Here is a 72,089-nt window from a genome sequence, read left to right as displayed (position 1 = left end):
AAATGGGGAAATGTGCAGATGGCTAATGATAGGCCATTATTTGTAGGATGTATTTTAAATAAAGAATCATAAATTAAATTTTAGCTAGTAATAAAATGACATTATAAAATAAAAGTCAACCTTAGGGTTGAAATAGTATTCAAGGCCAGAATACCAAATGAATAAATACTTTAAAACTAGTCAAAGTTGACGTCTGGCTCAAGTTTGAAAAATGATCAAAGCAGAAGTTACCTTTAGAAAGAAGCTGGAGAAGCAGATTGAAAGTCAGGTTTTTGAATGATACATAATGATACTTGACAGGACTGATGATTAAATATACGTACAAGATTTTCAAATTTCATTAATGGGCATCTAGGTGAGATGGCCACCAACAAATGAGGGGATAAAGAAAATTTGGAAAATACACATATTGAAATTTGATACAGTCTTAAAGAAAAGCATAAAAATTGATGGAACTAGAAATAATTATGTTAATTGAAATACATCAGGCTCAAAAAGACATCATGTGTTCTTATATAGAGAACTTGAAAAAAATATATGCATATGTATGTATATATGGCATAGGAATATTATTAGTAGAAGTGGAGATGTTGAACTGAACATATAAAGAATGTGAAATGATTTAATTTGGTTATAATTTGTGTACTGGGAAAAGACAATGGTAGGGATGTCTTGTAGCTTCTGAGCTTGTGGAAATGGTGCCTGACAGTCCTACTCATGAGGGGGCTGGAGAGATGGCTTAGTGGTTAAGCGCTTGCCTAAGAAGCCTAAGGACCCAGGTTCGAGGCTCCATTCCCCAGGACCCACGTTAGCCAGATACACAAGGGGGCGCATGCATCTGGAGTTCGTTTGCAGTGGCTGGAGACCCTGGTACTCCCATTCTCCGTCTCTCTCTATCTGCCTCTTTCTCTCTGAGTCTGTTGCTCTCAAATAAATAAAAATAAACAAAAAAATTTTTAAAAAAAGGAAGGATGGGCTATGGTACATTTTGGTTTGCATTACAAAACATTAAGTCTGAGGTACTATGGGATATGAGAGGAAAATATCATACACTAAAACATGCCTTTATTAGAGATATGTCCTTAGAAGTTAAAGTCTCTTCTGACTACTATGGTTAGGAGAACCAATCATATGTGATAAGCTATAAAATTGGTCATTGAAAAATTGTCCTATAGTATTTTCAAACAAGAATAAAATAAGAAGTAACACATATTTTCTTCTAAATAACACTGTTTCATGTATACCCTGAGCTCTTTATAATACCAGGAAATACAAATAAAAACAAGGGAACAAAATAGCAATGAAATATGGGGAAAAGAGGATGGTAGAAGCCCAGTTGAAAGGTATAATCGCTTTATGTATCTACAGTTAGTAACACAATCCATTCTCAATTAATGTCACTTATGGCAAAGCTAAATGTCTAGCAGGCTCCTCAAATAGCCTTCAGTTTTGTTCCTCCCTAGAAAGTTTCCTAGAACTCCCAGATATTATACATATTTTCATGGATTACTGAGGGAAGCATGTAAGAAAACCAACAAAAAGAAGTTAATATGGCAGAGTTTTGATCATCAAACTTGGAAATCCCATTGTCCTCCTGATGTGTAACAATGAACATGTCATTTTCCCAACACTGATGTGTCACAATAGGCATAGAATGCTGCTGTGGTGTCTTAAATGTGAAATGTTCCCCCAAAATTCTGTAAGATAAAATGTAAAGATTTCTATCTCTCTGACATAGCACAAGACTGGTGTCATTTTCTATCATGAAATGTTTTAATGCTAACAGTCTTTTGTGGAGTAAAAATCATATCCCTCCTATGTGCTTCATGTTCATTTTCTTGCTAACTTAAGCAGCCATATTTTTTACCATCTTTAGCCTCATGGATTATGTTTAAACCGTATGAACGTTTTATATATACAAATGTCTTCTCCCATATTGTTTTAATGATAGGAACATTATTAGACCATGTTACTGATATTTCTTTCACCAAGTACGAAAGAAAACAAAAATATTTTCCAGCTAAACATACGACTATAAGCTAATCATAAGCACTGTGATATTTCAGTATGAAGACATTCTAACTTGGTTAAGAGAAGTTCTATTTAGGTCACACTATGTTATCTTATGGCTTTGTACACCTCTCTCTCTCTCTCTCTCTCTCTCTCTCACACACACACACACACACACACACACACACACACACACACACCTACCTTTGTCTAGAATAAAGATTAGCAGACTATAACCTACCAAGGATATATACTGCATATAGCCACCATCCTTTATAAGATCAATAAGTAGGTATCCATTTCCTGTTGCTAATGGATGCCTTTGCATTACAATTGCAGACTTGAGTATTGCAACAGTGTTGCTTTTATTGCTCAAAATATTTAATGCCTAACCCTCTATAGAATAAAATTGCTAATCCCCAGTCTAGCAAATTCATGATGCTCTTTGCAATGGTATTCCATGGTATCCTTCAAAATTTAGCCAAAACAGCAACCTCACAAAAGAAGTTTTTCATAATCTGACAATTTTGATCACATGTGAGAGCAAAAATGATTAAAATATTATCCAATGTGTAACAACTTCTTAAAGTTCAACATGCATAAGAATTTGTTCATATATATTTTTTCTCTGGTAGACTGTGAAATTATTCAGACCAAGGTCATCTCTCCCTGTCTACAGTGGTATCGGGGAACATAGAATGATATTTGTTTATGATTAAATAAATAAATGATCATTGAATAAAGTTAAAATAGAGTCAAGAAATCCAAGCTTTGGGATGCAAGGCCACTGAGAAATCTTGCTTGATCTGAGCTGATAACCTCCTCCATGTAGACCAGCTGACAGAAAGCTGAAAGAAGCCATTCTGCATGCAGTTCAATGGGAGAAAGAGAAATCACCAGTGAAGATACTCATCAGTGGACACCGCAAGCCTTATAATTGGCCAGCCAGGCCAAATGAGCCAATGGGTGCGATAGTAGGATGTCTGTTATGGGGGAAACAAACTGCCCTCTAATTGACTGAAGGCCAGTCCATGGGAAGAGAATACATCCCTGATACTGAAAACTTAAAACAGGGGTAGTCATGAACCCTAGGGGGTGTAATGTCTGCTGTTGTCTGGCCAAATGGATATACTATGCTTATCAAACTGCCCAGTAAGCACTTGTGTTAATGTTCACACCCTTATATTAATGCTACTCTCACTTTTGGTTGAGAATCTTCTCTTTTAGGATGGCAGTGACCTTGGGATGACTCAGAAGGTATCATGGTGATGGAAAGAAATGATCACAGTGCTCAGTACTGCAATATCTGTATCACCCCTTCCAAGGCTCAGGGTCTAATGCAGAAGAGGTGGCAGAAAGAACGTAAGAACCAAAGGAAGGGCAGGACTCCATACAACATACTCCCTCCAGACACAAAATGCCCTGATATCCATGGCTTCACAGTGCCTGACACTACGTACATAAGACAATCATAAGAGGAGGAAAAGATCAAGACATCAAAAGTAAAAGAGAGGCTGATTGAGGTGGGGAGGGATTATGATGGAGAGTAGAGTTTCAAAGGGGTAAGTGGGGGGAGAGATGGTATTACCATGGGGCACTTTTCACAATCATGGAAATTGTTAATAAACAAATTAAAAGATTAATAAAAAAAGAAATCCAAGCTAAATACAATGATGCTAGGAATTATTTAACTTTTTGTGCTTAGGCTATGCCTATGCTATGCATGTACATGTTAAATTTACAGATTCAAGTTATTGTTATTGCTGTTTTATATGTAAGGTATTACAACTACCTGAAATCACTTGGCTAGTAACAGATCAAAGTTTTAGCCTAGACAAACTAATTCCAGGGCTCACCTGCCAAACCACATTGGTGATGGTACACAGAATTGCTATTCAACTTTTAAACATATTATTGATAGATCTAAGGTTAAAAACAGTACTAAATACATGAGTGATGGAAAGAAAGATTACCACAAACACTTTAAAATAACCTTGTAACCTTTTCTAGCAGAATGTTGATTTGAAATAGTCTTCATATTTAATAGAGAAGCCTTCTCTTGCCTCTGTTTCTTAAATGCTTAAATTATAGTAATGTGCCACCATATCCTGCACTCCAAAGTCTTAGAATAGTAAAGGTCACTTTTATTCATCTCACCTTTGATGTTGTCCCCACCCTCCAGTATGCTTCCTGATAATGCAACCTGCACAATATGGAAATGTGAGAGAAATGAAATTTTTGAGCCTCATCCAAGACTTTCTGAATGAAAAATTTTGCCAATGGTGTATATTTTAATAATAAGCTCTCCAGACAATTCTGATACAGGCTATACCCTCTGTTCTCTTCTTCCAAAACCAGTGTTCCTATTAAAATATTGCTCAAATGGCACTGATCTACTCAGAATGTTTCAGCCCTCATTTGTGCCTCAGGACATAACACTTGCTGACCCCTTTGCTTAAACTGATTTTCTCTCAGAGTTCACTCCATACATATCACAGACAACTAAGTCTTCAGTATGGACTTCTAGGTCTTGCCCCTTCTAAATTCTCGCCATTTCCACAGTGCTTTGCAGTCTCCTCTTTCTGCTCTTCATATTGAACTGTACTTTTATAGTTCTAAAAATTTTGCAACAGGCTGTAAAACTATTCTTAAAGTTGACTAGGTAAGATGAAAAACAATAGCTAGGGTGTGGGAGTCATTCAGAAGTCAAAAGTTGATGTGAAATTTTGAAACAAAGAAGACTATAATGAAAGCAGAAAGAAACTTCAACAGATGACATCCATGTGGGAGGAAGAGTAAATAATAAGAAAACTACAGCAAGACTTAGATCATTTGAATGTTAAAGATGAAAGCTAGTTCAAAACATCTCTAAATAAGGACAGTGACACATCTCTGTAGAAAAAAAATCAAACCATGACACATCATTAGTTCTAATGCATCAAGAAATAAAAGTAAAAAGGTGATCATATGAACATCATTAAGTCTGATGGATCATTAATAATAATAAGTAATAAGATTTTTTTTAAAAAAATGAAACTTCAAAATACAAGGGATAGACTAAAAGTAAATAGGGCAGAAAGAATCTAAAGGTTCATTCAATATTAATGATCTAAGTAATAGAAAGAAAATGGGCAAAAATAGGAAAAAGAATGTCAGAAGTGCTGCTACTGAAAATTACAAATTGTTTCGATCAGTTATATTATGTACTTTTTGTCTATTGTCGAAGTTTAGGAATACCTTAGAAATTATTTCTCATGTTCTGGCTGAATCGTATAGACAAATTGCACATTATTAATCAACCACAGGCTTCTCCTTTACCAGTTTTTAAACTTTATTTTTATTTATTTATTTGAGAGATAAAGAGAGAGACAGAGAGAGGAAGAGGCAAAAAGAGGGAGAGAGAGAATGGGCTTAGAGCCTCCAGCCACTGCAAACTAACTCCAGATGCATGTGCCCTCCCTTGTGCATCTTGGCTTATGTGGGTCCAGGGGAATCGAATCAAGGTCCTTTGGCTTTGCAGGCAAAAGCCTTAACCCTAAGCCATCTTTCCAGCCTCTGATGTTATTTATTCAATTAGCAACTAGAATTCTTCCTTGGACAACCCTCCTAAGCATGTTAATGGAATGTCAAGGAACATAGTCCACCAAAGTTGGTATTTGCTCTGTTCAGTCTGCTCTTTTGCAACTTCTTTTCCTTTTATTAACACTAATTTGAGTTATTTATTGCTATTTTGTTTGTATAAGTGAGTGAGTGTGTGTGGGTGTGTCGAAGGAAATGAAATGAAAATAGACATATGGGATTGGGTAGAAAGGTATTGGAGTGTTTATCTACCATCTGTGAGCCCATAATTCCCATTCTCAGCTCCCCAGAAATATTATTTTTCCAACTGCACTTATGTCACTAGGCCATGTTACTTTGGAATCCCGGCTCTTGCCACTGTTCATTCCCAGTGTCTTTCGGAGAAAAGAAACAAAAACAAACAAACAAACATACACACACACAACTACATCATTGGCAAAAGGAAAACCAAATCATGGGAACTTCCTTCTGCCTAACCAGACTGTGGGGTATGGATGGAGAACATATCTTCCTCTGTGAACTCTCCTGAGAAAAAGAATAGTAATTTCCTCAGAGAATTGTGACATGCTATCCTATCCCAACCCATAAAATGATTACTATCTCATGTGAAAGACCTATCAGATTCCCTAGAACATGCAGGAAGGATGGCAGCAGATAAAAGACTGACTCCTACTTTATTTACACTCTTTCTTTTCTACTGCTTTCATACTTTTAAAAAACTTCAATATGTCATCTTTTAAGTATGACTCATGTAAAAGATTCATGTGCATTTTCTGTCATATCTGCTAGATATGGTTTCTTAAACAGTGCATCAATTTACTCTCAGTGCAGTCAGGATGTACTGAATTTTGACCATTAGCTTCATTTTTTTTCCATTTGTGTCAAATTGACCATATTCTTTTTTCTACCATCTCATATTACTATCTGATTAACAAAAGTTATAGCTATTCTTGCTTTCCATTTTACTTTTAATTAGCTTGTGAGGTTTACATTATTTAACCATTTCTAAAGGTTACCCTAGTGATTGCAACACACATCACTGATACCTTTTGTTCTAATATAAATTAGTAGTTGATCCATGTGTAGATAATTCTGAGAATTTATCACTCCTAAGCCCTTGAATCCACAAGTATAAAGCCCATTGTTAATCTTAGTCATGATTCAGATTTTTATGACTGCTCAGAAAATCATACTATGTCTGTAAAAGAAGGGTAAGGAAATGCTCGGGGCCTATGGAAAACCCTAGCAAATCCTACAGATAATACATGTGAGCGGATACGAAGGCATCACGATGCATTCTGGAGTCTGCCTGAGGCTGCCAGAGGAAGAGTCCCAACCTTAGTTGTCTTTGCCTCACCCACTCACAATTCCATTCTGAATAAAGACACCTTACTTGGCCAGCCTGAGTCACATGCCTTCTTTACAGACCTCCAGGTTCAGAGATAGGCAATATGGAGATCTGTCACAGGAAACGAATACCTGGCATTCACAATGTTGAAAAACCATATGTGTACCACTGGTTTTATGTAGGTTTAGGGGTATTTCAATGATGATACCTGGTTTCCATCTTAAATGGAAGTGTTAAAAATTTTTGGACAGGGCTGGAGAAATGGCTTAGCGGTTAAGCGCTTGCCTGTGAAACCTAAGGACCTCAGTTCGAGGCTCGACTCCCCAGGACCTACATTAGCCAAGGGGGTGCACGCATCTAGAATTCGTTTGCAGTGGCTGAAGGCCCTGGCACGCCCATTCTTTCTCCCTCTCTCTATCTGCCTGTTTCTCTGTCTGTCACTCTCAAATAAATAAATAAAAATATAAAAAAATTTGGACAGTTATTGGGCTGGAGAGATGGCTTAGCAGTTAAGTGCTTGTCTGTGAAGCCTAAGGACCCCGGTTCGAGTCTCAATTCCCCAGGACCCACATTAGCCAGATGCACAAGGGGACGCACACGTCTGGAGTTCGTTTGCAGTGGCTGGAAGCCCTGGTGTGCCCATTGTCTGTCTCTATCTGCCTCTTTCTCCCTCTCTCTGTCACTCTCAAATAAGTAAATAAATAAAAAGTAAAAAAAAAAAAAATTTTGGACAGTTACTAGAGCCCCTGCATCCCTTTTTTCTATGGAAAATGGAATAATAATTGTCACCTTTTGCTAACTCCCAGAGGTATTTGAAAGACATTGGAATTCATTCAGAGTAAATATTATATTCAAATATAAGTTTTTGGTACATGCTATCACAAGATTCTAGCTATTTTATTAAAATGAATAAAGTCATCATTTCTTTATGCTTCATAGCTATCCTATCTATAAATTACACAAAAATGGTAGGCAATGCTACCAAGACTTTCATGAAAATTTAAGTACAGAGCCATACAACAAAAATTTAATATTTTGATATTTAAAATATGTGTAATTATTTCCCAAAATGCATTGTCTACTGTTAAGCTGGTCATTATGCACATCTAAATTAAGTCCATATTTTCCAGTTCTATTGAAAGCACCATATCTAAAATCTATTTTCATTATTAAAGAGGTAGCATATCAATTTCCAGGCTTCATTTTCTTCTACTAGTTGTTAGGAAGAGATTTCAATTTCTAGACCATCATTCTTTGACTCCCTGAACATTGACCATTATAAATATGTCTGTGAAACCAATTGTAAAACAGGGCAGATTTTTGTGGCAATGAAATATATATTAGATAACAGGCTCTATCCATCCAATAATAATCTCTACAAAAAGCCATCAGTGGGCAACTGAGATTTAGACCCAGCACTCTCTTTTCTTATTATATTTTCTCTGTACTTAGTATGAAATACCATGAGCATTATTACTATTATATGTTTTATATTTACTTTTCAGATCATTGAGACTGAAACCCATCCCAAATTTATCTGCACAAGCACAAACATGATAATGTTTTATTATTCTGGCAAGTTTCCATTGTATCACACCAACCCATGATGATAATGGAATGATAATATACGTAACTATTTTCAAAAAGACACTAGCTTAATAAAACAGGAAGTGATATTATATAAGTACCTTAAATATAATTAATTAAAAAGTAACAGCATATTAATCTGGTTTCTCTAGGGGAACAGAAACATTAAATTGATTATCTGTTATACAGGGGACTTATTACATTGACTTACAGGATTGGGGATGAGCAGTCTAACAAACAACAGTTGTCCTGTAGGCTGTAGGCTAGAAACGCAGTAATGCTCAGTCTGTGAGGCTGGATGCCTCAGCATTCCTAACTTAGCACTGGAGCCCTAGAGAATACCCAGAGAACTGCTGGTCTTTAGTTCTCCTTGAAACACTGATGAAGCTGGGTTGCAATAGCCATAGAGGATAGCAATATCATGGCAGACACGTTTATCAGCAAGCAGCCTGGGAAGCCATGCAAATGCTGTTGTATCCTCTCAGAGTTTCTACACATATAATCACCTACTAGAAAAGGTGTCCACTCTGAGTGAAGGTCAGTCTTTCATGGAAATGCCCTCACAGACCAGTCTGAGAAGCCTCTCTTACTTATTTCCTAACATAATCAAGTTGTCAAAAGAATATAACAACCTACTACATTTTTTTAATTCTCCAAGAAAGTTATGCCTTATTTAAGGCAATTAATTCACTTATGCATGTATCTATAGTAACCACAGGAAGTCATAGGTTATATAGAAAATGGTGATTGTTTCTCCACTGCATCATATGACTTTGCAGAAGAGACAACAGAAGTAATACACTGTTAATTTAATTATTTTCATAGTCAACAAAATTTTGAAACTATTTTGTGTTAAAAATTTTAAGAAAAGGAAACTATCAACTCAAAATTTTCTAAAATGAGAAAGAAATAATTGCTGCCTTTTTGCTGTGAATAAAATGTGGGAAGACAGAGCGCTGTAATGATATCCATATATTAACAAACCTTTATGTTTGACATAATGCCAGAAAACTAATGTATTTAAGTTTATTAAACTTTTAGACACTTCCAATTTATTCATGTAATTCATGATGTCTTTTATATATTTCATTTTTGTGATATTTTATTAGCAAAGTCTTGATTTTTATTAGAAAATCAGATTGAAACATTTATTGGGAAATTTAATTGTATAAGAAAGGATATTTGGGGGAATATGAAAACTATTTTATTTTGATAGCTTATTTGTATTATAATTACATAACTGTAGTATGATATATATCTTGGAGTAAGCAGGTTATATATAGATGGGCATACAAAAAAAACACTCAAGACAGAAATTACAGACACACAGACAGAGAGAAAGAGAGAGAGAGAGAGAGAGAGAGAGAGAGAGAGAGAGATATCTTGTTTCTAAGCCTACTTGGGGTCAATTTTAACAGGTCCTGTCCTTGTCATTGGTTAGTCATTTGAAGCTACAATATTCCTTTCCATTTTAACTATGTAAAAGTACTTTAAGAAAAGCAACTGTAAAATTATTAAAAGTTAAGGTCTAAATTATTTAAATGAGTAGATAATTGAAGGTTCTAAGTATGAAAGTTCTACTGATACAAACCTGGATATATTTCAAACCCTTTATAAAAGGATCTAGCCAAGTATTTAGAAGAATGCCACTAGAGGAATGAGAAGTATCACTGGCCCTAAACTGAGCACATTATATAAGCTAGTGTTTTCTTCCTACATTCTATGTTAAATGTCCTTAAGAGGTGTGTTTGAAACCAGGTGTAGTGGTGTACACCTTTAATTCCAGCACCAGGGGATGCAGAGGTAGGAGGACTGCTGTGAGTTCAAGGCCACCCTGAGACTAGAGAGTAAATTCCAGGTTAGCCTGAGCTAGAGTGAAACCTTACCTTGAAAAACCAAAAAAAAAAAAAAAAATTTTAAAAAGTTGGAGATTCAGGCATGTTCTAAAAGTGCATGTGTTGGATACTTGAGCCTTTATTTGGGCTGTTGGGAGATCATACAACTTTGAAGAGGTGGAGAACATTGCAAGTTCATGGAGTCATGGGGGAGGCATACATCCCTTCTAATAAATGGATATTATATTAGCTACTGTAAGAGAAAGTGTTATAAAATGTCATTCAAATCTCTGCTAGTTCTGGCTTCTTGGTTGAAATTTGCCTCTTATATCCACATGAAGCATGGTGACATCTGTCATGAGGCCATTGATAAAGAAAATTGTCTAATTTTTAGCCTCTAAATTCATAACAAAAGTAAATATTTTTTCTTTAAAATTTTCTCAGCCTTTAGTATTTTATTTTAGTAATAGATAATGGACAAAAAATGAGAAAAGATAATTGAAGATTTTTAAGTAGATATTTGGACTGAAATATTTACTGTGTTTCAGTGTTTGGTCAAAAATTGAAAGTCATCTACAATGACACCCTTCTGGCTCTAGGGCTTCTATCTCTACTGTGCTGTAGTAGTAGAGCATCTCTTAGCTGTCTCTTCTGTCATGACTTTTTGTACATCTTTCCATGTGTTTCAGATTATGTCCTAAATTTGCTCAGGGATGTCTCCAAGACAAGACATTTAACACGTCCTTATGGCTCAATTTTCCTGATGAAGTTTCCCATTCTCAAACAGAATAATGAGGAGGTGCTAAACATTCAACCTAGTACTCTAAGTATGAATCTGTGTGTAGGATTACCTGCTATAGAGTACCAATGAGCCCCAGCAAAGAGAGGATTTTGAAATAAAACTGACTGGAGATTAGGTAGTAGACATTCAGGATTTGTATTAGTTGCCTTTCTCGTTGCTGGGACAAAATACTTGACCAAAAAAAATGAGTATGATGGGCTGGAGAGATTGCTTAGTGGTTAAGGCATTTGCCTGCAAAGCCACAGGATCCCAGTATGACTCTCCAGTTCCCATGGAAGCCAGATGCACAGGAGGGCGCATGCATCTGGAGTTCATTTGCAGTGGATGGAGGCCCTGGTGCACCAATTCTCTCTCTCTTTCTCTCACAAATAAATAAATACAAATATATAATGAAAATGGATTTAGTCAAATAGCCCTATCATGATGAGAAAGGCATGATGGCAAGACAATGAGGTAGAGCTGGTCAAATATGTGTCCTCAAGTAGTCAGCAGAGAGGAATGAATACTGGTAATCAGTTATCATCTTCTGTGCACAGTCCAGAGCTTCATCACTGCCCACAGTTAATGTGGGTCTTCCCACTTCATTAACCTTATTAAGATGATCCCTCACAGGTGTGCCTACACTCTTGTCTAGGTTAATCCTTACTGACATGCCCTCAGGCTCCTTCTTAGGTGGCTCAAGGTCCTGTCAAATGGCCAAGAACAATAAGCCATGACATAATATAAAAACAAAATATCATTGCTATACAGTAGTTGCTTTATATTTAAAGGGATTCCCTGTATTGTGTACAGCGTTACTGAATAGGCCATAGCATTGGAGAAAAGCATAAATTAGAAAACCTTCCAAAAAAACTATGAAAATTATTTCACTGTTATTATTTTCCTAGAAGCTAATTTTCATATGTGGAAGATAATTGTAATTCTTGGAGATGTGTAGTAAGAAAAAAATATGTGAAATTACCTTCTTCTGGGTTAAAGTCATAACTAATAAATTGTTAATTAAGAACCCTATAGGTACCAGGACTACCAGGACTGATATAACCATTGGAATTGTAGGTTTTCTTTTGATTATTTGATAAACAAACTAGAAATTTCTCCATATTTTCCACTGAATGATAATGTGTACTCGTAGTACATTGAATTGGTTTAGCTGTAAAAATTAGTAATATATGTATATTTTAAACATTATTTATGTATGAATTATACAAAAGTACTGAGAAAATAATTTTGGGTGTAGTTCACTAGTAATAACAGAGTTAAGATCATGGTTGCACAATGGTACAAGAATAAGCATGCAAAATTCATTGATCGTACGTTTCTTCTGTTTATGGAGACTTTTAGAGAGGTTCCTCTACTTAACTGAGCTTCAGTTTTGTCATAAGTCCAAAGGATAACTTTCTATCTTAATAGGCAAATATGAATGCTAAATTTGCTAACATAGTTTGACTGTAACAATTCCATTTTTAATATTTTTGTTCATTTTTTATTTAGTTATTTGAGAGTGACAGACACAGAGAGAAAGACAGAGAGAGGGAGAGAGAGAGAATGGGCGCGCCAGGGCTTCCAGCCACTGCAAACGAACTCCAGACGCGTGCGCCCCCTTGTGCATCTGGCTAACGTGGGACCTGGGGAACCGAGCCTCGAACCAGGGTCCTTAGGCTTCACAGGCAAGAGCTTAACCGCTAAGCCATCTCTCCAGCCCCGACAATTCCATTTTAAAAATATTTAATTAATTTATTTATTTAAGAGAGAAAGAGAAAGAGACAGACACAAACACACACACACACACACACACACACAGAGAGAGAGAGAGAGAGAGAGAGAGAGAGAGAGAGAGAGAGAGAGAGAGAGAGAGAATGTGCACACCAGAGCTTCTAGAGCTTCTAGCCACTCTAAATGAACTCCAGAAGCATGTGCCACCATGTGCATCTGCCTTATGTGGATACTGGGGACTTGAACCTGGGTCTTTTGGCTTTGCAGCAAAGTGTCTTAACCACTAAGCAATCTCTAAAGTTCCCATATTCTATTCTTTTTATAGACAAAAAAATAGAAATTTGAGTACAGCGTAGTCATACAGGAGTCTGCAATATTTACCTGCTTTCAATCAATCACCAACAAGATTCACACTGACTTAGCAAAGAAACTGCTTTTTACAGAAGATAGCAAATACTGGGAGCCCCAAGCCCCATCCAAATGAAAATAGAAGAAAGCAAACTTCCTTGCACAAGATGCATCATCTGTGTCACATTTGTCATGCCCAGGCAACATCACAGAGGAAGTAGTTGATTAAATATGAATGCTCTTCCCACTGCTGTCCTGAGAAACTCTTTCTGGGAGACAGCAGTAGATGGTAAGTAGACTCAAAACTCATCAAATCAGAGGTTGCTGAGAGCTCAACACTAATGGAGACCCATAACACATCCTCCAAGACTCAGGGAACCTTTCAGAAGAGAGGCCAGAATGACTATAAGAGCCATAGAATGGAAAGGTGTACTCCAAGCCATTGACACCCAACAGTCCCCAGATACTGTCTGGTGCATTCATGACCCCACAGTGGATGCTGATAACCCCCATGAGAAGGAACCTCGGAGGAATAGAACTGGGAAAAATGGAACATAAGAACATAACCCAATGGGCATATGACCAATATGCAATATGTTCATGCACTAAAATTATTAACCCAACAAGATGACCTAATTAAGCAGGAAAATTTATCTTTATAAAAACTTTCCTTACAATCTTCATTGTTTCTCCTGAAATCATCCAACTGCTCACACTAGTAAGTTGGTATATTTTGAGCCTTGAAAACATTGTAATTCAATTTGGTTAAAATGCATTACTTAAGCACTTTCTGTGTAAATATAAAAGTCTGCTATATTTGGAATAAGAGGGAGGAAATATGAAAGAGATAGAAAAGAATTGAAGAAAGGCAAAAAGAAGGAAGGGAGAGAGAGAGAGAGAGAGAGAGAGAGAGAAAGAAAGAAAGAAAGAAAGAAAGAAAGAAAGAAAGAAAGAAAGAAAGAAAGAAAGAAAGAAAGAAAGAAAGAGAACATGCCCAGGGAGAAAAAGTAGAGAGGAGAGAAGAAAGGGGATGAGAGGGGCAAGGGCAGAAAAGAGAGAGGGGTGGGAAGAGGAGAGGAGGTGATGAGGGGAGAGGAGAGGAAAGAAAGGAAAGAGAAGAAGGCCTTAAGTAAGTGATATGTAGTCAGAGATGCAGAACCCAGTCAGTTGGCTCCAGTTAAGTAGTAATTACATCATTACAACACTGATGTGTGTTTATTGTGTATGAAGGACTGGGGAAAAAGCTGCCTGTACTTCCAATGTGACTGTATGATTGCTTGTTTCTGTAAGGTGTGCTATGAAAGTTTAAGGTAGGGCTCTAACCTATAAAGAAGAAGAGATTTGCACAGATGAGACTTAAGTTTTCCTTATTAAGAAAATAAAACTACAGCCTTTATGTGGACACTGTAAGCACAGACTATTCAGTACTGAGGAATGATACTGTGGGAAGCTTTCAGTGGTAAAGAAGATTGTTGATGTCAGCTCCTAGAGGCTTGGTTTCCCCTCTTAGGGAGTTTTAGCTGAATCTTAAGGACAATGGTGAGCCTCAAAAATGTAAGATGAGAAAAGGGACAAATTTGAAGGTCTAGCTTTCTCCCTGGCTATTTTTATGAGGATTAATTCAACAGAAGCTACGTTTGAAACTAAGGAGAACAATTAGCAAGATTTCCAAGTTATCTGGTGGAAATATGTTTGGACTGTGAACTGAGACAATAATAGCAGAGATGGAAAGAGTGAGATGAATTTTTTAAAAAGTTAGAAAGTGAGAACTTCAGGATTGGTGTTGCTGGGGTGGGTACAAAGCAGAAGGGGGAACTCAGGACTCTTTATGAGACACATTACTGAGGGTGGAGCCTCTATGAGAACAGTAGAGAGCTGAGCTTTGGGGGCCTTTAAACCACTAATAGGAGAGATTTTGTAGGTGTTTAGATGTAGAAATCTAAAGCTTGGAAGAGTGATCTAAACAGAGAGTAGGGAGTCATTGGCATATAGATAGTCATTAAAACACAAGAGTCCATGAATGAGCTCATGGGCAACTTGGGACAATGGAACTGAAAAACTCCTTTCATGAATGACAGCACCAAAGTCATTTAAAGAGCTAAAAATTTGGTATACCTGAACCTCTCTGCCGTCCCACACACCAGCATGCAGGAAGCATTAAACCCAGTGTTATAGTATATTCTGGCTGCCACTTTTTTTGGTATCATCAGGGCAAGTTCTTAAAAGTGATATTTGTCAAGCCGGGCGTGGTCGTGAATGCCTTTAATCCCAGCACTGGGGAGGTAGAGGTAGGAGGATCGCCATGAGTTCAAGGCCACCCTGAGATGACATAGTGAGTTCCAGGTTAGCCTGGACTAGAGTGAGACCCTACTTCCCCCCGCCCCGAAAATGATGTTTGTTCTATACCAGGTATTAAGAATCCAATTTCTCTGAATAATTTATTTTTAACCCTTTCTCCTGGTGCAGTTGTTTATTCCTAAGTTTAAAAATATACTTTATGAAGTATTCCTCAATTATTAGCAAGCAAACATTCACTTATTATGTAAAAATTCGGATTTAGACCTCATAGCTGTACAGTAAACCTGGACATTCTGCATTTCTAACAGGCTTTGTGATGAGGACAACAGTCTGGGTGTGCATCAGCAAGCAGTCAGTCCAGGACTGTGAGATAGGTCTCTCGGTAAAGTACCTGCCATACACGTAGGAGGACTTGAAGTTCACCCCCAAATCCCATTTTCAAATGTTAGGTATGGTGCCACATGCTTACAAACCCAGTTCTGAGGAGCCAGAGACAAACAGATATAGAGGCTTGCTGACTACCTAGGCTAGCCCACTTGGTGTACTCCAAGGACAGACCTTGTCTCATAGAAGATAGAAAGAAACTGAGGAACAACACCTAAGGCTGTTCTCTTGCCTCCACACAAGCAGACACATAGTGTACCTCACACACATAAAGAAGCACACATATGCTCGAGAGCACGCATGCACATGCACATTAAAAAGGGTGGGGGGAAGCCTTAAATGCAGTGACATCTCAGATATATTTAAGTATAAATAGTATGTTCAAGTCATTATTCTTTAACTACTATTTGCTGTAGTTTGATCATTGAATGCTACCCAAAGGTCCATATGTTAACAGCATGATCCGAAAGTGGTACACTTATGCACCCTTAGATGTGATGGAGTCGTGGCTAGCTGGGGCTTAGTGGAGGTTTTGTTTGTAATTGGGGGTGTACCATTAAAGGAGACTATAGGATTTCAGCCCTTCCTATTTTTCATTTGCTTTGTCCATGTGAAGTGAGCAATTTGCTCTGTTACTTGTTCAGCATCTCTGCCATCTGCCCTGCCACTGCAAGCCTAAAAACCAGCTCAAATGAATAGAGACCACACCCTCTAAAACTGTAATCCAATAAAACCTATTTTCTTTCTCCTTTATTTCTTAATTTCACTCATTCTCTCTTTATTTTGTTTTCTTTCTTTTTCTGTTCTTTTTCTTTTTTTTTAATCTTCATCACCATCATCATCATCACTACTATTAACAACACATTCCGTATGGATACATCATGTATCATGTTCCCTATTTTCCCTTGTCCCTTCCCCATTTCCTTCAGGTCCCTCCTTAGCAGGGTTGCAGGTATTCCCTGTCGGGTTGTGGGTTTTGTGTTGTGGAGCAGCAGTCAGTTATTTTGGGGGCCAGGGAATGCATGTAGGCATGATGTCTCAACTTGTGCCTCTTATAATCTTTCTGCCCCTTCATTCACAAAATTCATTGAGCTGTGGTGAATGAGTTTTAAGTTTACTTAAGTGATGAGCACTGTGATTCTCTGCTTTCGTAGGTGTTGAGTATCCTCAGTGTCCGTCTCATATACCTGGCTCTGATTATCACGTTCAGCATGGAATCAGCATTCATGTTTATCTCCCCAATTCTGCTGTGGTTTCAGCTATGGCTTTGCTGAAGAGCCACCTTCAGAAAAAGAACAGATTTTCCAGCAGAGAGTGAGGTCCGCATAGTTTAAATAGAATAAGCATTATTAATTTAGGGAGAATTTGATGTATGTAACCTCTCTTTCTGCCAAAGACTACTGAGAGCTTGGCACTGCAGAACTTAATCTCTGTCTCCATAGGATTTGGATCTGGTTCCCAATCCCAGATATGGGTTCCTTTACACTGAATGGATCTCTTAGACAATCAGAAAGCTATTGGTTGCCCACTGAAGCTGTGTACCACTATTCCACTGGTGTTTATATCATGTCAGGGTGTTTGCTTCTGAGTAGCTTAGACCTCTAGCTGCCCAGACCAGTGTTGGCCACTTTCTCCCAGTAGCTCATGTAGTGCTTTCCAACACTAGACAGGCTGCCTGGGGACTGATTTTCTTCTGAATTCCAGCCATTTCTCTCCATACACTGTATTAGCAGTATATGGTGTCTTCAACAATACTTTTGCCTCAGGTAATCAAGTGCTTTGATAGAAATATGTCTTGTTTTGGGGACCTTGCAGGTCTCTCTGACTAACAGCTCAATGTGGGTAGTAGCCAAGTGCTGGTACTTGGAGTTCAGTTCAGAGACAAAAAAAAAAAAATCATAATATGTTTTTATTTTTTAATAAACAAGTTGCACATATAGACACCTTCTTCCCTGCCCTCAATCTGCTGATGTTCTTCAGTGGGTTATTAGAATAAAGATAGGAAAAAGGAGATATACAGAGGGAAGGGTAGGAAGGCTACTGGACAATAAGTCAAAACATCTTGTCTTTATCAGCCAATTCAAATAATTTAATATAGTGACAGGAAGCTGATTAACATGTAATTTTCTTATTATGTAAAAGAACATAATTTCCACTCTGTTCTACTTATTTTGTTGTTACATCTCTATTTTTAAGATTTCTATGATGTTATGTCCATACTTTAAAAGAAAATCATATTTCATTATAAAGAAATGTGCTCTTTTAATTTAGTGGCAATATTATTATAAAGAATAATTCTTTACAACAGTTAAATTATGTAATATGAATACCTAAAAAAGAGCAATCAATAGGCTAGTTGGCAATGTATTTGACTACAGACCTTCCTGCCTGTAACACTTTTAAAATCTCAAAGGAACCTAAGTTGGGTATGTTCTTTAAAGACATTCTGGAGTTGACTTTGTTGCACATTACCTGCTGGTGTGGCTGGTGTGTATGTGTGAATACATGTATGTGGCATGGTCACACAAGTGTGTTTGAATTGCTCTAAAGTGGGCTCTGTAAAATGCTAAGGGTACAATAGTCATCTTGGAAGAAACCTGGATTCACGGACTAGCTCCATCATCCATTGCCCGTATGCACATTAGCTATTTGTTTACCTTTTCTCAATTCAATTGTACTGCTCTGTACAAATGGCAAAAATTGGTTTCTACCTATAACAATGTTAGAACTCAACAAGTTAACTCAAGTACACATTCAATAAGTGTTAGCTTGTATTGTGAGCTTAGTTCCTTTTAGCTTTGTTTCTACTCATGAAGCCCAAATTTGTTCTCTTCAACTAGTTTTATATAGTCTGAATGTATAAACCCCACTAGAGCATTATGTTGGGAATTTTACTCCCCCTTCTCCATTTATTTGAAAAATGAATGCTTCTCTTTACCCTGTATTATATACTATTTTGAAATGTGTATGCACTGACAACATTGATATATAAATATTCTTGCATGCTTTTATTTTTATAAGAACACTTAAAATTTATTCTCAGCATCTTTGAAAAATAAGGCACATTTAAAAATATAGTCATGGCTGTAGAGAGAATCTCATGAATTTATTTCTACTATCTGCTATCTAACTGAAACCTTGCATTACTTAATCAGCATATGTTGAGGTTTCTCACAAATAAAACAATGAACAGAATAAGGTGGCATCATTCCAGAGCCCTGTTAGACTCTTCTGTATGGTTTGTTTCAAACTCTTCCTTGGTTTGGGGGTGATAGCCCAGCAGTTAAAGGCACTTGCTTGAAAAGCCTATTGACTCAAATCCCTCCTAAGTTACTTTCTAAAGTAGTGTTCACAGCTCTCCATGATTAATTGGTTTCCAATCTTACTGATATTATTACTTCCTTGCACTTATGTGTATTGATTGAATTATTGCATGCATTGTTTTAGTTTAAATAAAAGTGTCCACACATTTTTAAAATGTCATGAATAAAGGAATGTGCTTTACATTTATATCTTATTATATTTATATTACAATATCACTTATTATTTACTCAGAAAATGCTCTTAAAAATGATTATCAATGTAATTATTATCATTCCAAGTAATCACACAACCATCTAAACTGAGCAAAAGCTTACATTGAAGTCATCTGTAAAAGATGCTTTCTATAACTCTAAATTTTCTGATTTTCAGTGTAACTGTCAAATAGCAAAACATTTGAATTATATTGTATTTAATTTGGGTATGAACTCTTAAACATTACTCTATAAGTGCATAGTCATTAGAATAGAATTGCAGTGAATATAATGTGCTTCAATTAAGGTTTTAAAAGTGGAGCGTACAAATTTAAAGGAGAGTTTCCATGTCCAAATCTTTTTTCCAATCAAATTGATATGATGTAAGGGAAAGAATGAGTTTAAGATTTTTCTAGGTTGGGTTGGTTTTCTTCTTAAAATAATAAAAAATGAAGAGAAGTGCATTTGGATATGCTGAACAGTCTTTCTTTTGGATGTTGTGTTATTCGCCTAATGTATACCATTATGAGAATATCAAATAAACATGAATGGGTGGGTTCACAATGTTCCAAGCTGAATTCTAATCTGAAGTGCAGCATTGTGAGTCACTGGCATGTAGATGACACCATTGCCACACATTTGGAAAAAGTTACTTAAAGAGACTTTGTTCATTGAAAATATGAAAGGTCCAAATTGAAAAAAAAAAAAAAAACAAAACTGAATGTCAGAGAATGCATCTGGAAAGATACTAGAGAATCACAGGCAGCAGGCTAGGTAAGATAAGTGAAAATCCATATAGCATATTGTCACAAAGGCACAAAGGTTAGAGAAGTAAATATGCCAAAAAATGTGATCAATCAAGTTTGAGCAGAAGTGTAGCAGCTAGATATGGTCACATACGTATCCTAGATGGACTTGAACAATGTTGCTTTGGTGGGTCCTTGGTGAGTGAGGCCTCTTTTGAGAGACTTACAGAGAAAATGTGAGGTAAAGGATACTAAGCAACAAGAAAGGATGTTTTCCCATGTTTCAACATGTATATGACTCAGTGTTTTTACCTGATATAGTACAGAATGTCAACTTAAATTTGAAGTTTCAGCTTTATGAAACTTTATATTCTTTATGGTGTGAATATGTCTCATATGTGCTGACTTGTTTTTATTTGCATTTTGTCAACTTTAAATTAAACATAATGTTTATTTATTTATTTATTTTTGTATTCAGCAAATACAGGCAGTTTGGTACCATTATTAGGCTCATCCATGACCTACCCCCTTCCCATTGGCCCCTCTTTGTTGAGGTATATGGGTCGTGCATTGTGGAGTTAGCCCGCAGTTATTGGTACTATAAATGTCTCTGAATATCATGACCCAACAGGTGGCACTGACATTCTTTATGCTCCCTCTTCTGCAAAATTTCCCTGAGGCATGTTAAGTTCACTTTTGGTCTGCTTCAGTGATGAGGTGTTGGGGGCCTCTGAGGCTCTGGCTCTCTGATTTGGTAGGAGTTGATTTTTCTCTGTGTTGGTCTCCTTCCCCCTTGTGCTGGTATCCGGTTCATCCGGTAAACAGCACCCTTGCTTGTTTTGCCAATTTTTCTTAGTTTCAGCCAGGGTCCTTTTAAGGTATGATGGGGTGGCTCTCTCCTTAGAATCTGCATCTACCTGAAAAAGAGAAGCAGATTCTCCAAGGGAGAGTAAGTTAGCACCAGGACAAATGAGATAACCCTTACTTTTTTTTTATAGAAAGTTTAATAGGTGTAGGTCTTCTTGTAGCCCATGATTGATGGTAGCTTGATATTGGAGAGTGGTGTTATGTTTGGATATGGTTCTGACTTGTTTCCCAGCTCCAGCTATGGGTCTTGTACCACTGAGGGGATTAGTTAGCCAAATCAAGAGCAGTTCCCCACCATGGCTGTGTGCCACTATTGCACTTGTGTGGGCATCACAACAGGTTATGTGCTGCTAAGTAGGTTAGACCATGAGTTGCTTGGACAGATATTGGTCATTTCCCCCAGTCGCCCATGTAGCACCTTCTGGCAGTAGACACGGTGAATGTCTCCTGGCTTCCAGCCATGCTGTTCCATTTTACGTGTCAGCTCCATATGGTGTCTTCAGCAACAGGGTCTTACCAGTAACCTTTGGTGGGTCATCAAATACTCTGACAGAAATCTGTCATTCTTTTAGGAAACCTTATAGGTTTCTCTGATCAAAAGCTCATTGTGGATGATAGCCCTATGCTGGTACTGGGAGTTACAGGTCAGTGCCCACTAAGAAAATGAGGAAAAAGATAACTAATATACAAGAGTTAGAGAGACAAGAGAGAGAGGTGGGGGGGAGGGAAGATGTAGAAGATTTAGGTTAGACTTGATCATACCCTCTCCAGTGTCTTGTGTTTCAGGTGTTTCCTATAAGGGCCTGGTGAAGGTTCAGACATTTGGTCTGCCTTTTAGGAAGTAGAATTTTATGGTACCATTGCCATTTGGGTCTAGATTAGTGTTTCCCACCCCTTTGATGCCCTCTCCTCCCTCCCCATCCCTCCTAGTGTCTAGTCCATGAGATGCTTGCTGGGTATGTAAGATATCTGGGGTAGATTCAGGTTAGGTGCTGTAGATGAATGAGACTATGTGGCACTTTTTTTTTTTTTCTGTGATTGCGTAAATTCACTGAGAATGATCTGTTCCAGGTTCAACCATTTTTTCTCAAATTTCTTTGTGTCATTTTTTTTCTTACTGCTGTATAGAATTCCACTGTGCAGATACACCACATCTTAGTTATCCATTCTTGTCGTGATGGACATCTGGGTTGATTCCAGCTCTTAGCTATTACAAATTGAGCCACTACAAACATGGTTGAGCAAATCTCTCTGGCCTGTGGTTGAAGGTTTTAGGGTAGATGCCCAGTAAGGATATAACTGTGTCTGTTGGTATCTCTATAGCCCGCTTTTTCAGGAGTCTCCATATTGCTTTCCAAAGTGGTTGTACCATCCTACATTCCCAACAACAGTGGATGAGTGTTCCTTCTTCTCCACATCCTTGCCAGCATTTATTTTTGTTTGATTTTTTTGAGGTTTGCTATCCTTATTAAGGTAAGGTGGAATCTCATAGCTGTTTTAATTTGCCTTTCTCTGATGATTAGGGATGATGAACATTGTCTTAAGTGTGTGTTCACCATTTGTGTTTCTTCCTCTGTGAACTGCATGTTCATCTCTTTGCCCCATTTTGTGAGTGGGGTGTTTGACTTCTTACTGTTTAGATTTTTGAGTTCTTTGTAGATTCTAGAGGATTAGGCCTCTATCAGTTGGATAACCTACAAATATTTTCTCCCATTCTGTGGGTAATCTATTGGCTCTGCTTATTGTATGCTTGTCTGTAAAGAAACTCTTCAGCTTCATGTGATCCCATTGGTTGAGTGACTGTTTAAGAACTTGAGCCACTGGGGTTTTGTTCAGGAAGTCTTTTTCCATTCCTATATCATGGAAAGTACTTCCTAAATTTTCTTCCAGTACAAGTCGAGTTTCTGGTTTTATATTGAGGTCGTTGATCCATTTGGATTTGAGTGTAGAGCATGGTGAAATGTGTGGATCAAGTTTCAGTTTCCTGCATGTGGTTATCCAGTTTGTCCATTTGTTGAAGATGCTGTTTTTTTTTTTTTTTTTTTCCCAGCCTATATTGTTCGGGCCTTTATTGAACATCAAGTAGTTATAGTTGCTTGACCCAAAGTCTGGGTCCTTAAGTCTATTCCATTGGTCTATACTCCTGTTTTTATGCCAGTACCATGCTGTTTTTATTACTATGACTTTGTAATATAACTTTAGATCAGGTATGGTGATGCCACGAGAGGTATTTCTTTTGCTGAGGATATGTTTGGATATGCGAGGCCTTCTGCCTTTCAATATGAAATTTGAGATCATTTTTTCTATCTCTGTGAAGTACCCTGTAGGGATTTTAATTGGAATTGCATTAAATGTATATATTGCCTTTGGTGGTATTGCCATCTTCACATTGTTAATTCTGCCTATCCAGGAGCACGGGAGGTCTTTCCATTTTCTCAAGTCCTCCTCAATTTTTTTTTTTTTTGAGTGTTTTTATGTTTTCATTGTATAGATCTTTCACTTCCTTGGTTAACATCATTCCAAGGTATTTTATTTTTTTGTTGCTATTGAAAATGGGACTATGTCCCTTATTTCTTTCTCTGTATCTTTGTCATTTGCATATAGAAATGCTACTGACTTTTGTGCATTGATTTTGTATCCTGATACTTTGCTATAGGAGTTAATCACCTTCAGGAGTTTTGGGATGGAGTCTCTCAGGTCTCTTACATATACAATTGTGTCATTAGCAAATAGAGCTAACTTAACTTCTTTCTTTCCAGGTTGTATCCCTTTTATTTCCTTCTCTTGTCCTATTGCTTGAACTAGGACTTCCAGTGCTATATTGAAAAGCAGAGGTGAGAGAGGACAACCCTGTCTTGTTCCTAATCTTAATGGGAATTCCTCCAGTCTCTCTCCGTTAAGTATTATTTGGGCCTTCAGAGCTTTGTAGATCACAACAGACATAAGTGAAATTGGGAGAATCATCAGGACTTATTTCAAAAACCTCTACTCCACAAAACTTGGTAATGTGGAGGAGATGGATAAATTCCTGGACACATACCATCTATCAAAGCTAAACTTAGAGCCGATTAATCACCTCAATGAAACCATCACACTCATGGATGTTGAAAAAGTAATAAGTAAAAAATCTCCCCAAAAAGAAGAGTCCAGGACCAGATGGCTTCCCAACTGAATTCTATGAAACATTCATGGAAGAACTCAAACCAATCTTCCTAAAACTGTGCCACACAATTGGAGAACAGGGAAAGCTACCCAACTCCTTTTATGAAGCTAGTATCACCCTAATCCCAAAACCAGGCAGAGATGCCACAAGAAAAGAAAACAACCGGCCTATTTCCCTGCTGAACTTAGATGCAAAGAACCTGAACAAAAATCTTGCAAAGCAAATCCAACAACACATCAAAAGCATTATCCAACTTGACAAAGTGGGATTCATCCCAGGAACACAGGGGTGGTTCAACATACGGAAATCTGTCAAAGTAATACACCACATAAACAAGGTTAAACATAAAAACCACATGATCATTTTGATAGATGCAGAAAAGGCCTTTGACAAGGTTCAACATCACTTCATGATCAAAACATTGGAGAGAATCGGCATGGTTGGTTCACATCTTAATATAATAAAGGCAATAAACACGATGTTTCAAAATAGAAATAATAAAATGGATGGTTATTTTAGAAGACAAGAGAAAAAGAATGAGAGAAAACTGAGTTTTAGCAGTTGTATGCTTTAAGTATCTTTATGTATATTGGAAAGAAGTCTGAATACAGATATGAGGTCAGCTTTGAGTCAAACTGTTACATTTCTTACAATGGAACTAAAGTAAATAAATATGAGACTAAATGCAATGAAGAATTGAAATTTGGTGGAAGTGTAGAGGAGTATGCATTTATCTAAATGGATTTTTATGTTGAAACATGATTAAGATGATAATTAACTTTAAAGAATAATAACTATGAAATCACTACTGTGTTAAACTTGGTTTTATAGCTAAAAATATTAAAATAAATACATGTGTGACTTCATTGATACGTTTGTGGCATAGCTTTAATCAGGAAAATTTGCTAGGTGCAGTCTGTTACAGAAGTTACAGAATGATTGGAACATCTTGTCAAACATGCTTTTTAAAATCTTGCCCATTTTAAAGTCTGCCTATGTTGAAGGGACTTATTTTACTATTGATACTTATCATGCTATTTAATTATATTGTTATAGCTTGGTGTATGTATCAAATGCCTTCTTATGGGTGTGTGTAAATTCCTGGCCAGAAACAAATTATGGAAGGAAAGGTGGTTAATTTGGCTTACAGTTCCAGGGGGAGTAGTAGACCATGGTGGGGAAGGCATGCCAGGCAGGAGTGGAAAGCCATAGTCCCCTAGGCAAGGAGGAAGCAAAGAAAGAGAACAGTAAATAGGGCCAGACTACAAAACCTCAATGCTAGCCCTAGTGACATACTCTTCCATCAGGTGTCCAGCTCCTAATGGTTCTGCCGCCTTCCTGAACAGCATCACAACCGGGGCATCAACTGTTTAAACATTTCATTTTTCTTTGTCTTTTCTTTCTTTTGCTTTGTCTTCTTTCCTTTCTTTTTGAAAATTGAAAAGGATGCACTGAAGAAATGAATGTTTCTGTATAATGTCCTTAAACTTTTCTGGAAGAATTTGAATTTTTTTTAAAAAGGAAATAAAAGAAAGTGGGAAAAGAAGTGGAAGGTGGGAAAGGATTGATGTTATTGATCAATTAGATAACTGTCTGCTCCACGTTACACAGTCACATGTGTAAATCAGGACTTAAATTGTCTTCTTGAAAGTTCTGTGATACTTTTGAGTTATACTTAAAATTATATTGGTCCTTGGGTGACCATCAAATATACTCAGAGGTACATAGAAGGGTACTCAATTTAGCTATGAGAAATGGAAATGGAAGTGTTTCTACCTGAATTACAGTCCACTTATTGTCATATTGTTTATGAACTCCATGCTGCTGAGGACGGGAAGCCTTAGGACTATACTTTTCACTGACCCAGTCAACCCTACAGTCTACGTTTTATTCCTCTCCATGACAATAAAGAAACAGTGTGGTACAGCACAAAACACTTAAGCTGGGGATTTTACTCAGAGCTAGCCACACATCTAGTAGTTTTATATTGGGCAAGAGGAACAAATTTTAAAGAACCTGAGAGATTTTCTTGAATTCAATACATACCTAAGTTTCAACTATAAAACCATTGTTTGTTTGGCCATATATCTATTGATACATTTATTAAACTACTGGAAAAGAATAATTTATAACATTTAAGATATTTATATTTTATTATTTGGTATTTATCCGTTATGAGATGTTGCAAGGATCAAATCACAGAAAACTTTTACAATAATTACATATATTTGATCAGCAATAATAGTGTCATCCTCCAAATATGTCATGTAGAGTTATTTCTTTTATTTGTAGATGACATTATTAAATATCTCATATCAATAGCAATCACTCAAGGAACTAGAATTCATGGTTCCATCCACATACATGCATATATTTATACACAACATATATACATATGTAATACCTAGAAAAGAGAATAAGATTAGTGAGGTCCTTGTAGCAAGTCCCAGACCAGAAATGAACAGAAGACCACCTGAAAAAAATAAAAAATAAAAAAAAGAATCTTTCTTAAGCCTATGGTCATCTGTCCCGTCACAGCAAGGAAGAGAGCTGCACCATCCTACTTTTACAGTGGGTTTTTAAAGGCAAAACCCACATTCCATTACAATGACTTACCCCTTACTCTTCAGTAACCTCCTGCCCCCCCCACAATTATCCATAAGCAAGCACAGTTTACAAAAGCAGAACTTGGGCAGATGGAGCTCCAAATAAGGGCAAGACCAAACACCGGGTGAAGCTCAAATGGAGTGCCAGGTCACCTTGACCTCTGGGCAAGACTAACCTCAGATGTTTTTACTGGAATCATGCCCTCAGCCATGTAGTTACTGCTGTGTTAATCTGTACTCTCTTATGGTTCCTTGAGAATGTCAAGATGACTGAGTGGCCTAACAAGGATTCCCTTGGGTCTGTTCACCAGAGGTTGTTTAATTCCCCACTGGTTTTAATAAATGAGTCAAATCTTAGATTCTTCAGGTATGATAGCCTCATACTTGGTCCTGAGAAACATTAATTTTACTGAGGAAATCTTTGTTGAATAAACTTGATTAGAGCATTTAAAATGTAGGGGCCTATAAGTAACATAATCATAGTAATTGTAGTGGTGAGCCAGGATCACCAAGAAAACAAGTTTTCATACAAGGAAACGGGCAGCTGGTTTATAGAAGCAGTACATAACAGCTTGTGCAGTATATATGATTTAAAACTCTTTTATATATATATATATATCTCACATCGAATTCCTCAAGCTTCTGCCGTGTGTAGACTAGTCAGCTTCTGGAGTTGACTACAGCCCTGCTGTAGTCTCCTTGTTAGGAGCAGAGGAACTCTAGAGCCTGACTTGGAGGGGACTCTCTGGGTTCTCTAATCTGTTAGCTACTACAATTGGCTGAGGACACTGTCCTCTTGACTTTGGTGTGATAAATCTATACCCTTTGGTTCATGGGCATGGACCCAATTACCTGAGGGTATGTGGGTCTCCTGTTTTTTTTTTTTTTTTTTACAAATTTTAAGGGAGCATCATTGATGTAGGCTAATCTGGTTTACCTTTAAAAATCTGAGCAAAGAGATATCTTTAAACAACCAGCACCACCACACACATCAGCAAGTATGAACAGCTACAACTCTATGTGGTTTTCACATGTTAGGATGGGGGTCTGAGATCTGTCCTTAGTGATATGCCTCCTTTAATAAAATATATCAAGGAGAGATTAGACTAATACAAATCAATAACTATCAGGTAAACATAACCAGTGTGGGAAATTTTTGGATTTTTTTTTTTTTAATGTAAAGACAGCAGTGGTTGACTAATCAGGGACAGGCAGAGTCAGAAGCCATGAGTTAATGTTAAGAGTTTAGTATGATAAGCCAGCATCAGACAGGGGACCCTAGTAGTCTGAATCTTTGTTTATAATGTATTTATGTTTTATAGTTATAGTCTTTTACTGGGTGATTAAGACCATGCAGGCTGCCAAAATTAACTGTGTAGTTAGGAGGTCAATAATGGTTCTATAGGAGAGAGTTTTAGGGACTTGTGAAGAGTTCTATGGCTCTCAGCATTGTCATCAGCTAGGATAAGTACAGGCTGTGCTGACCAAGTGGCCCTCCCTCTTTTGAGAAGCCTGAAAGACCTCTGATGTGACTCTCCTGTTGCAGATACACTGATTTGAAATTCATCTCTGGGTCTCCATATCCTCCCTGATCAAGAAGATAGGTGACTTACCAAAGGCTAGAAGTTGGCAAGTGTTCCATCATCTCCTGTGGCCTTCTGACCTGGGAGCAGGAACCAAAATATTGGTTATCCTCTTAACTCCAATGTTTCCAACTGATTTTTGCTTCTACATATGGTTATTAACCACACAGAGAGACTATACATATCTGATTAGCAAAACAGATTTAGTTTAAAATGTGCAGAACGTATCTGGTTAGCAAAGCAGATCTGGTTAGAGAATGACACAGTAGTTTAAAATCATTTTGATTAATATTTAAGTTTAGTTGTCAGGTCATGGTGTAAGCTATATCTGGAAAAGAGGAAGCATACACATTCTATCTTTTAAGTACCTGCCAGTTATAAATATAGGCAGAAGATTTTAGTAGCCCTGAAAATAATATTTTAACAATTATTTTATCAATAACTTTAAACTAATTGATTTAACTTAGAAATTGTATGTCAGGAAAAACAAGACAGTATAAAAACTTGGCATCTATGTTTGAAAACAACTTTGGTTAGTCTGTATATCTGTGCACATCCCAATTACCACAAAAAACTAGATTATTTTTCTAGATCAGGAGACATGTCTTAAGTGTCAATATATCTATAAGCAATGAACTTGAGATAACAGAAATGAAACAATTACTTAAGTAAAACCTTGACTGGGACTGATTATAAATAGCTTAGGAATAAAGCCAAACTTGGTAATTGTTGAGCTGAACTGGCCTGATTTTTTTAAAATTTATTTAATTTAATTTATTTATTTGAGAGCGACAGACACAGAGAGAAAGACAGAGAGAGAGAATGGGCGCGCCAGGGCTTCCAGCCTCTGCAAACGAACTCCAGACGCGTGCGCCCCCTTGTGCATCTGGCTAACGTGGGACCTGGGGAACCGAGCCTCGAACCAGGGTCCTTAGGCTTCACAGGCAAGCGCTTAACCGCTAAGCCATCTCTCCAGCCCCTGGCCTGATTTTAAATATGCATTAGAAACATTTTGACAGACAGTTATTTCCTAAACAAGTATCTCTAACCATCGAACAATATTATAGCTTAACATAAAGAAATATTTATGACTGTTAGAATATATAAGGCTTAGACAAACTATATTAACATTGTTTGTATCCAGTGGATTTCCCCGAGACATGGGGAGCTTCCTCAGTTTTCCTAAGAACAAAATCACAATAAGCCATTTTTTATAAGACCTAGATTATAACCTCAATGAAAATCACTGAGTGAAACCAGCATGGAAAAAACAAGAACCATCTTAAAATTACAGAGTTTTAGCCCAGTGTGGTGGCACATGCCTTTAATCCTAGTACTTGAGAGGCAGAAGTAGGATCCCTCTGAGTTTGAGGCCAGCTTGTGACCTCAAAGTGAGTTCCTGGTCAGTCTGGGATACAGTGAGATCCCCTGATTTCAAAAATAGAATAAAGCAAAATAAAATAAAAATTACCCTAGCTTCCAACATTTTTTCAAGAGAAAAGTAAAAAAGAAAATCTTTAGATAACCTTTGAGGTTTTGCAGTGAGCTGACTTGCCAAAAATAATTTTAAGCAAATGAAGCACAAGATTTAAAAGTTTTCATTCCCTTTTATATTCTATTACTACTGATTGGTTTAGCTGAAAAGTTTTTCTTATTGATAGCCGAATATCATGGACTTTGTATAAAACATATTATAATATTCTGATATCTGCAAACAATCTGATGTTAACAAAAAGTAGAGTTCACATATTTAATGCACACTAGGCTACAGAGAGTAAACTATGAAGAAAAGATCTGCTAGCAGAGTCCAAAATAAACAAGAAATCTATATTATGTAGTAACATTTTTAGCTTAAGTATGAAGACATAAAAGTTTAAAAATTTTAAAGCTTATCAGAATTGTGATACATTTGTGCAATATTTTCATATATATGTATAAGCTTACTCACCTATTTATCCACATACTTTACTCATACCTTCATCTACATACTTTTACCTTACAATCTATATAACCACTCTGTAGCAATCTTTTTCATCAAACATTTAACATACAATATTTAAATTTCCTCTCCAGTTTATCATCTTTAGTGAGTTCATTTCATAACTACGATCAAAAACTTTCATTGTCCTTACCATAAGACTTTAGAAATTTATTTATTTGACAGAGAAAGAAGGAGAGAGAGAAAGAGAGAGAGAGAGAGAGAGAGAGAGAGAGAGAGAGAGAGAGAGAGAGAAAGAAAGAAAGAATAGGTGCAACAGGGCCTCTAGTCACTGCAAATGAATTCCAGATACATGCTCCCCCCTTGTGCATCTGGCTAAAGTGGGTCCTGGTGAAGTGAACCTGGGTCCTCTGGCTTTGCAGACAAATGCCTTAACTGCTAAGCCATAGCTCCAGCCCCATAACACTTTTAATATGACCATTTCAGTTTTTTTTTTATTTTGTCCTCAAAAGACCTTTTGAAATAACCTTTTTACAAAAGAGTAGACCAGACTTGACTGATACTATTTACCCAGAATATAAATATAGATTTTATCATTTGCTGATTTTGGAACTTCTTTTCTTAGAACTTTTCTGAAACACATTTAAAAAATCCGATTTGAACTTTATTAGAAAATTTAGAAATTTTGTGACAAACTCAGTATCAAGTACTTCTAAATTTAAACATAAATTTTGAGGCTTTTATCTGTTAGTACTGCCATAGAAACATAGAAAGATAAAATAAATGTAAAAACAGTTACAAATTTCTTATAAGAAGTCCCCATCTGTGAGCAGCAACTTGGGACTTACTAATTATTATGCTGGGGCCAGGATCCCGAGATTCCATGTTCCTGCAGCTCCCTGGCTCTGAAAGGCAGAGAGGCTGAGAATGAAGAGCCATCAGGGATTCTCCTGGGGCAGCATAAACCCCAGAGAAATCTGGGTCCTGGTTCTCTGTCCAACAATAAGACTTGTGTGTTAGGCTCCCCCTCTTACTTATCTGGCCATTTACAGACCAAGCCCTTTAGGAGAAAGCACTAAGTGACACATTAAAGATCCATCTGCTTGAATTGTCCCAGAATTCCTGATCTATATCTTGTCCCTGGGGAACATAGTCAGGCAGCACAACACTCTCCTCTTTTTTCTCCCAAAATTCAAAGGAGAGTTTTGGACTTCCCTCAGGGCTACAAGGTAGCTTTATGATCCTTCCATTTTACAACTCTTTAAGAGTAAGAGAATCTTTCATTTTTCTTTGCCTATGATTTTAATTATTTGCAGTGTTTCATCTGGGGGACACTCAACAGTAAAAGTTGGCCATATAGTCTAGGACAGTAGGCTTGGCAGAGGACATCCCCCACATTGAAACGGCAGTGCTCAGAACAGACATCATTCTGCACACTTAGGGCTGTGAGCCACTTATATACTCAAATGCACACATTCATTTCAAGAGCATTTTTCATACAGACTCCAGACAACCAGCTCCCACTCACACATTTATTCTCATTCAGAAGTTATACATTTCCATTTTAAATTTCTATTTTATTTACAACTCCAGAGATAAAAACCAAACCTTGAAATTACTTTGAGTATAATTTCAGACCGCACATTCAGGATTATTTTCCAAACCAAAATTTGACTAGTCTCAATTACAATTTTCATATTCCAACTTCCAATTTACCCCAGGGTGGTCAGGGTATATAGGTCACTTAAGGATGACCCATTTGACAGTTGAGAGGTTGAAGGTTCCTTCTAGTGGCAAGCCCACATCAAAGTGTGGCCAGTATATTCATAGAACTTCCTCAAAGCAAAGGCATCTTATGTGGCACCTAGGTCGGACTTCTGCTGTGGGAAGAAGGAGAAGTTAATGAGGACACATGGCATTGGGCTAGGTATGCTAGATATGTAGCTTGTCTGTCCCATGGTGGAGTTTTCAGATTCTGCAGCTGGTTTCCTAGGAGGATCCAAAAATGTTAAGCAAAACCCAACAAAACAAACACTAAATAGAAAGACAAGGACATGTGTCCACACAGACCTGAAACAGACAGACCAGGGGCTGGGATGGCATCTTGTCACTGCCTGTGATTCAGGAAGTAGTGCTGTGTTCAGATGTCTCTCCACCCATAGTGTTGATGTCCTCTGACTGCCACTCCTTCCTTCTGGGGCATGGAGCACATCTCTGGTGCTGAGTCCCAAGAAATCAAGACTATGAGACCAGATTTGGACATCAGTTTAGAGAAAAAAAAAAAAAAAAAAAAAAAAAAAATATATATATATATATATATATATATATGTATAAAATGTCTTGCAGGGGTCTCCAAATGTAGCAAGTCCCAGACCAGACATGAACAGAAGACCACCTGAATAATTTAATTTTTTTAAATTTAATTTATTTGTTTTCTTTTCAGCAAATACAGGCAGCTTGATACCATTGTTTAGGCTCATCCACGATCTACCCCCTCCCATTGGACCCTCCTTGTTGATGTAAATGCGTTGTGCATTGTGGAGTTAGCCCACAGTTATTGGTACAATAAATGTCTCTGCATATCATGACCCAACATGTGACTCTGACATTCTTTCTGCCCCCTCTTCCGCAAAATTTCCCTGAGCCATGTTGGGTTCATTTTTAGTCTGCTTCAGTGCTGAGGTGCTGGGGGCCTCTGAGGCTCTGGCTCTCTGATTTGGTAGGAGTTGGTTTTTCTCTGTGTTGGTCTCCTTCCCCTTTGTGCTGGTATCCGGTTCATCAGGAAAACATCACCCTTGCTTGTTTCGCCAATTGTCCTTAGTTTCAGTTGGGCCCCTTTTGAGGTATGTTGGGGCAGCTCTCTCCTTAGGATCTGCATCTATCTGAAAAAGAGAAGCAGATTCTCCAATGGAGAGTAAGTTAGCACCCGGAAAATTGAGATAACACTTACTTTTTTGATAGAGAGTTTAATAGGTGTAGGCCCTATTGTACCCCATGATTGATGGTAGCAAGATATTGGAGAGTGGGCTTATGTTTGGGTATGGCTCTGACTTGTTTCCCAACTCCAGCTATGGGTCTTGTACCACTGAGGGGATCAGTTAGCCAAATCAAGAGCAGTTGGTTCCCCATCATGGCTGTGTGCCACTATTGCACTTGTGTGGGCATCTTATCAGGTTATTTTTTGCTAATTAGGTTAGGATTAGGTTGAATAAAAATTTAAAAGGAGAGTCTATTTATTTTATTTTATTTTTTATAATTAACAACTTCTATGACTGTAAACACTATTCCTCCCTCCCCCCACTTTCCCCTTTGAGACTCCATTCTTCATCATATCCCTTCCCCCTTTGGTGTTTGACTCCTCACAGCAAGGAGAGCAGCACCCTCCTACTTTTACAGTGTGTTTTTAAAGGCAAAAACCGCATTCCTTTACAATGACTTACTCCTTACTCTTCAGTCATTTCCCCACCCCAATTATCTTTTGTAAGAGAAAGAAAGCACAGTTTGCAAAAGCAAAACTTGGGCACAGGGAGCTCCAGATTAGGGCAAGACCAAACACCAGGTGAAGCTCAAATGGAGTGCCAGGCCACCTTGACCTCAGGGCAAGACTAACCTCAGATGTCTTTACTGGAATCATGCCCTCAGGCATGTAGTTACTGCTCTGTGTTAATCTTTACTCTCTTGTGGCTCCTTGAGAATTTCAAGATGGCTGAAGGGCCTAACATGGCTTCCCTTAGGTCTGTTCACCAGAGGTTGTTTCAGTCATTATCCAATGGTCTACTAAGAAACTGACAGTTGGGCTGGAGAGATGGCTTAGCGGTTAAGCGCTTGCCTGTGAAGCCTAAGGACCCCGGTTCGAGGCTCGGTTCCCCAGGTCCCACGTTAGCCAGATGCACAAGGGGGCGCACGCGTCTGGAGTTCGTTTGCAGAGGCTGGAATCCCTGGCGCGCCCATTCTCTCTCTCTCCCTCTATCTATCTTTCTCTCTGTGTCTGTCGCTCTCAAATAAATAAATAAATAAAAATTAAAAAAAATATATTTTAAAAAAAGAAACTGACAGTTGCTAATTGACAACTCATCAATTGTTTGTGTTTAACTGGTTATCTTCAATGTGTACATTTAAAAGTCCATGTCCAATTAACTATGCTCATTTGTGTACTGAAATAAAATTTTCCTTTAAAATTCATAGTCAATCCCCCCACAACTGGTTGCTTAATCATCTTGCTCTGTAACCTTGGACTATCTTCAACCTTCCTAATAATTTATTCATTTTAATATTATAACAAAATGATTATTGACATATTTGTCACCATAAAGTAATTAACAAGTCGATCAAATGGTAAATATTTACTGACATAAGCTTAATAGTATTTGAGATATTGCAGTTTTAAACTGTGCATAATGATTATCAGAGAAAATAGATACAAGATTTTAGTCAAATTTCACTTGTTATTACTCCAGGCTCTTTATATGTGACTTTCAGATAGATGATTTAAGTAGTCTCCTTACTAAGGGGATAGACAGGGAAGAGTGTTAAAGGAACTTCTGGGTGGCAAGAGACCAGCAACCAAGTGAAAGAGAACCAGCAATCAGGTGAAAGAGAAGAAGATTGCTTATGCCAGCAAACATGGGTTACTATCATACATATGTGACAGTTGAGCGAGCAGGTTACAAAAGATGTACAAAAATTTGAACAGTTTGGCAAACAAAAATTAAAATGCGGTGTATGTGAGAGTTAAAGTTAAGCCTGTCATAAGCCATGAAGGAGGGGAGGACACAAAGCTGCAAGGGGTGAAGACAGCTTCCCTACCCATCCACTTTTATTCCTTTCTATTAGGAGCATATTGTGGATCGTTTAATAGTGGAAGTAAAGCCGAGGTAGCCAGCCCCAAGGTGGTGGTGATATGCAAAGCAGTCAGCCCTAAAGTGGTTAGCAACGCAGTATGGGATTAGGACCATGACACATAAAAAGCCAGCAGCTTCAGATGTTAGCTGTCTCTGGACACAGTGAACATCTCAATGGCTGCGGTGTTAATACCCGCCAATGGGATCATGAGCAGCCCTGGAGAACCTCCAGAGATCACTGCCATTCATCCTGGAACTCTGCTCCAGGACCAAGTGTGTCCTTGAGGGTGAACTGCCTAGGGTTCAGGCCTGGAGTAGGAATAGATTAGGCAAAGAATGCCTTGCTATGAAAATGTTGAGTTGTTGAGTGCTAAGAATGAACAATTTTAGCATCAAAAGGGAATCAGGCTCCTGATTGCTCTTGACACTTTCTTATCTCATTCTGAGGAATTTTCACACCAATAGTGGTTTCATGTCAGTAACTTTCCTTTTCCCTACAAGAGGAGCCTGTAGGAGTAAATAATTCTTTGTTGTTTGTTTACTGGTGTGTTCCAATAGAGTGGGAGAGGGCAGCTCACTCCCTGGTTTTTCTTCCCTAAAAATAAAGGACTTATGGGTGAATTTACCTATGAGCACACAAAGTTGGTTGCTGGATATGCCTGGATGATGCTTAGGACCTGCATACTATTAGGTACCTCCTGGACCAGCCAATGTCCTCATCTCTGTTTGAGATAACTGATCAAGAAACTTGGATGGGGGCTGGAGAGATGGCTTAGTGGTTAAGCGCTTGCATGGGAAGCCTAAGGACCCCAGTTCAAGGCTCAGTTCCCCAGGACGCACGTTAGCCAGATGCACAAGGGGTTGCACTCATCTGGAGTTCTTTTGCAGTGGCTGGAAGCCCTGGAATGCCCATTCTCTCTCTCTACCTGCCTCTTTCTCTCTCTGTCTGTTGCTCTCAAATAAATAAATAAAAATGAACAAAAATATTTTTTAAAAAAGAAAGAAACTTGGAGGGGTCACTTCCCTCAGCCAATAAAGAGTAGGAGATCACTGAAGTGGGATAGTCTAGCTCTGGATCCCCTCCTATCAACAGGAATCTGTGTTTCCTTACCTCTTCCTTTGCTGTTTTATCTTCAAACTGTTTTTTTCATTAAGGAGAAATTTTGTATGAATATGTCATATGGTGGTACCATCATTCACCTCCTCTCTGCCCCCACTCCATTGGGGGTCCTCCATCCTTAGTAGGATTTCTGGTATTCATCATGGGCTCATGGGTTATGATTTGTCAGAGCAGCAGCTAGTCATTGGGGTGGGAGCAATGCTGTTGTATATTCCCGTCCACCCTGTGGCTCTCACGGTCTTTCTGTCCCCTCTTCTGCAAAATCCCCTGAGCCTTTGTGGATGTGCTTTAAGTCCACTTTAGTGTTGAACTCTCATTAGCTTCTGGATTTCAGCTTTGGTGCATTTTTAGTACACAGCATCTGTCGCGATCAGCCTGGCACAGGTTATCAGGCTCGCCATGGAAGCATCACACTTGTTCATCTCGCTGGTTCCTCTGTGTTTTCACCTGGGTCCTAGCTTCTATATGAGGGGTGGTTCTTCCCCTGCCAGGGAGTCAGTTTCGTGCCCTTCATTTCTTTAATTGATGGAGAAAATGAACCTGTCCCCCAGAATACCTTGATCCCTAGACAATAACAGCTCCACAGTCTTGTCAATGATAAAATATCAAACTCTGTTAGGGTAGTAAACATTATCTAGTATTCTAATGTCCTATCAAATTCTGGAATTGATAGTGATTCCAGAAAAAAGAAACCAAATGAACCAGCATTCATCCTGTGTACCCATTATGTGCCAGGACTATAGTAATGCTTTCCCCAAGTATTTTACCTTTATGTGTACATTGTTAGTTTTCTCTCATATAAGAAAACTGAATTTGAAAAACCATTAATAATTTAAGAAGCCTTCACAGTTAGTAGGTGTCAGGACTGGGGCTCCAATCAATTTCTGCTCTCAGGAACGCTGTTCTCCTTTCTTCTCTTCCACAGTCACCTCTCACAAATACTACCCTCATTTTCTCCTTTGAAGGTTTCCAGTAAACCTTCTTCAAAATTTAGTGAGGAAAATTCATCCATTCTGATACCATTTAGCTGACTTTGGAAATCTTGGTCTGCCAATCAGGTTTGGGGCAAGGAGCTTTTTGAGGTGGGGTGGGCTTTCCTATGGCCAACTTTTACCATATGAATTCTATTCAGAAAGATTACTTCCTAAACAAAAGGAAAGAGCTCATGGAACTTTATAAATCCAGACAACAAATGTAGGAATGAAACTCATTATACCTAATGACTTTAACCAAGTTGTTTGACAGCAGCTTTTTTCTTGACACTCAGAATAATTAGGCAAAACATGAGGCTTCTTTACAAAAAAGGTTTTCTTTGCTCTTCACTGATGACCTAGAATTTGAGAAAACTTCAACATGTATTGGCTCTTCAGAGAAAACTCCATCACACGGATGATTTTTTTCCCTCTCCTTTGTACAGGGCAGATCAGCATAAAACTAAGCACTTTAACTAATTCCCAATGGAGCACAGACACCTGGAAGAAAGAAATAATTTTTACCACCTACAGGTTTCTACCAGGAAGGGCAGAAGAGAAAGAGAACCACTGAGACTAAGAGGAGGAAAAGATTAACAAGCACCTGCCATCAGTGCAGGAAGCAAGGATTTTTCAAAACAACAACAATAAAAAGGGCCTGGAGGATAGCTGGCCCTGTTCCTTTGCCTTCTAATAAAAGGGAGAAACAATGACAAAGCAGAGAGCAAAAGATGACAGGAATAGAGATAAATGAAGTCACAGATCAAGCCCTTGGAGTTGTTAAAACAAACAAACAAACAAACAAAAAAACCCACAAAAATTAATGCAATCTAGTTTTTTTTTTTCATGTATTATGTATGCAGGTATTTGTGACTGGGGCCATGTTCAAATTATGTTATTGTGTAGCAAGCTATCTGTGAAAAAATAGATTACACTGTTACAAACTGTCAAAAGCAGTCTTTCTAAAATACAGATTCCAAAGCAAGAGTTTGAAAAGAGAACACTAACCAAGAAACAAAGCATGGTCATTTCTACTTCTCTCTGCTAATGTTGGTTATTTACATGTTCTTCCTTGGTGCATACTATTTTCTCTAACCACATGGGATTCTTTGTTGTCTCTGTATGTGTCTGCTAATTTTAAAATTGAGGATGATTAATGCTGCATTTACTGTGTGAAAGGATTTGATCTGATAATTGATATATTCATTTAAATATAATCAGACATTATGATGTTTTATTTTCAATACTTTTCATTTTTAAAGGATGTCCTTAAATTGTCAGTTGAAGCTGGGCATGGTGGTGCACGCCTTTAATCCCAGCACTTGGGAGGCAGAGGTAGGAGGATCACCATGAGTTTGAGGCCACCCTGAGAATGCAGAGTGAATTCCAGGTCAGCCTGAGCTAGAGTGAGACCCTACCTTGAAACCCCCCCCCCCAAAAAAATTGTCAGTTGATATTTTGTATATACCTCCCAGAATCTAGTTTTTAAACATTCATATTGACATATTTACAATGAAATATAATTTTTATTTGATTCAAATATGAGACAATATAATAGCATACTTCATTAAGAAACATATTTTCAGAAATCATCAAGAACTGAGAACATCCATAATATATCAACAAGACAAAAACAGATCTGACTCCCTGGCAGGAGATGAGCCACCCCTCAGACAGCAGCTAGGACCCAAGTAAAACCACCAAGGAACTGGTGAGATGAGCAAGAGCGCTGCTTCCACAGGGAGCCCAAACACCTGCCAGGGTGATGGAGGCAGACGGTGAGGATACTCAAAATGACCCAAAGCAGAAATTCAAAAGCTGCTGAGAGCTCCACACTAAAGTAGAATTAAAACACACCCACTAACACTCAGGGAAGTTTGAGGAAGAAGGGCAGAAAAAAATTTAAGAGCCACAGGGTGGGAAGGGATATCCGAAGACATTGTCTTCCCCACAATGACTGACTGCTGCTCTCACAACTCATAACCCACAACTCCATGGTAAACAGTAGCAAACCCACTGAGGGCGCTCAGTGGAATAGGGGCAGGGAGGAGGGGAATGATGGTACATATGATGTGTCCATACAAAGCATCTACTTAATAATCATAAAAAGGAAGCCTATGAAGTGACTTAAATGCTAGTTCTAGGTGCTATAAGGACTGATGCTAGGAATCAAACAACAGAATGAAGCTGCTAGCAACCCCAGAACAGACTTCTGTTGACAGCATCCCAGAGACAATGCTGTAGAGAGGAAAGTGACACTCTGGGACCTCATCATTGTTTCTTCCTCATCGCAGGTGTGTAGTAAGAGAGTAAGCTAAGCATGGAGGTGGATCTGAGGGCAGCTTCTCTTGCTGAAATGTACAGCACACTCACACTCATGGATCAAGCTCACGTGTTGTTGTTCCTACAGAAATGCCCATATTTCCTCAGAAGGAGAAACTCCTACTCAGTACTCAGGTACAAGACTGGCAGTATCATGATCATATGGCACACTGAGGATAAGCCCATGCATTTCTGTGATATTTTAAGTGTTTCAGAATGAGATTCAAAATATAGCCAAGTTAAGTGCACCCCTATGAGTTACTACTATTCATGGAAAATATAAGTTTGTCCTAGTTATTGAGTGAAAATCCACTCAATAGTTGACTCTAGTCACTAATCATTCTTGTTAAAACAAGGCTCCCACAGTCATGTTTATAACTTATTTATATAATTTTGATGCTTGCAAACTATTGAGCAGCCTTTCCCGGCATTCTCTTATGTTCATATTCCCAACAAAGAGTTTTAAACTTTATCAGAAAAAAAAAAAAACACAAAAGCATTTTTTTCTTTTTCTTTTTCCCTTTCTTTCTTTCTTTCTTTCTTTCTTTCTTTCTTTCTTTCTTTCTTTCTTTCTTTCTTTCTTTCTTTCTTTCTTTCTTTTTGTACAAAGAACTAGGGAATCTTCTCTTTTGGGTCTGCTTTTAAACCATAGATCACCCACCAGCTGACCATCTCTGTTCTATCTTTTTCTTTCCATTTCTCTCTCTCTGTTCTCTATCACACTGATGGTATGAGATCACCCTTTATTGTCCATTCATAGTTCTTTCTATGTTGTATAATGACTTCATTGTTTCACTGGCCTAGAATTTCACCTGTTTCCATCACTGGTTATGTGATCAACTTGTCTTTCCTTTTAGGATTCTAAACTATAACATTTATTTATTCATCCTACAAATTTACTAAACATTAAATTGGTTAGCCATCTCCCTATGATAGGCATGGTGGCAAGTGAATTAGATGGATGTGACCCACCTTATCCATTGAGTGCTTATAATCTAAGATTATTTATGCCCTTAAATTTCCCTTTTTTTGGGGGGGGGGTTTGAGGTAGCGTCTCACTCTAACCCAGGCTGACCTGGAATTCACTATGAGTTCTCAGGGTGGCCTTGAACTCACAGTGATCCTCCTACCTCTGCCTCCAGAGTGCTGGGATTAAAGGCATGTGCCACCATGCCTGGCTTAAATTTTCTTTATATTCCTCTATCTCAGCATTTCTACTTTTACAACTGTGGTGGTTTGATTCAGGTGTCCCCCATAAACTTAGGTGTTCTGAATGCTAGCTCCCCAGCTGATGGAGATTTGGGAATTAATGCCTCCTGGAGGGAGTGTATTGTTGGGGGCGGGCTTAAGGGCTTTATAGCCAGTTTCCCCATGCCAGTGTTTGGCACACCCTCCTGTTGCTGTGGTCCACCTTCTGTTGGCCAGGGGGTGATGTCCACCCTCTGCTCATGCCATCGTTTTCCCCTGCCATCGTGGAGCTTCCCCTTAAGCCTGTAAGCCAAAATAAATCTCTTTTTCCCAGAAGCTGCTCTTGGTTGGGTGATTTCTAACAGCAATACAAACCGGACTGCAACAACAACCAAACATATTCTTCTTATAATTCATTTTGCTTTCTACCTCATTTTTGAGGGACATTTATATTCATACTAATTTTATACTTGTGTTTATATTTCAATGCATTTACAGTTAACTCCTGCAGTATATAGAACCATTCAGAGGAGAATAGCAGTGAAAATAATTTTGCATCTTAGTATTTTTTTCAAGACCTAGCAGTGATGACTTATTTTTTTTCTTCTAAAATTTTTGGTGACTCAGCTAAGATGGTCAAAATGCCTAGGTGCTGAGAAATCCAAAGACCAAGGAGGCATCTTTCTCTGTTACTCTCGACACAGCCTTTCCATATGGCTACATAAGCATCCTCATGGAATGGTGACTTAGGAAAAGGGGCAGCTCTTATGTGGTGACTCACGGATCCAGGTGATGCTTCCAGAGGACTGATGCTAAACAGAAGCTTTCTAGTGACCTGGCTTCCAAGATCAATTCCATGTTGTGGAGTCAGGTCAAGAAGATGAACCCTGATATAGGTGAGGAGGGATTGGACTTATATCTCAATAGCAGGAGTACAAACACCTCTTTGCTCTCCTTGTTCTACCTCAGTATATATCGTGTCCTCTCCAGAAGAAAGAACAGCTCTAGGTGCAGGTCTGATGCATCTCTGCCTTACCTGGATTAGTGTTAGTGCAGTAAATACTCTCAGCTGTTCCATGAAACTACACATCTCACAGGCTTAAACTGGTTTTTCTCATTTATGATACATTCTAATGTTGGTTGGGGGATTATATGACGCTCTGCCAGTCAGTTCAAAGATAAAGGCATCTTCAATCTTGGCATCAGGTTTTCTTGTGGACCATATAACAAAGAACTGGATGTTTATATTTTTTAAAAAATGTTTTTATTTATTTATTTGAGAGAGAGAGAATGTATGTGCCAGAGCTTGTTGCTACTGCAAGTGTATTCACCCCTTTGTGCATTAGGGTTAAGGAATCAAACCCAAGTCATCAGACTTTACAAGCAAGTGCCTTCAACCACTGAGCTATCTCTCTAGCCCTAATTGTGTTGTTTTTTTTAAATTATTTATTTATCATTTATTTATTTGAGAGCGACACACACAGAGAGAAAGACAGAGAGAGGGAGAGAGAGAGAATGGGCCCGCCAGGGCTTCCAGCCTCTGCAAACGAACTCCAGATGCATGCGCCCCCTTGTGCATCTGGCTAACGTAGGACCTGGGGAACCGAGCCTTGAACCGGGGTCCTTAGGCTTCACAGGCAAGTGCTTAACCACTAAGCCATCTTTCCAGCCCCTAATTGTGTTGTTTTTATGAGATACATTTGGATGGAACTTGCATCATTTCTGCCCTCATCCTTTTGACTGAATGCCTCACAATCTCTGTGCGGAAAGGAAGCTGGACAGTTTCAAGTAGCAAACAAATTTTAGCTATCAGCCCTTGTTACAGTTACTTATGGCTCACGTATACACACATTAACCACGGGTTATTTCTTCTTCTTCTCCTGTACTACTGTGCTTCCTCCTCCTCCTCCTCCTCCTCCTTCCTATATAGTCTTTGTGGCCTATTTAAGTCAAGATTGTCTGGAAGATTTACAATAATTTAGATTTTCACAATCATTGTACGAAAATGTGCTCCTGTTCTCAGCTCACTGCTCTGTGAACTCTCAGAACAGGATCTCTCTTCCCTCACCTGCAGCATGTACAACCAATGTATACTTATGCATTGGAGGACCAAGTCTTGCAACAGTGGGCCCTTGCATTGGGGGAGGGAGTACTGGGGACACATGCAAGGCAGTACTCCTATTATCTTGAAAGGCTTTCCTTTTTGTTCATCTCAGCAGTACCTAACTATTACGTCTGAGTTTGTTCCATTGCTGCTGCTACTGTCCATTGTTCTACAATCGGCAGCAAAGGCTGAAGTTTATGCAGAATGAGGTCTTGTGTGCATTATGTACTCTGCCTGCTCCAGCGTGGATGCTACATGTCTTTACAAAGAACCTTCATACTTTTGATGTAGAATATCTAAAAACTAATATCATGGCTCTATACTTACTCATCCTTTTTCAAAATGCGTCTTATGGTTTTCATTTTCAATCTATCTTCTTCAATAAGTTAGTAGGATTCTGAGCTAATTATTTTCAGTGAGCTTCATGTATCATTAGTTTTAAACCAAATTCTGTTAGAGAAATACTTCAGAACTTCATTGTTTTCTTTGACTTATGGATGCCAGTTCTCAGTCTGAAATTAAAGACTGTATTCTGATGAAATGTTGACAAAACAACTATACTCTTATCTTTGAGTTCAAAATATATTCAGCTGAAAGGCTTTTCTTTTTTTTTTTTTTTGAGGCAAGACCAACAGACTGAATTTTTAAAAAGTATTTTATTTTTATTTATTTATTTATTTGACAGAGAAAGATGAGAGAGAGGGGGGGGGAGAGGGAGAGAGAATGGGCATGCCAGGGCCTCCAACCACTGCAAATAAACTCCAGATGTGTGCACCCCCTTGTGCAACTGGAAATTGTGGGTCCTGGGGAATTGAACCTGGGTCCTTTGGCTTTGTAGGCAAATGCCTTAACCTATAAGCCATACCTCCAACCCCCAGACTGACTTTTTTATGTGTATTTGAGAGAGAGAGATAGAGATATAGATAGAGATAGAGAGAGAGAGAGAGAGAGAGAGAGAGAGAGAGAGAGAGAGAGAGGGAATTTGGTGCACTAGGGCCTTCAGCCACTACAATTTCACTGCAGTCACGTGTGCCTCCTTGTGTGTTTGTGCAGCCTTGCACACTTGTGTCACTGTGTGCTGTGTGTCTGGCCTACCTGGGACCTGGAGAGTCGAATATGAGTTCTTAGGCTTTTCAGGTGAGCCCTTTAACCTATATGCCATCCCTCTAGCCCTCAGCAGAAAGTTTTGTTACAGTGACTTCTACTTTACCAAGTGTCAGTGCCATTTCTAGGAGCAGTTAGATTTTATATATCACAGCACTATTTACATATCACTTATTATAAATGTCCTTATTTCAACTTAGCTGAATTATAATAAACATAAAGAAAACTTCACAGATCATAATTGCATACCTTATCATATTTTTTATAGATTTTCTACACTTATGCAACCATTACCCTCCTAACAAAATACAAAGTGGTTGTCTCCCCCAAAGTACTTCTTTATGACATTGTGTTGACATCCACCCATCCTTACCACTGAGGCAAACCATTTTTGCTGAGTTGTAATATATAAATGAGCATAATTGAATTTTGAACTTCATCCAAATGGAATTTAATAGTGTATATTCTTTTCTATCTGGCTTCTTTGGTTCACAATTATGTTTGTGAAATTCAGCTATATTTTACATTGGTAGTTTTTCATTGCTATATATTATTCTCTTTCAGTGAATATTACACAACATACTTTTGCATTATAAGTTGATAGATAGTTTGAACTTCTTAACTTTTGGCTACAATGAAGAAGATTCCTGTAAACATGCTATGTGGGGGTAATTTAGTGAGCATACACACATATTTTTGTTTACTATATACCGTACAGTGCAAATACTAAATTGTAGATAAACTCACACATATTTCTATACATATTTACATACATATGAGTATAATAATCAGAAATTTTATAGCTAAGAAATATATATATATTACTTTCACATTACATGATTATATTAGATACTTTATGTTTTCTACCAATATGATAATATAATACCATTATAATAATACATTATATTCTTCAACATGTTTTACCAAATTATGACACTCTGTAGCAGCATTTGAAAGTCCTCTTTTCTTTAATGTCCTGAATCCTTACTTTCAAGAAGTCCTTACTTCTTAAATTTGTGTTGACATTCAAGATGATCTTTTCTGATCTTTTGCAAAGAGAGAAATTCTGATTGTGTTATCTTCAACACTTTTTCAAATGCAACCGAAACGCATTGCATTTGGATTTTGACCTACTTTCTTAGATATGATACCTCAGAAATCACATGGCTTATTTTCTCATTTCAAGCAGGTAATAGGTTTTCCAAATGTTTGTCTGTATTTGTCCACAGGTGACCATTTTCTAGCTTCTGCTATCAGTTACCAACCACCCAGTGCCTGGCCAATATATCAATGCTACATGTTTTAGCCCTTAAAGCAATCCGCTAGAAGACTGATTTCAGTACTCAGCAGCAGGCTAACATTTGGCACTGAATAAAGATAACCTTAAATCTTGACAGATTTGCAAAACAAAGCTTTCCTTCTTATTCACACCATAGGCTGTGCTGCACACAATTGGATCTTTGCTTGGACCTATGTGGTTTCTCTGACCAACACAGCAAGAGAAGAGAGCTTGGTGTTCATGGGAGGTATTTTGGGGTGTTTATGGATGAGAATTGTATTACTCTCCTTTAACCTTTATTTTTCAAGAACCAGGACCCAGTTATAAATATGCTACAAGTTTAAAGAATATGTGGATATTTGCTAACAATAACAATTTTTATCAAAGTGCTTTGTCCAAATTCTAACATTAGAACTTGAATGAGTTCATGAAAACATGAACTTTTTGTTATACTTCAATAAAGTAGGAGATGTTAAAAATAAACAATGTCTCAAACTGCTAACTCATTTTTCCATTTAAAATATGGATTTTACAGGAACATGCATACAAAGAGCACATATCTCAATGTCAAAAAATCAACAACCTAAACAAATAAATAAATTTACATATTTTTATTGAGTCCACATTATTTTGTTTTTCACAAAGTTCATTAACACTCACAATTCCTAGAGGCTAATGAAATCAAAGGATAGTCTGGCATTTATTGTTCACAAATCTCACTAATAGGAAGTTAATGTGAACTGGTCCCAAATTAAAAAAATAAAATAGCTGAATACTTTTCTTCATGTGTTACTTAAAGGAATTAATCCTTTCTCCCCAGTTCTCTACCTAATCAGAAGGGTCAACCATGACCAGAAACTATCTGCAAAACACCTTTAAATTATTCACCATATTTTAATAAGTATTCATCAATGCTCACACAATTTATCTACAATAAGAGCTTTAAAATAGATGCCTCCATGACTTTCTCTGGTTCTGTTGTAAGGTCTTCATGACTATTGGCATTTCCACATTTCTGCTCTATTTTAACTCAGTCCTAGTTATAGTTATTTCTTTCCTAATTATTTTTTTATAACTTCTCAAAAACTATTCCCTTATAGCATGACCTGGTTTTGTGTCTACTGGTGTTAACCACAGAGGAGCTTCAATAAATGTTGAGTTGGAATGGGTGCAAACTCAGGGATATTCTTCTATTTAGCAATAGTGAACTAGGATAATTTAAATCAAGTTCAAATGCATATGACTATTAGTTGCTTGAACAATTGCTATGAACAAAAAACTGACCAGAAGCAATTTAAGAAAGGAAAGAGTTTATTTTATGGAAGGGAAAGCACAAGATAAGTCATAACATTTCAGCCAGGAAGCTGAGCTGGTCATATTGTCAGCCACAAAACCGAGTGAAGATGAAGTTGAGCCAGGCTTCAAAACCTGAAGGCCTGACCCCAGTGATCCATTTCTTTCAGCAATGCTCCACCTCCTAAAGGATCCACAATCTTCCTGAGCAGCACCATCAGGTGGGGACCAAGTGTTCGAACTCATTAGGGGCATCTTACATTTAAACTACAATAGCCAAAATAAATAAATAAAAGATTTACATTTTCTTGATCTTTTCTATCCAATGACAGCAGGAATAGGGACTCTAAAGTTGTTTTAAGATGATGCAGGATTTATTTTTTTAATATTTTTTTGTTCTTTTTTAAATTTATTTATTTGTGAGCGACAGACACAGAGAGAAAGACAGATAGAGGGAGAGAGAGAAAGAATGGGCACGCCAGGGCTTCCAGCCACTGCAAATGAACTCCAGACACATGTGCCCCCTTTGTGCATCTCGCTAACGTGGGACCTGGGGAACCAAGCCTTGAACCAGGGTCCTTAGGCTTCACAGGCAAGCGCCTAACTGCTAAGCCATCTCTCCAGCCCAGGATTTATTTTTTTGATTCAGAATATTTTGTTCTATCTTCCCACTGTCCCAAGAGTTTTGCTTTCCTTGTTACCTTGTAAGAAAGTTAATAACAAGCTGACCATCACATCTACAGTTCATGTGCCAGCATGAGAAAGACACAAAGTAGAACAAAGACCTTAGAAAACTCTTTGAGGGCTGGGGAGAGATAGCTTAGCAGTTAAAGCACTTGCCTGCAAAGCAAAGGACCTAGTTTTGATTCCCCAGGACACGTAAACCAGATGCACAAGGGGGCACATACAGCTGGAGTTTGTTTACAGTGTCTGGAGGCCCTGGTGTAGCCTCCCCCCACTCCAAAATAAATAAATAAAATATTAAAACAAGACAACAACAACAAAAATCCTCTCTTTGAGCTAGCCCAGCAAAAAGGTTCCATTTACGTATCTCTGGAATTAGCATGCAATAAACAGTTGCAATATACTTTTCCATATACTTGAAAGAGTATATGGAAAAGTATAGTTTTATTCTAGTTGGCTAATGCTTGGTAACAGTCTAAAAATCTGTACCTGGGAGAGAACATTTTTGAGCAGACAAGGTGGTGGAAGGAACTTTCACTCTTTGACAAAAACTGAATAAGAACCACTGGTACAGCTGAGGAAAGCTGGAAGGTCAGAAGAGCAGTTTGGTCACTGGGATGACAGTCAGGGTGAGGGAGGTTTGAAGTCCAGCCTCACTGTTCTTAGTTATAGGGACATAAACAGCTGCTCTTTCATGTGAACTTCAGTCTCATTTATTTATGCTATAAATGACATTATTAACTATATCCTGTATTTTTCTAGGATTCTTTTTTTAATTAAGAAAACAGTTTATTTAAGATACTGCAAGAGGCAGCTGACTGCTTGGGCAGTAATATGAATACCATTTGTTGAAGTTTCTGTAAGTGTAATCTTTTCACGCAATTTTCTTCTTGGTACCATAATTTACTTTCTTTTCCAACAATTGTTTTATTTCATAGGGATATGAGAAACTTGAAGTTGGAAGATATGGTTGAATATTAGCACACAACAATTGTATAATGCTGTGTACAATGGATTAGTCTTATTTGTAAAATTAATCTATCAATACAATTTATTATCATCTTGAATATTAAATGGAATATTGTGCTTTGTATTTTCTAGTATAGTACATCGTATAGAAATAATAAAGACTGGTTTAATATTTTCTCCTAATTTTCAGCCATGTACATTGCATTCTTTTATGGCTGAGTTATAATGAGCTACCAAACATATACTATCCTGTGATATTGTTGTTATCTGTCCATTTAGCTGTTACACAAATGCATAGAATGTGAATTAGTTATGTGTAACCACTGGAATTTTTATCTGAAAGACAGAAACAAAGATTTTAGACTAGAGTATATGATTTATTTGCTAGTTTTTTCTTTAAAATAAGTGTTGATTACAAATCAACAAATGATTTCTGTCACACTAAATTAATATAAATATAAACTACCACCTAGTGCTCCACATTGTAGGAATTCAATATATACACAAGGAGTGAATTAATTTATGATAGGACGGATGACTAAATATATTTATGGTCTCTTCAAGGCTTCATCCAATGGGTCTTTTCTACCAAGGAGTTTCTAAGAACTGATGATTTTGTCTCTGCATGGCTGCAGTTACGATACTGGAGTTTATTAGATTCTAAGTCATACTGGCAGCCCTCCTCCTTCCTGCTAAGTTTGGTGAATGTTACAGATTCAACTAAATGAACCATAGTAGGTTTGAATACATCTTTGTGAAAGAGACAGCGTACGTTGGGAGAACTGCTTCTTAGTCACACAAGTTCCTCAGTCAGAGCCATAGAGCAATGGACAAATCACATTGCAATGAGAGGTATTATTCTCCACAATATTATCAAAATAACTAGACAATCACAGGGTTTAGATTCAATTGATTTGAAAATTCTGTATTCTTTCTTTCCACTGGGTGATTTGTGTGTGTGTGCGTGTTTGTTTCATTTTGTTTTTCAAGGAAGGGTCTTGAAGGGCCCAGTCTGATCTGGAATTACTCAAACTGGCCTCGAACTCACAGTGATCCTCCCATCTCAGCCTCACATGCTGGAATTAAAGGCATGCACCACCATGTCCAGCTCCTTGGGTAATTTATTTATTATTCCACTAATAAACAATGAGAATCACAATACTTAAGCAGATATACCGCATTTTATGCATCAAGGTTTTATCTTTAAATGAAACAATAAAAGGACATAGTTCCATGTTTCTTGTATCTTTAATGCGCTATAATCCTAACAATTTGGTTGAGCAACCTCATAGTAGCCTCAAGATCTAATCTTCAATTTACTGCAAAAAACCTTTTGTTTTTTTCCCATAACACCTGTGCCAAAGGGTCAAACTTTTTTTTTTTTTTTTTTTTTTGTTTACCTTGAAAATTCTCCTATTAAAGAGTATCTCTTGGGAACACAATTCCACTGCCAAATTCTTTTAATTATGAAATAGCTCCTTATTTTGAACATATACTTTTAGGTAGTTTCTGCTCATCTGTACAAGTTTTGTTACCTTGAGCAGAAGTGTAACACTTCTTTACTCTGACAGTCTGTCAGAGATTTCGGCTATCACGTCTATCCTCAGCTGCTCAAAGCAAAGTTCATGGAATTCCTTTAGCCATCAACTTAGATGACAAGATTTCCAGACCTGTAAGATTTAATAATCTTTTCCAAATCCAGAATTAATGGCCTTCAGTAAATTTACCATAAGTCTTCAAAAACCACTAAACCTTTAAAAACATGTCCTGAAGGCAGTAAAGATGGATGCTTTTTGTACATTTCTTTTATTTTGTCTATTTTTGTCAAGATAATATATAGTGATTTTGAAGTTAAAACTAGCTCTTTTTTTATTAAGTACAAACTGTATGAACACATTATACGTTGGTACCATCATTTCACTCTTTCCTGTTTATACTACACTGAGGACTGTCCTCGGCGGGATTGCTGGTATTCACCATGTAGTTAGCTGTATGTTAAGAGTTGTGAGAACATCAGTCCATCATTGTGGGAATGGCAATGTCTCTGGATATTCCTTCCCACCCTGTGGCTCATAAGTTCTTTCCACCCCCTGTTCGGCAGTCTTTCCTGAGCCTTGATGGGTGTGTTTTAATTCTATTTTAGTGTGGAGTTCTCAGCAGCTTCTGGATTTCTGCTTTGGTGTGTTTTGAATTTCATCAGTGTCTGTCTCTATCACCCTGCTCAGGCTGTCAGGCTTACAGTGGAAGCAGCATATTGCTCATCTTGCCAGTTCCTCTGTGGTTGCACCTGGGCCCTGGATGCTGTGTGGGGTGGCTCATCTCCTGTCAGGGAGTCAGCTATATAATCTTGTGTTATTGGTAGATGCTGGTTGCCCTCATTTCTTGCTGCTTTCTGAAAAACAAAAACAGATTAATGGTGTGCAGTATGACCCAGCTCCCAACCTCCTAAAACTAGCCCTTGATAGATGGTCTGTGAACTTTTTAATCATTTAATCTCTTAATTGTAAGCTAATAATCAATGTCATCATGACCATTTTTGTGTCAATCATATCTACTTATTTGGAATAATGCTTTGAAGATTCTTCAGAACATCTGTCATTATATTCTGCTACAGATAATTGTTTTATTTAGGGTTGTCTATTATATCATCACATTGTTTAAGTTTTAAGACATTTTAATGTAACTTAAATACATGTGTATATCAACACACACACATTCTGCCATCTATTATATCAACAGCATTAGTGTGCTGTGTACCCACCGCATTACTCATGTGGCATCCAGTGACAATTTCATGGCAGTCATCATTCAGCAGATGCTGGCACCTGAAACCACTTCATTTTAATGCTTTTTTTTTTTTTTTTTTTAGTTTTTTGTTTGGGCTGGAGAGATGGCCTAGCGGTTAAGCACTTGCCTGTGAAGCCGAAGGACCCCGGTTCGAGGCTCGGTTCCCCAGGTCCCACATTAGCCAGATGCACAAGGGGGCGCACGCATCTGGAGTTCGTTTGCAGAGGCTGGAGGCCCTGGCCCGCCCATTCTCTCTCTCTCCCTCTATCTGTCTTTCTCTCTGTGTCTGTCGCTCTCAAATACATAACTAAATAAATTTTTTAAAAAATTTAATTTTTTGTTTATTTTTTGGACTTTTCCTCTTTATTCTGACAAAACAGGCTAGGAAAGCTGTGGGGAAGACACAATGACTCAGAAGAAATGAGCCATGAACAGGCCATGATAGACTTCAGAAACTACAGTGTTTGTTGATGGAGGCCTAATTTCTAGAATCTAACAAGAACTCAAAACCCTAAACAATTAAAAGTCAAACAACCCACTCACAAAATGGGGCAGAGACCTTTACAAGGAGTTCTCAGATGAAGAAATACAAATGGCAAACACATGCTTAAGAAAATGATCATCATCCCTAATCATCAGGGAAATGCAAATTAATACAACTATGAGATTCCACCCATTTTAACTCTTGACAATGAAGTCCTCCCTTATCAAGCCTTGCTTTGGATACACTTTGACTATAGTAATGAAGCTTATGCATATATGTATGTATGTATATATATATATTATTTTTAAGGAGCTCTAGATATAGGTCTAGGCATTTGGATCTGCTAGCTCTGTCAAATATTACACTTCTGAAAGGTGTCAGGGTAACAGTGTAAGAATCCCTACTAAAGTCACTGACCCACCAATTGAGAGCCAATAGTCCTCCAGAATGCAGTGTTCACTCCCCACCAAAGATTCCATCTAGTTCTGTTCCCAAGTGAATGCACTGTTAGAGAAATCAAGAGTAAAGGGTTGCCTCACTTGCTGTCGCATGTATTTGTGCTTCCTGTCCCTGGATTCTGCAAAGGAACACTTGACAAGTTCTGTGCAACAAGGGGCCCTTTGCACCATATGCTACAGTTGCTCCCTAAGTATTTTGGCCTTATTGAATTTAGAGACAAAAGATATCAGCAGACAGTGGATACTGACTCCCTGTAGATGGGATGCTGTCATTCTGTGCCTGTAGGGTGCCTCTTTGTAGTGGTGGTTCTGATGTGCTGATAACAGCTGATACATGTCTTTCTGAGATACATGCGGTGATTAACAGATTATTCTTCATTGACCATTTGAGTCAGAGCACCAGATTTGCCACTGAGACCCACAGATCTGATGCTTGAGCATGAGGGGTATTTGCATTGATAGTGGAGGAGTGAAGATAAAGATCAGGTGTAATCTGAACCAATTATGGTGTTGAGTGTTCTAGTTCAACTAAAAATTATTCCTCTGATTATTTCACTCAAGAAAAATGGCAAAATGAGATGGAAAGAGCTGCTTTTGGACAAATAAAAGGACTAGGTCTATCCCAGAGCAGACTGAGTGTCCATGAAAATGTTCTCATATATCTTCAAGGAGTGCCAGTCATCATCACTTTCTGAAATGTTTTTTTTTTTTTAATTTTTATTTATTTGAGAGCGACAGACACAGAGAGAAAGACAGATAGAGGGAGAGAGAGAGAATGGGCACGCCAGGGCTTCCAGCCTCTGCAAACGAACTCCAGACGTGTGCTCCCCCTTGTGCATCTGGCTAACGTGGGACCTGGGGAACCAAGCCTCGAACCGGGGTCCTTAGGCTTCACAGGCAAGCACCTAACCACTAAGCCATCTCTGCAGCCCTGAAATTGCACTTCTTAAAATATTTTTGAAAAGATATTATTAAGGCATTTGCCTTTGTTGTGTTTAAATTTATTACTAGGTTTGTATCTGAGGCAGGATTAAAGGAGAAATTCCCAATATTACATCTTAAGTAAATTATAAAATGGGTTACTTTGGCTTTGTTTATAAGTATCATTATCTTAAACTTTTAGTTTTTCACCATTTCCTAAACAGGACTTTGGAGACAGTCCTTATTCTTTCTCAAGCCCTACCCAACTTTCTTGATTATTTCTGAGTAGCTCAGTTGTGTTTTGGCCTTGAAGTTTCTTACAGTCCAATTTTTCCTTCAACAAATCAATATTTTTATTTCAGTTGATGTTAGGCTGCTATGCTTTATAGTACATGGTTTTAAGGTTGGCAGTGAGATGCAGAAAAAAGAACATCCCACACTTTTCCTCTATTGTAAACAGTTAGTAATATACTTTCTGATTGTGATTGCATTCTTTATACACCGGCAACAAATTTTAAACTTTTTCATTTAAAACAGAGTATTTCCACTCAGTTTATACATAATAGGAAAATGGAATATTCAAGTAAAAAAGAAATGATTAGATATAAGTACAAATATGTTAGAAATAGCTTTATTTGACTGAAGAGATTGTTTAATGGTTAAAGTGCTTGCCTGCAAAGACTAAGGATTCAGGTTCAATTCCCCTGTATCCACATAAGGCCAAATACACAAGGTGACACATGTGTCTGGAGTACGTTTGTAGTGGCTGGAGGTCCTGGTGTAACCATTATATTTATCTGCCTCCTCTCTCTCTCTCTCTTTCTCTACCTCTCTTTCTCTCTCTTTGAAATAAGTAAGTAAAATAGCTTTAATAGATTTTATCACTTTTTTATGTTTAAGCTATACTGAATTCAGTCATACATCTATTTACAAGACTTTTACCAAGAAACATAGATCTGAAATATGAAATCATATAAACCTGAAAATCATTAAAATTGAAAACACAAACATATACTTATATAGAGCACTGATGTTCAATTGAATTTTAAAGCACTAATAATTCTTCCAAATTATTTATTAAGTATGCCTTAAGTAGAAAACACATGTGAAGTAATTTTATTATAATGACATAAAAGTCCTTCTAATGACTGTTAACTTATTAAAATATAGGCTTGGTTTTCACAATCAATTTTAGACTTAATTAAAACATCATGAGTTGACTAATATTCTGTCAAATTACTAGGAGATCCATGAAATAATCCTATGGGTGTGAATGAAGGCATTTTCAGAGATGATCAGAGCATGAGTTCTCGTTAGATGCTGGAGTTGGACTTAGAATAGGAAGGGCACTATGAATGTTTTCTAGGGTCTCTAGTCTTGCTGAGGGCTTTTCTTCCTTTGAACCATGTGCTCCTGCCAGCCAGGATATGAGCTTCTCTGCCTTTTCACCACCTTCCTCACCACAAGCCCTCTAAAATCATGAGCCAAGCTATGTCCTTCCTGTCTTAGCTTGTTGCTGTCAGATATTTTGTCACAGCCATGATAAAAGCAGCTTAAACAGGAAGAATGTACAGAGCCTTTTCATATACCTTTTCACCTTTTTCTCAATTACTAATGTTTTAGGTTAGTGTGGTAGATTTATGGGGACTCATCAACCAATACTGATTCATTGTCATTGAAGTCCACAGTTTATTGCAATTCCTTATTTATTTTTAAATCTATTATCTTTTGTTCATTTTTTTTCTTTTTTGGGGGGATTCCATCTGGGGTATCACATCCCATTCCTCTGTACCTATTGGTTCCTTTTCTCTATGACACATTTTCTTTTGTTGATTTTTTTTTTTTTTACAATTTCAAGAATTACTAGTCAGCTTTATTGTAACATGCATCTCTATTCAAATGCATCTTGAGTACTTTTTCTCACAATGAAACCATATTTATAGGTCTGGCAGTGGATAATCATAAAAAAGTAAAGGACCATTTTCATGAAGTCTCTTCCATAAAAATGATTCATGCCTGTTTATGTTGGTTCTCATAATAGGGTTGAAGTATCTGTCATGATTTCCCATTCTAAAGTACTCTTGCCTCTCCCCCAATACTGTTATGTTAAGGAGGAAAAATCTATGGATAGCCTACAGTGGTGCAGTTAAGCTCTCCCACCACTAGGATTGATTACCTGGGATTCATCAACACCAGGGACTTTCTGATTCAGGATCATTCATTTTCTCCTATTTAGTTGCTTATATTGCTATAGACTAATAGCTACTTATGTGATACTTTGGTTTATAATCTAATAATTATTTATCTATATTTTTATTCCAATTAATTCTGGATTTGGTAATTGGAAATTGTTTCCTTTGGTTTCTGTGCCGTGTAGCATAATTCTAGCATTGTGTATGAGTTTTCTTAACATGCTGTTGTTTTTTGGTACCACAAGGCACACCAGGCATACCTGGAATGAGCCAATTCTCCCACCCGCACTGCTTCTTTGGGTTGGTGAATAGGATTGGAAATCAAGACCCGGATGCTTGACATGGCCATTGCTACTTTGCTACATATCAACATTTATGTACCTGTATATGCCAACTTAGGTGTTAAGTGTGGACACTATATATCTTAACTCTGCCAGGCGTGGTGGTGCACACCTTCAATCCCAGCACTTGGGAGGCAGAGGTAGGAGGATCACCGTGAGTTCAAGGCCACCCTGAGACTACATAGTGAATTCCAGGTGAGCCTGGGCTATAGTGAGACCCTACCTGAAAAAAAACGTTAACTCTGCCTCATAGAAAACAGTTATGTGAACTAACGTACAATTACTGTATTAAATTTTTTTGGTCTTATAAACTCAATTCATTTCTAAAGTTACTGTCACAAACATTTGTCCCTCTTTCCTTCTGTGAGGTGTTTCATACCTTGGTGAGAGTGTTTTCCTTGTCTTCCTATATGACTTCAGCAGAACTCAGATTTTCTAGGAGGTTTTCTCTTAATTTGCATTCAATAATGCACTGTTTATTCTTTGTGCTACAAAGTCATCCACATTTTGATTTTTAATTCATAATGTCAGGTATCTACAGCTGCAGTATCATACAGAATAATTGCACTACATGAAGAAATACTTCAGCACCTACTTAATAGCTCCTTGCAAAGTAAATGTTAGTTTTATATTTTCATATTTCAACATTAAAATTTTCTTTGGAGTCAGTAGGGTGTTTTCATTCCTTATTAAACTTATAGTGATTGCAGTTACTTTTACAGTTAGGTTTACATTTAAAAACCATGCATTTGAAGTTAGGTTTCAAAGTATGTCTTATGCAGTTAGTATATTTATTGTACGATAAAGAAGATATTAGGAAAAAGAATAGAAATGTACTGTTACTAAAATACAGATAGGACATGAACAAGGATGCTGGATATATTTATGGAGAATCAAGTACTCCAACAAATTGAATTCCACATACCATTACCACTGCCTCATGGTTTGAAACTGAAGCGTTTCCCACATTTTCATGTTCTGAATCTTTGGTCAATAGACGGTGGTGCTATATGTTAGGCTGTGGAAATTTAGGAAGTCTCTCAAGTAGGTACTTGGGAGGACATTTTTCCAGATAGCTAATCACTACCCACTGTGGTATAAACTGAAATTGCCCCTTCTTCCTTCCTCAACAGGATTTACTGCACCCTTTGAATGAGCAAAGTAAATCCATCTGTCTTACACTACTTCTGTTAGGCAGTTTGTTTACTGCCAGCCATTAAGTAATAGACCCTGAAAGCTCTACATTGTGCCACAAACTACATTCTTGAATCAACAAACATCCATTCAAAGAGTATCATGGTTTGAATAGTAAATCTGCTTACTCCATACACATGAGTTTGAACATTTAGGCCATATTCAATATTTTGAAACATTGAGAACTTTTGGGGCATGGGGCTTAGCTGGTAGATGTAGGGCCATGGCAGAGGACTTTAAAGACTTATATTCAGCCCAAATTCTCACTTCAAATCTCTGCTCTCTGGTATGTGAGATGTGATGTGGACATGAAGTGATCCCAATAACAGACTTTTGCTATCATAAAACTGTGAAACAAATAAATTCTTTCTCCATTAAGTTGCTTCTTATTAGGTATCTGATCACAGTTATAAGAAAAGTAACTAATATGCTCCCTTTTGTGTCAATTTTATTTTATATTTTAGCAAAATCATTTCAAAGATTATCTGTAGTTCTGTAAGTACACCAGTGTCTCAAACAGACTGCTGATAACATGATATCAGTCTTCATATACAGACATAATAAGAGAATGCAATCTCTTTCTTATATATTAGTATGTAGTTGGGTGAAAATATAAATACACTTTTGCATAGTCATATGTTTTATTCAAGGCCTAACCAGTACAAACAGGTGGATATAAACTTTATTAAGGCATAAAGTCACTGTACTCTTAAATCTCTTAAATTCTATACACCAAATTATACTTTTCTTTGTTTCAGGATTATAAGTAGAACCCATTTCTTTGAGCCCTGGTAAAAATTCTAGAAACAATCATCCAGACAGTTTGATGCAACTATTGTGCTTGAAAATTAACCTGAATTCAGTGTCATTGACCTCATTTTATGATTACTGAAATAGTTGGATATATATACAACTTCAGCTGAACATAAGTATACAAAATGCTTTCTGTACCTCTCAGCAATGTGGGCCTGGACATCAGCTTGGCACATATAGATGACCGTGATTTTTTCTGTCCCAACAAGGGCATCGATCCTTCCATTCTCAATAGGCACCTCAGTCTTTCCTAACAAGTTGAACAAAAGAACACATTCCTTCTTGGATAAATTCCTTCTCCATGCCCTTAGCATCATGGAATGTCATTTTATTTGGAACATACTTGTGATTGAAATCCCAGATGGATTTCTATCACATTTGAATTCAACAGTCAACAATAGCAGGATCTCATATGACAGACATTCAAATCCTTAGTTGATGTTCTTCACTTTTCACCATGTTTCATAGTTAACACCGATTTCAAATTTCTCTCTAACATCTATAAGCAGGTAATACACCCAGCCTTTGAGAAGGTGGTGACAGCCTTGTGCCTGGTCCTGACTTAGTTCTAGCATTTCCAGGGCATGGGCCTCAGCATCAGTTCAAGGTAAGACAAAGTACTGTCCTTAGGTTTGTTGAAGAGCAGTCATCCCAAAGGTCTACTTTATTGTTGTGATTAGGATTTTATGAAGATACTTCTGATTTGCTTTGCCCAATATTGTTTTCTTTTCACAGCTCTTAGAGTGTTGAGGTAGAAGTGAAGCTAGGTATGATCATCTGATTTTATTTCACAACTTCTGAGACCAAACAAAAGAGTCTATGGAACTTTCATGTTCTCATCAGGCAGGAACAAATGATCTTCTTTTTTTGTTAAAGATTTTTATTTATTTATTTGAGAGTGACAGAGAGAGAAAGAGGCAGATAGAGAGTGAGAGACAGAATGGACACGCCAGGGCTTCCAGCCACTGCAAATGAACTCCAGATGCGTGCGCCCCCTTGTGCATCTGGCTAACGTGGGTCCTGGGGAATTGAGCGTCGAACCGGGGTCCTTAGGCTTCACAGGCAAGCGCTTAATCACTATGCCATCTCTCCAGCCCTAAATGATCTTCTTGATTGCATGGAGTCGAGGATATTTAGGCTCATATTGGTAGATCTTGAGGAAGATTTTAAAGTATCTGTCTATTATTAATTTCCCAGGACATTATCCAGAATATTGCCTGACCTGTCAGCTCATCATGAGCAGGTCACACCTCAGAGCTCTTGTAATCCATGCTACTTCACTAATATAGTATAAAGCAGGAATCTGGGCTTGGATCAGTTACCCATTTTTGAACCATGTTGTCATGGGAATAACAAAATTTCCAGTTTCTTAAAGATGGATACCCCAGAAATGGTCAATTAAAATCTTATTATTACCATTGATTCATGTTCAGATCTTAAAAGTTCTTTGTAACCTCTAAGGGCAATTCAAACCAATTAGTAGGAATTTAGGTAGTCTGGCTGGAACAATTAGGAATAAAGCCTTCTCCATTCTTGAGAATCACCTGAAGAGTTAAAGTGCCACAATGTACACAGCGAATGTCGATTAGGTAACCCCTGGGTAAAAGCTGTTTCAGTGTAATCAGTAGCTTCTCATTGCTGAAACAAAATACCTGACAAAAATGGGCTTAAGGGAGGAACAGCTTATTTCCATTTATAGGCCCAGGTTACATTTCACCATGGAGGGGCAGGCATGGTGCAAAGGGTTTGAAGCAGCTGGTCACATTTTGTCCATCGTGAAAAAGCAGAAAAGAGCAATGACTACCAGTGCTCAGCAAATGATCTTATTATATAATCCAGGATCTTTCCCACAGTTATGGTGGGTTTTACCACCTCAATTAACCTTATCAAGATTATCCTCACAGGTGATTCTAGATCATGTCAAGCTGACAATCGATGTAAATGATCACACTCAGGTTAAATAACAAATCCTCAGGTCATTACATCACTGCTGAAATACTGAGAAAAACAAAGTCCTCACTACATCATTTAAATGTTTCTATTAATTTGTGTAAATGGTATTGGTTTACAAGGAAATTCTAGTAATACAGGTAGAAAGTATACTTCAACTTAGGCAAGTTTGAATGGCCTTCTTTTTGTGATTTACAACTAAAACTCCCTAACCATGAACATACTGGCATGTGTACATACATGAATACTTTTTCTTACTTATTAGTTAAAGTTAATTCTCACTATAAATTCACACACTTCCACTTTCATAGGAGCATGCAGTGCATAAAATATATAGGAAACTTCAAAAGTTTTTGGTTATAGGATTGATTACTCCTATATTTGAGGCTGAAATATTTTAAGGAGCTTAACCCAGAATTAAGAAGACAAATCCCTAAACTTGAAAGAATTTCAAACAAATTACCAGGAATCGTACAAATAACAAACCATAAGAATTAAATAGACAAGATGAATATTTAATAAGAAAAAAATAGGTTAAACACATACATACATTCTAATTAGGAAGTTATTTGTACTAAACTTTGTGGGATATCATAAGCCAATAGTTTATATTCCTCTAGAGAGCATTTTTAAATAACCACTTTTATGGGAAATAATATGTAAATGCATGCTTTCTGCATCCAATCTACTTAGAGGCTAGAGGAGAAAATAAGAAACAGATACATTTGGAAGAATGATGAAATCGTTTTTGCCTGTACAATTTTCATTATATGAGTCAAGTCTGATTTGCTTGTCTCTTAAAATCCAAAAGCTTGTCCATTGTGTAGCTATGAGATGTTGTTAGATCATGTACTGCTCCAGGCTGTGTTCTCTTTCAAAGTGCTGGTGGAAAGATGAAATAGTAAGTGTACAGTGTTGCTTCACTCTAAACATTAATATTCAAGCTGTTAGAATCTTAATCTTACATTGAGTTATATTTTTAAAATATTTTTTAAAAATTTTATTTATCTTTATTTATTTATTTGAAAGTGACAGGCAGAGAAAGAGGCAGATCATATATATATATATATATATATATATATATATATATATATATATATATATATATATACACACACACACACACACAGAGAAAGAGAGAGAGGCATGCCATGTCCTCCAGCCACTGCAAACAAACTCCAGATGTGTATGCCCCTTGTGCATCTGGCTAATGTGGGTCCTGGGGAATCAAGCCTTAAACCATCCCTGCAACCTTGGGATGAATCTTACTTCATCTAGATTGATAAAACTTTGATGTGTTTTTGAATTCAGTTTGCAAGGATTTTGTTCGATGTATTTGTCTCTCTTTTTTAGGCCTCTCCAGTTTTCTTCATTTACGTTAAGCTTAGTAAGATAGTTGTGTTCTGAGAGATTTTTCTGCTCAATTGCACTTATGCAGTTGTTGGTTTTTTGATCCTTTGCTTCCAGTTTATTAATTCTTTTAATCAGGGTTACATAGCTTGTTTGTCTATTCTCTGTGTTTTTATCAGAGGCTTCCATTGTGGTAGATATCACTCATTTTTTCTGACTTTTGTTATTACTATTATTTTTGGCATTTTGGTTTACCCATTTGTGGTAAAAGGTGTTTTTCTTTTTTTTTTTTTTTTTTTGAGGAGGAGGAGGAGGAAGCAAGTATTCATCCTTGTAGGGTCTTCAGTGAGTGCTCTGTTTTAAATGTGAACCAGATTATAGTAGGATGAGGTTAGAACTGCAGATGCATAGATTGCAAGTGCATCGTGGGTACATGGGGGACTGAGTTAGCTAACTGGGAGCTCAGGCCTACTCATTCCACGTGTGTGCACTTCTACACAAGGGAATCAGGGATTGGGGAACCAGGAGCCAAGAAGCTGGAGAGCGACTAACAAGAGGCCAGCTCTCACAGTGACCTTTGCACCCTCTGGCTCAGGTAATAGGAAGATGTAGGGCCAGGTCAGTCAGGGAGGTGGAGCAAAATGACTGCTTCTGCACCACACAGGCAGGGGTCAGGCTGCCTCAAGCCAGTTGCAATTGTACTGGGACCAGAAAACTAGGAAATGGGGATAGAACCAGTCCTTGACTACTCAGGCTGGGTCCATACCTTCTGTAGCAGGCTATCTGGGAGTTGGGGACCCAGTGGCAGCTCAATCAGGAAGATGGGGCAAAAGGCCTGCTTCAGCAGCATGTATAGAGGTCCAGTCTACCACAAGCCAGAAGCAGGGCTACTGGGATCAGGGAGCTGGCATGTGGGGAAGGAACCCGGAGCTCTGTCCTACTCATTCTGGGATTGCACCCCCCAGTGCAGTGGGTTTGCTGGATCACTCATTTCTTGATGTTGAAAACCTGGCTGTCAAACAAAGCCACAGAATTAAAAAATATATATATCTATATTTAATGATGCACTCATCCATAAATAAATACAAGACAAGGAAGGTGGCACCTTTATTTTCTCTCAGGTTATTATAGTACAGGGCAGAAAGGACAGCATAGTCATATAACCCTATTACTCTTATCTATAAGTGCCAAGACTCTTCTTGGAGGTTTGTTAACATAAGGAACATCTCTGCTTCTCACCTTCCATTTATTAAATAACCTTTGAGTTCAACAGAGAATATCCACAGAATTTTATTGTTTTTAGTCATTTAAAATTATGCCTTCATCATTTGCTAAATCATTGTAACCTAGGCAGGATAATGGCAATGATGTATTTAAGAAGTGTTTAAGAAAACAGGAGAGTGTTGCTGTAAATCATGATGCATACTTACTTATCTCCAATGGATTCTTTGGAATTACGTAACTGGATTTTTCTGTTCTACTTAGAATTAGAAGGTATGGGTTTGGATTTATTCAAGTGAGGCTCCAAAGGCAATGTGAGTGCTTTTACTGTAAGCTATCTACCTGACACCTCACACCATTAATAAATTAAAAACCAAACTCTTCTTTAAATGTTTCCCAGTTTCAATTTAAAAAATTGTAAGTAGAATCCCCGGAATTGACTCCATACTGATAATTTTCCAAGTAAGTACTCAGATTACTGATCCATTAGTCAAATATTTAAATCCATGTAAGTTAAAAGCTCAATGGATCATCATTAATATATCAAATATTAGATAATTATCATAGCCCAACATAGAGCCAGGTTCTATATTTATGTGTAAAATATACCAAGACCTTTCAAGGATAACTGTAGGGTAAAGAGGTACTTTTAATAGACCTGTCAATAAATGAAATGTGGTAGCCCAAACTTTAATATAAAATGAAGCCAGTGTTTATATGTTGCTTGAAGAATTTTAGTTCTTACTCTTTAGCCATAATAAGTCTTGAAATTATCTTTCCCTTTCTTCACAATTTAAAGTAGTTTTAGGGTTTTGCCTTAATCACGTCTTTGGGAAACTCAGAAACCCATGAGACTTCAATGTGTCTGTCTCTGTTCAGAATTCTCACCTCTTTTATTCACTTTCTTTACTATGCAACTGTTTATGTTCTCAGTTCACTTGCCTCATCTCTCCCTGGATGTGGAATGGGTGAGGGGGAAGAAAAAGACAAATAAAGGTCAAAGGAAAGGAATATCACACAGTCAGTGAGTTTTGCCTTGATCAGATGCATTTAAAATGGAATTCAAAATGAATGAAAAAAGTCAAAAATTAAAGAGAATAAATTTAAAATGTTTTATTTTATAGATATCCATCATATATACCTAATTAATATAAAATTTACTTAAACCAATTTTTTTTACCTTTTTTTTTACCTCCTTTTTAACTTAGAGAGTTACTGCAAAGTGAATTCAGTAGTTTTGCTTTGAAAGTTTGTGAATCAAATCTTAATGGACGTCAAAATGAAAAGCATCTCTTTGAAGCTCCATGAATCTTTTAATGTCCCTGTTAAACAGTTTTTCAAGGTAATCATTATCTATAACAAGAAACTAATCTTGATGTCTCTGCCTGGGGCCAGTGACCTAGCATCTTCTCTGTTATGATACTGTAAAATTCAGTTGTTCAAAAGATAACTTTAGACATGGTACTTACATTTTTCCTTTGTTTTCTTTGGTCAATCAGAGTTTAGTTTAATTGAGCTAGTGTGTTTCCTACACTTTAATGGTGATAATACTAGGCTTGGAAATAAAATATCAGGAAAATTCTTAATGATGACAGTAGTTATTACATGGTTTTTAATGTTTATTATTATTATTATTATTATTAACAAGATGTTTCATGTGGATTCATCCCTAATCCATGCCCTCATTTATTTTTGAAAGCAGTGATTCTTCTAACTGCTGCAGGATAAAATAAAATGACATTCTGGAATCATGCTCCAAATACCACAAGGCAGACTGATAATGTTAAAATCTTTTGTCATTGTGAAAAGGTATAAGCGTTTGTAAAATGTACATTAACTTGGATTGCAACTCACATAACAATTACTTTCTTACCATTTACTATGAGATTCATACATTGCTAAAATCTTCATACATATCAACTCATTAAATAACATTATCTTCCCTATTAGTTTGTTGTTATTATTATTTCAGATACAAATGTAGAGGACTGGAGAGATGGCTTAGTGGTTAAGATGATTGCCTGCAAAACTAAAGGACCCAGGTTCAACTCCCCAGGACCCATGTAAGCCAGATGGACAAGGTGATGCATGTGTCTGGAGTTCATTTGCAGTGGCTACCTCTCCCTCTCCCTCTCTTTCTCAAATAAATAAAGATGGAAGTTGATGGAGCTATTTGTAAGTTTCCTATGGTATTAAATAAATAACTGTGAAATATTCATATACAAACAATAAGGCATTCATATTTTAAAATAGAATATATTGTCTATTTTATGACTTAAATATAAGCCATGAAAAATGGAATACTCTCAATTTCATAGAAATTGAAACTAGAATAAATAAATGGCTACTATAGTAGACAGTCTCGTGTTGCTGGGATGAGCCTCCCTACAACACACAGTTTATGGGATAATGAAGGGATTTATTGAAGCTTAAAGATAGAGGGAAAGATCCACAATAACAGAAAAAAATGGCCCTCTTTCACAGGCCCTTACAGAGAGAAAAGCCAAAAGTCACCACTACCAGTACATTCAAGCATTCAGGAACTCTGGCAAAACTTAAGCACTTTGCATATTTTAGGCTAGAATTCCCCAAACACTCCTTAGAGCTGGACCTTAGGGTTCACCCACAGTGACACCTCTTTAGGCCAGATGGCTAGAGATCTTGGAGAAATTAGTTCTTATATTGTTAATACAATACAACAGTTACTAATAAAATACTATGCCTCAAAATATCTAGGAGGAAGTTTTAAAATAACATTTAAAACAAATAAATGTTATGTTTAATGCACACGCGTGCACGCACACAGACACACACACACACACACACACACACACACACACACAGACTTTGACTTAATCATTAAAGCAAACATAAATCCAATTGTCATTCTGAACTCCATAAGTATGTACAATAACTAGTAATTATTCAAAAACGCCACTGAGTTTCCAGGGAGAAGATTAATAGGTTAAAGGTATTTGCTTAAAAGTCCTTCTGTCTGGGTTCAGTTCTCTAGTACTCACATAAAGCCGGATGTGCAAAATTGTGCATGCATTTGTAGTTTGTTTGAGGAGGCAAGAGGCCCTAGTATGCTGTCTCTTTCCCTCAAAAGTAAATAAAGTATTTTAAATATATTACTAAATACAAAGAAAGGGAAAATAAAAAATGAAACAAGGATTTTTTATTCATTTGCTTACATGTACACTCAGGTGTATGAGAGACTATATGCATGCAGCTTCAGAAAGAGCAGCTAGAGGAAGAAATCCTTCCCTGGTGTACATAGCACATCCTCACTAGGGTCCTTGGGTTCCTTTTTATACTTTATATAGAATACAAATGACCCAATAAATGAATCAAATTCATAGAGTATACTATACAAATCTTTCACTTTCATAATTGTTTTCTATCATTAATGATAATTTTCCTTCTTTCTCATTACATCAGTAAGCAAACATACTTTATTTTGTATTTTAAAACTAGCAAAAAAATAAGTTATATTGATTCATTTCACCACCATCTTTTAATGGAAACTTTTCAAATGCATTTCTTTTCTCTCATTGATTCTATGTCATTTCCTACTACTTTCTTGTAAATTTACTCCAAAAAGCATCTTGAGTTATCATTACAACACAGGTACTCTTTTGAAGTTCATCAAAGTCTTGAAATTCATCAAAGTCCTCCACATTACAAGGTCAACCAATCAATATGCCATCCTAATATTATATTATTTATATGTAGCACTTGACATAATTGATCCCTTCTGCCTCCTAGGAGTCCTTTCTTCCCTTCTATGCCTAGATGGTACATTTGATTAGGTTCCCTCTGACTGACAGATAAGAATTTTGCATGTTTCTTCTCTCACACAAATGCATGATAAGGTAAAAGTCTCTGATCCTCATTTCTTCTTACTTGTAGGAACCACTCATTATGTTAATAATAAATGTGTGTTAGGCTTCATGATTTCTGTTTCTACCCCAGATTTCTCTCCCAAACTCAACTCTGTGCAGTAACCAAGCCTCCTACTGACTTAGTACAATGCCCTAAAATACTAGAAACATCATACATCCAATTAGAACTCCAAATTTCCATCTTCTAACTTATCCATCTACAATTATCCCCAATTTAGTGAAGAGTGTCTTCTTTTATTTATTTATTTATTTATTTAGTTTCTCAGACAAAAAAAAATATGCAAGTCAAGATATCCTTGCCACCTGTCTTTTCTTCATAATCTTTGCCAACTCATCAGAATATATTAGCTTTAGTCTCAAAAACTCTAGTCTTAGAATGTCAAACCTCTCACCATTTGATCTGAAATTAGTCTGGTTTGAATCATCTTTATTTGACATTGAGTAACAGTAACTATCTTCAAGCAAGATTACCTCTTTCTACTTTACAGAATTTAAGAAAACTTTTATTTAACTTGATTAATTTCATTCAAAAGTGAAAATGTCCATAAATATTATTTATTCTTTTTAATATAAAAACTCATATTTTAGTGATCTGTGAGATTTGAAATATTTACAAACAAAGGGGCAGGTGACAAATGTCTCTTCTTTTTGTCCCCAAAAGAATGATAAAGTGCCTTAACCAAAGGGTTTTTATTTTTACCCTCAACACTAAGTTACTGAACAACTGTTAAGAGTCCAAAATGCTTATACATAATGGAACTCTATCCACAGTTATTTTACAGCCCCAGCCCTCAGAAATTTTTAATCTTGTGAATGTACAAAGGAGGATCTAGGTAATTATAATGGGTTATGGTAAGTATCAAGCCCAGTGGATACCCCCATCAGCCCCACCTAACTCCTTAGTACAGACATACAGGCATCTCATCATCTCCTGGACTATGATATTTTCAACTTTTAAGAAAACCAAGTCATGATGACATATGATTTTTAGTCAGTAGCATCTACACTCAGTGATCCAATTAAAAATGCTTCATTTATTTGAAGAGAGACAGAGAGGAAGATAGAGAAGAGAGAATGGGTGTACCAGGACCTCTAGCCTTTGCAAACTAAATCCAGATGCATGTGCTACCTTGTGCACCTGGATTATATGGATACTGGAGAATTGAATCTGGATCCTTTGGCTTTGCTGCTAAGTGCCTTAAGTTCTAAGCCATCTCTCCAGCACCCCTACAATTTTAAAAGTGTTTATAAAGTAATGCCTGTACTTTCTATGGCAATGAATAAAAATTATGTTTCTATTTTTGTAATCATACAATTGGACATATCTGCTTATGAGTAGAGTAGATTAAATTGTCTCCATAATGCATAAAAATTTGTCATGTGATGAAATAGTTTTGAAGCAAGAAACATGGTATATAATTGTATGTAGTTTGGCAAGATTTATTTTGGAAATTCATTTTTTACCCTCTTTCAGTCCAAACTTCAAAAAGAGATTATGACTTGCTTTGTTTGGCACTGTGCTAAGATGTTTGGTAGTGATAAAGGATAGACAGTCACTTGTGCTAAAACTTTCACTGAGCTACAGAAAAAAAATCATCATTGTAAAGTACTTGAGTTCCCATGTGTGCTAATAGATTAATACAGTAGAGTCATTATTGCTGATGATATAAATGTCTGTACAATTATGACTATTGGGAACAATGCATATAATGTACAAGAGGGACTACCTCTTCATATGTTTAGAAATTCTTTATTTATTATAGGAGGGATGACCATTAAATAAATATAGACATAGGTCAGTGGTGAGTGTTGAAGTAAAGTTGTATAACTCATTGCAGGGAAGAAAGTAAACAGAATCAGGATAGATGTTTGAAATTTTGAGGAAAGCATAAAAGATATGACTCCATTATTTATGAAAATACATAATGAAAGTAGATTTAGATTACTGAAGAATATGAAGGACTCATTGGGGCTCACTGATGTGTTTGACGAGACAGGTCATTGTCATTAGACACTGTACTTCTGCCATATTCACCTGTGTGGTGGTGAAGAAGATTTTGCTGCCATTTGACCTACAAGTATAATACTGAAAAAGTAATAGATATTTGAATATTTTACATAAAGGATGAATTATAATAACATAACCCTAAATGGGTTCAGAAACAAAACAGATGCTATATACTGTCAGAACAAGTATCAACTATAGTATCTGGTGTGGCACTAAATGAAGTCAGAGGAATAGAAGCAAAGCAAATACCCTACAACTTTGAAATACTGAGTTCATTATAAAGCAATACTCCCACATAATTGTGTGCATATACATGTACATGCACACACACACACACACACACACACACACACACTTACTATACTGTAGTGTCTTTTACTCTCTGCCTCAAGATCTTTGTTTTGAAATTTCCAATTGTTGACAGCCCTACTTAGTGAAAACATCACACACTTTTTTTTCCTTTTTTTTTTTTTTTATTTTTTTTTATCAAGGTAGTGTTTCACTCTAGCTTAGGTTGACCTGGAATTCACTATATAGTCTCAGAGTGGCCTCGAACTCACAGCGATCCTCCTCCTCTGCCTCCTGAGTCCTAAGATTAGAGCTGTGCACCACACACTTTTTTTAATAAGGAAAAATGATGAAAGACACATTTGCACCAGCATATTTAGATAATCTGTTTGATTGGTGGAATGTGACTGGCAACAGGGGAAGTTTACAAATAAGCAAACACATCCGTGCAAGAAAAACATTAGAGAATCAAATGTTCAGTGCTGCAGTTGTTGTATTCCTTTCATTTACCATTCCATGCTGTGTTATTTTGATGTCTTCTCAGCTGTGAGATCACTGGTGCTGATGGAGAGATAATGAAATACTGAAAATTCCAAACAAAATATCTGTAACTGGTAATGGGCATTCTCCTTTAGTTTATTAACTCCAGCTGTGCTGCTTGACAGTTTTGTGAAGAGGTGCCACACAAGGTGAATAGTGAACAAAAGATAAAGGACCTGATGTTACAAGCAGCTGGATCTCATACAATCTGTGTTACAAGACAGGCAGAAGGAGGAAATTGCATCCCTTTGAAACACAGCTTCAGGTTCATCAAGATAAACGTGAGTTGTGTAAGTCTCACTCTGTAAAGGTAGCTCAGCCTCAGTTTTCACGCTGACACTTGATAATGAACTTACTGATAATACACCTGGGCAGAATTCTGAACAATATTGTAGAAGAGCCATGGCATCATAGTGTTACTAAATATTTGTCTAATACTGGGATCTCCTGATAAAATGTTCAAAAAAATTGAAAATCACTCCAATAAGAATGGGAATGTTTGCTACCTTACTCCTTACTTTTCTCTCCAAATTGATTCTTGTCTTGATTCCATGGGACATTTAAATTACTCTTAAAAAAAAGAAATGACTCAGGTAATTTGAAAGAGCATTGATACCATATTTGTAATGAGAAAGGATGAGTGTAGACCAAGTTTACTATTTTTCTTGACCTCTCAGAAAGCTAAAATTATGGGGAAAGGAATTGGCTGGGATCTAAGGAGAGTGGGTTGCCTATAGGGAGGAGCACTAGGAAAAACCCATTACCAGCCTAGAGAAGGAAATAAACAAAAACAAAAATACCTCTTATTTCTAGTGTCAGAAGTAAATGAGGTGGGGACAGTGGGAGCACTGAGCGCCCACCTTTGATGTCCAGTGACTCAGTGTTGACCTGAGATTGACTTAACCAGAAAAGCAGAACTTCCACTCCCCCACCTTTTCATACCCAGTTCCCTGCCAAGCTATGAGCCACTAGTATCCACTGAGAATTCATCCCTCCCTGAAGTTTATGCCACAAATCAAAAGTTAAGGCTGGATCAGAAAAAGAATATATACAGGCAATCATACAAACACAGCCTTAAAAAAGACATTGGGGTCTAGGTGATGTTTTTCATGGAAAAAGTGCTTCTAGCAAAAATATAGAGACCTAAGTTCAAATCATCAGTATCCACATAAATACCTGAGAAGTGTGACAGTGTAATCCCAGCGCACAAGAGGCAGAGACAGGAGATCTTAGGGGAAGCAGGATAGTAGGACTACATGAATTTCCAATCAGTCAGCCCTAAGCACAAATAGAGACTCAGTAAGTAAGGGGAAGAACAGCATAGCCTCTTGCCTCCACATTCACATGCTCACACATTACCCATATACATGCAAACACACACACACACACACACACACACACAGTGTGATGGTTTGATTCAGGTGTCCCCCATAAACTTAGGTGTTCTGAATGCTAGGTGCCCAGCTGATGGAGATTTGGGAATTAACCCCTCCTGGAGGTGGTGTACTGTTGGGGGTGGGCTTATGGGTGTTATAGCCAGTTTCCCCATGCCAGTGTGAGGCACACTCTCCTGTTGCTATTGTCCACCTTATGTTGGCCAGGCATGATGTCCACCCTCTGCTTATGCCATTGTTTTCCTCTGACATCATAGAGCTTCCCCTTGAGCCTGTAAGCTAAAATAAGCCTCTTTTTCCCAGAAGCTTCTCTTGGTTGGGTGATTTCTACCAGCAATGTGAACCGGACTACAACAGTAAAGTTGTACTGAGGAGTGGGATTGCTGGTAGACACCTGACTGCATTACTTTGGCCTTTTGGAGCTGATTTTGAAGAGGAATGTGGAAGGATATGAAACCTTGGCCTAAGAGACACTTTGCAGTAAGTACAGTTTGATGGACTATTCTGGTCATAGTTGGAAGACCTGAATGCAGTAAGAACTAGTGACTTTGAAGTTTGGCTTATGAGGTTGAGAAAGAGCTTTGCTTGGACTGGGCTAGCAGTTTGTGTGAAAAGCTTGCTGTTATGCCTGTGTCCTGAGAAGTTGTACAGGATTGGTCTGTGTAGAAATGAACTGGTGTGAGCAGATGTATAAGGCACAGAAAAAAAAAAAAAATCTTTGGGTGAACTGCTGCCTGTTGAGCTGCAATTGAGTGATTACAACCTGTGTGTGCCAGCTGACCAGCACTGGGGAAACAGGAAGAATGTAAACTCTTTTGAAGAGGCCTGAATGCTCCTGTTCTTCCAAGGCTACTGTATTCCCTCTGGATTAATAAATTGGCACCACACCTGGTATTGTGGAGTACAAAAATTTTAGGAAAGAGAGGCTCATTGAGTTTGCAACACAGTCTTGTGTTTTGGAAATGACCATGGGCAGTGTGAAGCAGGTTTGCTGGTTGCCTGCATAGAAACCCCATGGGGGCCATGAGGATGAACCGTGCATGGGTTGCAGTGGAGACCTAGTGGAGATGCCATGACCATGATATGGCTGCCAAGGAGAGTTGCTGGCCCTAGATGAAGTTTTCCAGGACTGTAAGTAGCCTAGCTGGAGGGGCAGAATTGGAACTCCAGAGACTTGTTGCTGGTTAGAATTATTGGACTTGTCGACTTGTAACTGGCTAGAGTTGTTGGACTTGGAGCTACAGAGTTTGGTGTTTGCCCTGTTTAAATCATGTATTGCTTGAGTATTTCTTTGCTATTCCCAATGCCATCTTTTGCACTGTGAATGTTTATTCTGTGCTGTCATGGTTTTGGGTGGGATTTTTTGGTTATATGGATCAGTTAAAAGACCTTGGACTATGGGGATATATGAACATCATTGGGATTGAAAAAAAAAATGGGGACTTATGAAGTTGGACTGAATGCATTGCATTTTACATCATGGATGGTTTTCAGTTTATGGGGAACAGGGGTGGAATGTGGTGGTTTGATTCAGGTGTCGCCCATAAACTTAGGTGTTGTGAAGCTAGGTTCCCAGCTGATGGAGATGTGTGAATTAACACTCCCAGGAGTCAGTGTATTGTTGGGGGCAGGCTTATGGATGCTATAGCCAGTTTCTCCATGCCAGTGTTTGACATACTCTCCTCTTCTAGTTGTTTGCCTTATATGGGCCAGGGAGTGATGTCCACCCTTTGCTCATGCCACTGTTTTCCCATGCCATCATAGAATTCTTGAATCTAAGCCAAAATAAACCTCTTTTTCCCACAAGCTGCTCTTGGTCAGGTGTTTTCTACCAGCAATGTGAACCTGACTGCAACATACAGGCATCCCTTTTAGACAAAAAAGAGATGGTAGTGTTAAAGAAAGATGGATACTCTGACAGTAACAAGAGTAACAATAGTTAAATTATGCCTATGTAAAGGAATGAAGAGGAATGTTAATGCAGTAAATTAAATATTTTGTTAGCCTCTCCTGAACATATAGCAAATTACCACAGATGTAGTGGC

The sequence above is a fragment of the Jaculus jaculus genome, chromosome 11 (assembly GCF_020740685.1).
Source record: "Jaculus jaculus isolate mJacJac1 chromosome 11, mJacJac1.mat.Y.cur, whole genome shotgun sequence".
In the NCBI taxonomy this organism is placed as follows: Eukaryota; Metazoa; Chordata; class Mammalia; order Rodentia; family Dipodidae; genus Jaculus; species Jaculus jaculus.
This window is presented reverse-complemented; position numbering follows the sequence as displayed.